General features: G+C 34.6%; 3 protein-coding genes across 5 annotated transcripts; 1 reads left to right on the top strand and 2 right to left on the bottom strand.

Annotated features, from left to right (window-relative positions):
- Nucleotides 1–43898: 43898 nt before the first annotated feature.
- LOC143575085 (NAC domain-containing protein 92-like) lies at nt 43899–46711 on the bottom strand. The gene is made up of 4 exons (XM_077059540.1): nt 46663–46711; nt 46158–46382; nt 45122–45399; nt 43899–44330 (listed from the first exon to the last, which is right to left on the bottom strand). Exons 1-4 carry the CDS (start codon nt 46709–46711, stop codon nt 43911–43913), a joined length of 972 nt encoding a protein of 323 aa, XP_076915655.1. The 3' UTR covers nt 43899–43910.
- A 15214-nt stretch (nt 46712–61925) lies between these two features.
- Nucleotides 61926–62530, top strand: LOC143575089 (uncharacterized). The gene has a single exon (XM_077059544.1). It carries the CDS (start codon nt 62150–62152, stop codon nt 62312–62314), a length of 165 nt encoding a protein of 54 aa, XP_076915659.1. The 5' UTR covers nt 61926–62149; the 3' UTR covers nt 62315–62530.
- A 7107-nt stretch (nt 62531–69637) lies between these two features.
- Nucleotides 69638–71502, bottom strand: LOC143575088 (chalcone isomerase-like protein 2). 3 transcript variants are annotated; one of them, XM_077059541.1, is made up of 6 exons: nt 71437–71479; nt 71169–71246; nt 71026–71091; nt 70620–70960; nt 70377–70532; nt 69638–69775 (listed from the first exon to the last, which is right to left on the bottom strand). In XM_077059541.1, exons 4-6 carry the CDS (start codon nt 70693–70695, stop codon nt 69657–69659), a joined length of 351 nt encoding a protein of 116 aa, XP_076915656.1. In that variant the 5' UTR covers nt 70696–70960; nt 71026–71091; nt 71169–71246; nt 71437–71479; the 3' UTR covers nt 69638–69656. The 3 variants fall into 3 exon arrangements, with proteins under 3 accessions (XP_076915656.1, XP_076915657.1, XP_076915658.1); XM_077059542.1 differs by having other exon boundaries at nt 71169–71502; XM_077059543.1 differs by lacking the exons at nt 71169–71246; nt 71437–71479 and having other exon boundaries at nt 70620–71153.
- Nucleotides 71503–72089: the final 587 nt, after the last annotated feature.

Here is a 72089-nt window from a genome sequence, read left to right as displayed (position 1 = left end):
TGAAAAGGTGGCGGAATTTCAACAAAACCAATACCTTTCTTTGAATCTTTTTGTTTTCCAGACACTTCAATAATTTCATTCAACAAAAAAGAAGAATTTCTAAATTTACCCAATTTGTTCTTCAACTCAAGAACCTCATTCTCAGGCTCGGTTATCTTTGATCTATGTTTCAAAATTTCTTGAAACTTTTGGTCAATAATTGTCATTTTCACAGATAACTCAGCCTTAAGATCGTGGTTACTTGTCGACAATGTTTCAATCTTTTCTGTAGATCGCATTTGAGGTTCAAGAGATTGTCGATAAGTATCCTTCAGAGAAGCAATTTCTCGTACTAGATTATCATTATGAGTTTTCAAAGCTTCTAACTTAGGTTTGTTAGATTCATAGTCAACACATCATACTTTAAAAGATGAAGTAACAGAGATAGAATGAATAACCTCATTGATCTTTGCCATGCAAGCAAACACCGTTGGAGGCTTGTCACAAGAGTCGTCAGAATCAGATCCTGAATCGTTGTCAGAAGACATCTCACTTCCACTTTCATCTTGAAAATCTTTTGTTAGCCCAAACATAGCCAAATTAGCTTGATTTTCATTACACAACAGTCGTTGTGACCAATCATTTCCATCAGCAAACATTTCCTGTGACCGAGAAGTAGATGGTTTCTTTTCAGCATCACTACCTCGTGGTTTAGAAGAATTTTGATGTTGACCACGAGGACCAGTATACTCTTTCTTCGGTTTGCCACACTCCTTTGCAAAATGCCCAAACTCTTGACAATTATAGCATTTCACTTTCAACTTGTCAAATCCCAATTTCTTGTTTAAGGTCGGAAGATCTTTCCCAATTCTCTGCATGAATATTTTAACTTTACGGATAATCATAGCCATGTTACACTTTAAATCCATGATTTCCAAGTCATCTGGATCAATTTGATCATAATCCTCATCAGTTAGATCACTTGTGGCAATCTTACTACTTACCAAGTTTTCATATGAAGACATGAAGGCTGTTAGAAAAGAAAAATTCTGTTCAGCTTCCTTCATGTTGACACTAGGTGATGAAGCAAATGGATTAGTAGTAGTTGAACTTCCAGAACCACCAGATGATCCAGAATTACCAGCAATGTAAAAACATGCTCTTGGATCATTAAAGATAGATGATTCATTTTCACTAGCAGCTTGGGTAAGGAAAGCAGTTATCGGAGAGATAGTTGAACTTAGAGGCATACTACCGACATAGAAAGCAGGATCTTGGCTATCCTTAGAAGATTTCTGACACTTTAGATCATATTCTCTTGCTTCAATCTTTTGCAAGAATTTAATGGCAGTCAAATCTTCATTTAAGAAATAATTATTTTCTTTTAGAACCATTAAAAATGTGGAGTAAGAACTTGGTAGTACACTCTTAATAGTGTCAATCTTATCCATCTCAGAAACTTCCAATTTCATCTTGTCCATTTCAGCAATTAAGGGATTAAACCGTGTAATCATCTCTTCAATTGTTTCACCCTTCAATAGATAAAAGTTTCGAAACTGAAACTTGAGCATTACTTTCTTACTCTCAGCTGTGTTCCCCATACTTCTCTTACGAAGATGTTGGAATAAAGAAGCACATCTCTTTATGCTACCACTTGATGAAAGATATTTTCGGGTAACGCCATAGTAAGAGTAGAATAAGCTTTTATCTCAATCTCTAATGCTTTCTTCTCTTCTTGTGAGTATTGAGAAATAGCTTTGGGAGAAAAACCAATAGTGTCATCACCAATCATTGGTGCAATATATTCCTCATCTAGGCAATAAGAGCAATCAGGGTGAACAGAACCCAAATAAGCACGAAAATGAGGTTCCCATTTAGCAAAACTGTGACATTTGTCAAATTTTTATTCGTATTTGTATTCATTAAACCGACCCGTTGTGTCGTTTCGATGTGTTATTATTTGTCGTTTATCATTTAATATTACTTACGACAATTTATAATTATTATTCGTTCATTTTTTATATTCATTCGGTTCATATAGCGAAACTTCGGGATTTGAAATAAATTAATCACCAAACTATGCGGGTATAATATACAAATAATCCAAAAATTATATATAACATTTGAAAGTCCAAGGTTCATTGTGTAAATAAAGTTTTTAATTAATCTTTATATATTTATAAAGTCAAGGGGCCTTTGTGTAAATATAATATAATAATAATAAAAATAACCCAGCCCCCCACCCCTGACCCGCGATTTTCCGGCGAACGGAGTCCGGCAGTCGGAAATCGGTTCCGGCGAACCCCAATCACCCCATTAAACTCATCTTTTGACCCGTGTAAATCGTGTAGCATCATCAAAACATATCGACAACTGATTATTATCAATTAAAAACAAATAACAACAACTTATAACGGCCGATCAATCCGGATAACCACCAGAAAAATAGTAAAACCCAATTAACACTCTTAAACACCTTGACGCTCCAATTGACACTATAAATACGATCCTAACTAACATCTAAACTGGCACCAACATCCAATCTCCTCTCTAACACTCCCAAAAATCCCACTTGTTCATTAAAGTTTGTTTTTTTCGGCCAAGTTCCGTTCGCCGTCATACCGGCATCTCCTAAGCTCGCGAGATTCGATGGTTTGATTTCATTTAACGCACTTACGGTTTTTTTCATTTCAAAGTTATCTCCAATCACAAAGGTGAGTTTCTTACACCCCCTTTTTTTACCATTTTTACTATTTTGGGGGTAGCATATATATATCCTACCAAAATTCTATTGCCTCGTATTGACGATCTTTTTGATCAACTCCAAGGAGCTTCATGCTTCTCAAAGATTGACATTCGTTCGGGTTATCATCAACTACGCGTGCATGAAGATGACATACCCAAGACCGCTTTTCGGACTCGTTATGGGCATTGCGAATTTATGGTTATGCCTTTTGGGCTAACCAATGCACCCGCGGTGTTTATGGATCTCATGAACCGCGTATGCAAACCTTACTCAGATAAATTCGTAATTGTTTTTATTGACGACATTCTTATTTATTCCAAGTCTAAAGCCGAGCACGAGAAACATCTTCATTCCGTCCTTGATCTCTTAAGGAAGGAACAACTTTATGCTAAGTTTTCAAAGTGCGAATTCTGGTTGAAGGAAATTCCGTTTTTAAGGCATATAGTAAACGGAAAGGGTATCCACGTTGACCCAGCCAAAATCGAAGTAGTTAAGAATTGGAAAACTCCAACCACCCCTACCGAAGTTCATTCGTTTCTTGACCTTGTGGGTTATTATCGTCGCTTCATTCTTAATTTTTCCAAGATCGTTTTGCCCCTAACCTCTCTAACTCATAGGGATAAACCTTATGTATGGGGGCCAAAGCAAGATGAAGCCTTTCATACTCTTATGCGCATGCTTTGCGATGCACCGATCCTTGCACTCCCCGAGGGCAATGAGGATTTTGTTGTCTATTGCGATGCTTCCAATCAAGGCCTCGGTTGTGTCCTTATGCAACGAGGTAAAGTTATCGCTTATGCTTCTCGACAACTTAAGGTTAATGAAAAGAATTATACAACGCACGATCTCGAACTCGGTGCTGTTGTATTCGCGTTAAAATTTGGAGACATTATCTCTATGGCACTAAGTGCGTGGTATTCACCGACCATAAGAGTCTTCAACATATTTCGACCAAAAAGATCTAAACATGCGGCAACGAAGATGGGCCGAACTACTTAGCGACTACGACTGCGAAATTCGTTACCATCCTGGTAAAGAGAATGTTGTAGCCGATGCCCTTAGTCGAAAAACCTATGTGAAATCAATTCTGCTTCATTGTGTGACCATTCAAAACGATCTACAACTTTGTATCCTTGAAGCCCAACATATCTCTGTCACCGAGAGTAATATGTACGAAGAAATGTCATGTGGTGCCGAGAATCAACTTGAAACTAAGCGCGATGGTTTGTTGTATTACCTTGACCGTTTGTGGATTCCTAATCGTGACGATCTTCGCACATTCATCATGGACGAAGCTCATATTTGGTTCATCCCGGTGCGGATAAGATGTATTTTGACCTACGGACCACATTTTGGTGGCCCGTTATGAAGAAAGACATCGCATTATATATGGGAAAATGCCTTACTTGCGCTAAAGTTAAGGCCGAGCACCCATGACCATTTGGTTTGCTCGTTCAACCCCACATCCCTGTTTGGAAATGAGAGGATATCTCTATGGATTTTGTGTTCAAGCTTCCGACTACTCGAAACCGTCGTGATGGTATATGGGTTTTTGTTGACCGTTTGACAAAATTTGCTCATTTCATCCCGATCAATGAAAAGTTTTCGGTTGATTAACTCACTCATATCTATGTTCAGCCTATCGTTTGTCGTCATGGTATACCTTTGCGTATCATTCCCGATCGTGATAGTCGTTTTACTTCTCACTTCTAGTCATCGCTTCAAAAAGCATTGGGAACTCGATTGGATCTTAGCACCACCTATCATCAACAAGCCGATGGACAAACTGAGCGCACGATTCAAACGCTCAAAGACATGCTTAGGTCTTGTGTTATGGATTTCGGTGGAAACTGGGATTCTCATCTTCACTTGATCGAGTTCTCGTACAATAATAGTTATCATTCGTGAATCAATATGGCTCCGTTCCAAGAACTCTATGGTCGTAAATGTCGATCACCTATTTGTTAGAGTGAAATTGGTGAAACTCAAATCACCGGCCCGGAACTTGTTCAAGAGACTACTGATCGAATCGCTCAAATTCGACAAAACCTCTTAACCGCTTGTAGTCGTCAAAAGAGTTACGCCGATAACCGACGATGCCCTCTTGAGTTTAATGTCGGTGACCGTTTCCTTCTCAAGGTATCTCCTTGGAAATGTGTTGTTCGTTTTGGCAAGAAAGGCAAACTATCCCCTCGCTTCGTTGGACCTTTCAAGATTCTTGCTCGTGTTGGTAGTGTTGCTTACACTCTCGAACTTCCTCAAGAACTTTCTAATTTTCATCCAACGTTTCATGTTTCGAATCTGAAGAAATGTCTTGCTGATGGAAATCTCCACATACCACTCGATGAAGTGCAAGTTGATGAAACAATGCGCTTTGTTGTGAAACCGGTGGAAATCATGGATCGCAAAGACAAGGAAACCAAACGTAGCCGTATACCTTTGGTAAAGGTTAGTTGGGAATCCAAACGTGGTGCTGAATTCACTTGGGAGCGGGAAGACCAGATGCCAACTAAGTATCCTCGTCTTTTTTATACGGATTCTTCTACTTAATTTCGGGACGAAATTCTCAAAAGTAGGGAATGCTGTGACATTTGTCAAATTTTTATTCGTATTCGTATTCGTGTTTGTATTCATTAAACCGACTCGTTGTGTCGTTTCGATGTGTTATTATTTGTCGTTTATCATTTAATATTGATAACGACAATTTATAATTATTATTCGTTCATTTTTTATATTCGTTCGGTTCATATAGCGAAACTTCGGGATTTGAAATAAATTAATCACCAAACTATGCGGGTATAATATACAAATAATCCAAAAATTATATATAACATTTGATAGTCCAAGGTTCATTGTGTAAATAAGTTTAATTTAATCTTTATATATTTATAAAGTCAAGGGGCCTTTGTGTAAATATAATATAATAATAATAATAAAAATAACCCAGCCCCCCACCCCTGACCCGCGATTTTTCGGCGACCGGCGTCTGGCAGTCAGAAACCGGTTCCGGCGAACCCCAATCACCCCATTATTCTCGTCTTTTGACCCATGTAAATCGTGTAGCATCATCAAAACATATCGACAACTGATTATTATCAACTAAAAACAAATAACAACAACTTATAACAGCCGATCAATCCGGGTAACCTCCGGAAAAATAGTAAAACCCAATTAACACTCTTAAACACCTAGACGCTCCAATTGACACTATAAATACGACCCAAACTAACATCTAAACTGGCACCAACATCCAATCTCCTCTCTAACACTCCCAAAAATCCCACTTGTTCTTTAAAGTTTGTTTTTTTCGGCCAAGTTCCGTTCGCCGTCATACCGGCATCTCCTAAGCTCGCGAGATTCGATCGTTTGATTTCATTTAACGCACTTACGGTTTTTTTCTTTTCAAAGTTATCTCCAATCACAAAGGTGAGTTTCTCACACCCCCTTTTTTTACCCTTTTTACTATTTTGGGGATAGCATATATATATCCTACCAAAATTCTATTTCGTTTATCTATTATTTACAAACTACAATTTGCATCATGGACTTGTGTGTTTACTTGTTACTTGCTACAATATTACGTGCATGGATTTCGTCGATAAGTATGATCATACGCCCCCCTTTGCACCCATGGACCATTTTTTTCTGGTGGAAAAGGGACACCGATCTGAGTACGTTGGTGCACAATCCCAACTGAAAAAGACCTTCATTTATTCTTTACACTCATGGACCATTGTTTCTATTGTAAAGAACCCTTATGTGTTTTTCACAAGTTTTCATGGAATTGTATGGTTTTTATGTAGAATTTAAACTTGTGTGAACTCACCAACTATTCAATTAGTTGACTTTATTTTATATATATGCTACATGTACTTACATTAGAGGATGAAATGGCGAAAGACACTAGAAGTTAGGTTATTTAAAGAATAAACAAGAAGATGTGTTTTATTATTTTTCCTTCATATTTGTCTTATTTTACAACTTGTGTACTTGGGATTTGAATGAATTAATGATATTATTGTCACTTAATAGTGTCACATGTGTTTTGGGCAATCTGTACGTCACACCCGGGCGTATTCCGCTAAAGCCGGGGTGTTACAAAAATCGCTAAATTTCATCAACCTGGACATTTCGAATGTGAACCTATCTCGGTATCAAGTTGCAACATGTGTTGCATCAACATGTTTTGAGAAGCTAGTGCATACATACCAGCCATTTTTGTAAAATTTGGAAACTTTAAGGATTAAAATTAGTTAACGAAGCTGTAAACAGTGTAACGAACTGTGAACAGTTATAGCGAACTGTGAACAGTAATCAACGAATCAAACCTTAACGAAGTTGAGGTTTATCAAGTAACGAATCATATTTGAATTATGTAACGAATCTGATGATTAACGAATTAGAAGGTTAACGAATTAGTCAACGAATCAGTCAACGAATCAGTCAAACTAACGAATTGACTAATAAAATCATGAAGTGCAATCTTAACGAACTAGAGGTTTTCCTGTAACGAATCACGAAGAAATCCTTAGCGAATTAGATAACGAACAAGCTACATTTGATAGCGAATCTACCTATAGCGAATCAGGTTGTTACAACCGTTTGTAACAAACTTTGACACCTAATGCCACGTGGCAAAGGTTGTTATAACACAGTTTCCAAGGTGACCACGTGTCACACGAATTTGTGAACACGAATCAGATAGACTAGCGAAATGATTAAACGAATCAACTATAACTCATAGCGAATTGACGAAATTTGTTAACGAATTAGGTTGAATGGATTAAAGAATCAAGCTCAGATTAACGAATCAAACTTGAATATTCATATATTCAAATCTTCAAGGAAGATTTCTAGAAATCTGGAAATGAAGAATACGAACCCAGAAACCCAGATTTGTAATACACAACGAATTCACAACCAAATCACACAAATCAACTATCAAAATACTCACAAATTAATCGCGAAACTACTCGTATCAACCCCGTAACCCAATTCATCAATATCCTTAACCAAACTAACCACAAACCGATCCCCTATTCTCGGTCAATTCCTGATCCACACAAACACAATCCAACCACAATCAAAACTCAATTCCAATCAACCACAGTTCACAATTACCTTACCACAACCAAAACTAATCCAATCCTTCCATAATCAAATCAGATCAATCCTTTATTCAATTCAAACTCAAACCAAACATAAAATTAACAATTAAAACTCTATAATAATGAGTTAACTATCAAATTCAAGAGAAAAAGAGCACCGAAAGCTCTAATACCACTTGTTTGATCTCAGGTTTACCCTTACTAACACAGATCTAAGATCTGAGTTGTTTCTCGATTAACCTAAATATGGATCATGCTCATCATTGCCATTGATCTATAGTTAATATGTTATATATATATATATATATATATTGTATGTGTATGTTAATAATATTAATATGAAGATTGAGAGAGAGATCGGACAGGGGTTTGTTAATTGAATCTCAAACTTAAATAAAATGTGAACAGAGTTCACTATAAATAGAAGATAGGTCTAGTTCGCTAACATTCCCTAGCGAACTAGACACTACTTCGTTACATACATAAATAGATAAATAACATAACGAATCATCTCCTGATTCGTTAAACATCCTTAACGAATCATGAGGAAGCTAACTTAATTCTAGTTCGCTAAACATCCTTAGCGAACTAGTCTAATACTTTAACGAACTAACTTAAAACAATAATATTTAATACATTAATCAAAATGACAAATACGTTAAAGATAAATACAAAGACTCGAGATGCAAAACCGTGCACTAACAATTCTTCAGAGAAGACGAAGGGTGCGTCTTTCTCCAGAAGTTTGGTCATAGGTCTAGCAATTTTGGAAAAGTCTTTTATGAAGCGGAGGTAGAATCCTGCGTGACCTAGAAAACTTCTAATGGCCCTGACTAAAGTTGGTGGTGTAAGCTTGGATATGGTTTCTATTTTTGCCCTATCAACTTCTAGTCCTGCTCGGGATATATTATGACCGAGAACGATGCCTTCTTTAACCATAAAGTTGCATTTTTCCAAGTTGAGTACTAAATTCACTTCTTTACACCTAGTCAACATTTTGTCTAGGTTTTTCAAACAATGATCGAAGGAGTCTCGAAAGACTGAGAAGTCGTCCATGAAAACTTCCAAAGAGTGTTCGATCATTTCATGAAAGATGGCCACCATGCAACGTAGGAAGGTGGCCGGAGCATTACATAATCCAAATGGCATTCTTCGGTAGGCGAAGGTTCCATACTGACATGCAAAGGTGGTTTTCTCCTGATTTTCAGGAGCAATGGGAATCTGAAAGTATCCGGAGAATCCATCAAGAAAACAGTAGAACGTTTTTCCAGATAAACGTTCAAGCATTTTATCGATAAAAGGAAGTGGAAAATGATCTTTTCTTGTGGCGTCATTAAGCTTCCAGTAGTCAATGCAAACTCGCCAGCCTGTGATAGTCCTCATTGGTATTAGCTCGTCCTTCTCGTTCATTACTAATGTTATTCCTCACTTCTTGGGTACTACTTGAACAGGACTAACCCAAGGTGAATCTGAGATTGGGTAGATTAATCCGGCATCAAGGAGTTTGATTACTTCCTTCTTCACCACATCTTGCATGTTGGGATTGAGACGTCTTTGATGTTGGACCATGGGATTTTATTCTTCCTCCATGAGGATTTTGTGAGTACAAAAGGAAGGACTAATGCCCTCGATATCCATGATCTTCCATGCGATGGTCTTCTTATGGTTTTTAAGAACCTTAAGAAGCTCGTATTTCTCTTCTTTAGAAAGGTGAGATGAAATAGTTACTGGGAGTTGAGAGTGTTTTTCTAGAAAGGCGTATTCGATATGGTTCGGAAGTTATTTTAACTCCAAGGCTGGTGGTTCTTCGATCGATGGTTTTGATTTTTCATTACATTCGGTGATCTCACATACTATTTCTGATGTTTCTTGATTTTTGTTGAAAGCATTGAGATTTTTGTTTTCTAAAATAGGTTTGGTGATGGTTTTGGTTAAGATTAGTGTTTCCAGCCTGCTAGTGATGAAGGAATCTTGCACATAACAACTCACGATAGAATCGATGATGTCGACACAATATAATGCGTCATCGTGATGTTGCGGATATTGAGTAGATTTTCCTATGTCAAAAGTGATTGCCTCATCATTAACCCTGAGAGTGAGTTTGCCGGTGCAACACATCAATAATAGCCTTTGCGGTGGCTAAAAAGAGTCTTCCTAAAATAAGAGGTACACCTTTGTCTTCCTCCATGTCTAGAATCACAAAATCTTCTGGGAAAACAAATTTGTCAATTTTTACAAGCATGTTTCAACAATGCCCCGAGGATATTTAATAGATCGGTCAGCTAATTGATGCTCATGTGGGTGGGCTTTGGTTCTCCTATCCCTAGTTTTGCAAAAACCGCATAAGGCATTAAATTAATACTAGCTCCTAAGTCAGCAAGGGCATTGCTAACAAACAAATTTCCTATGAGACAAGGATAGTAAAGCTCCCTGGATCGGTCATTTTCGGTGGCAGCTTGCTTTGGAGGACAGCTGAACATTCTTCACTCAAGGTGACATGTGAGAGCTCCTTCAGCTTCCTTTTGTTGGTCAGCACTTCTATGAGAAACTTTGCATATGTCGGCATTTGAGCAATGGATTCGATGAAAGGGATGTTGATGTGGAGTTGTTTGAAGAGTTCTAAAAAATTTCCGTACTGAGCTTCCAATCTCTCCTGCTTCAGCCGTCCAGGGTATGGAATGGGTGGAACATAAGTACGGACTGGTTCCTTAGGTTGTACGGTGCCTGTTGGGATCAATCTTTCTTTCATTTTATCAGGGGATTCCTTTTTCATAACTGGTTCTGAAGTTGGTGAGACAACAGTGGTTGTGCCACTTTTAATGTAACAGCGTTGGCTGCTGCGTTTGGGTTTGTTATAGTGTAGCTTGGAAGAGCGTTTGGTGGTCTCTCTGACAATTATCGGGCAATCCGTCCGATCTGAGTTTCTAAATACTACAATGATGCTTGTTGACTTTGTAGGTCAGCTTCATGTTTTAACAATACTCCGCTAATATCAACAGCTCTTGAGTCGGCCTTCTTTTCTGCTTCATTTGTCTTGGTCATGATTTGGATCAACATTTCTTTGATTTTTGAGTAGCTTGGATTTTGATGGCTACTAGAACTTTGATCTTGAAAATGGGGTTTTGGTTGGAAGGGTTGATTCATCAGTCATTTTTTAGAATCCGTGTAGGGGTTGAGTGTTACCTCCGTCTTTCCAACTGAAATTCGGGTGGTTTCTCCATCCTGGATTGTAGTTATTGCTGAAAGCGTTGTTTTTTCGAGCGATGAAATCGACTTCTTCCATGGCCATGATGACTTGTTTACAGTCACTCGTCTTATGACTTCCTCCACAAGTGTCACGGGTGAGTTTAGCTTTTGATAGCTCGGCTTGAAGTTGTTCGAATTTTTTTAGAAAGGGCTTCAAGCTGTGATGTGACAAGAGTGTTGGAATCGACGTGGTGTATTCCTTTATGGGTTGATGTAGATCTTGGTGGGTTGTAAGAGAAAATCTTCTTTGCTGCCTTCTCTAGGACTTCAAAAGCTTCGTTAGGTGATTTGGATCCCAGATCTCCACCGGCGATTTGGTCGATGGCCTGTTTGTTTTGACTGGATTGTGCGTCAAAGAAACTTTGTACTTGTAACCATACACTCAGTCCATGATGTGGGCATCTTCTCAAAAGACTTTTGTATATTTCTCATGCCGCGTGTAACGATTTATCATCATCGGTCCGGAATCCGGTAATGCTGGCTCGGTATTTGGCAGTTTTATTAGGCGGAAAGTATTTGAGGAGAAACCGTTCAAACATCTGCTCCCAGGCAGTGATGGAGCCAGAGGTAAGAGATTCTATCCATTCTAAGGCTTGACCCCTTAGAGAGAAAGGAAAGTGTTTGAGTTTGATTTGATCGTCTGAACAATTTTGAATTTTAAAGGTTCCGCATATTCGTAAGAATTGTGATATGTGAAAAAGAGGGTCTTCGTCAAGGAGACTATGAAATTGAACTGAATTTTCCACCATATGAATGGTGCTTGATTTTATTTCGAAATTTTCGGTGATTTCGGGTGGATCCACTCCATTGTCGTAGTTCGAAAGTTGGCTTGGCATATTGGCTCATGTTCGGCTCATTGTTTTGGGCCGCCATCATTTCTTCGGCTTGATTTTCTCCTAATATGGTGGCGTCTACTGACTCGTCTTTGATTGTTTTGGCGGTTTTTGTAGTCCTTTTACGTGCTCGTCGACGAAAGAGTCGTTCCGGTTCAGAAATTGAATAAACAAGCTCAGGCTCAAAAGTAGAGGACATACATGGGACTAAATCAAAGTTAAAACTAAAGTAAAAGTTAGTTAATGTTAAACTACAGGTTAGTTGAAGTTAAACTACAAGTTAGACTAAGCTATTTTAAACTAACCTAAGGTCTAAATTAATTAAGCTAAAGTAAAGTTTAGGTAAATAAAGGTTAAAATTAGGCTAGCCGTAAAATAATATAGTTTAATAGTAAAAAAATAAAATGAAAGTTAAAAATTTGTACAATTATAGACAATAATTAAATTAAAACTTGAATCGTTCTTAGAAACGGAGCGTGTCACCGACAACGGCGCCAAAAACTTAATGTGTGCTGTAAGTGTGGTTAAAATATGATGGATTGGATATTTAGCTTTTGCACAAGATCGTGGTTTAAATTTATAAAATTGATATCTACAAAGACTAAACACACACAAAATAGGCAAGTGTACCTATCGTATATGTAGAATAGTATTGGTAAGAACCAAGTATCGATCCGTGGACACAAATGTTTCTAATAATGAATAGTTGTTTTACTTTAATCAGAGGTTTTAATCATTTTGGGTTTAAATTTTTGAAGTTTTTATAAAATATAAATATTTATATATAATATATAGGTGACCAAGACGAGAGATTCTAAACAAGTAGTTCAATTATATGAGGTTACCATCTAAGATCAAGAATCCACTCCATTTTATCATTGATAATTAATATGTAAACATGTGGTAAACTTTCTGTAATAATATATGATAGATAGCTCCTCATTTCTAAGCGAACATCTATGACAAAAAAAGGAGTAGCATACGCATTTTAAAGTCGACCCTTTCCTAATGTCATGCTACCTCGAGAATGTCAATTTAAGTTGTCAAGTAGTTTAGTAAAGTAGAAAGATTAGGATTGACTTCGATTTCTCAAATACCAATTCTAACAACTTCGGGTGGTTATAGTTTAGTCATACAACCTCCCCTTGGTTGATTTAAGTAGGTCATAATTACACATTCCGTTAACATATGATTTCTTTAACTAGCATGACAACCTAAGCAATCGTGTTAACAATGTTATTTCAGAATTACCAAAACTAGAGAAATAGATCATAACTTATATCTCATCATTTCTAAGTACAATATAAGGATCCATGTTTCGATAAATTATCAAAGTATTATATCTTTCAAGAACATTAATGGATCATGAGTGATTGTCAATATCATTGCCAATCACCAACTTTGAATTGTTGAATTAAGATGGTGAAACATTTCTCATCAAAAGATAATTGCAAAATAACCAAGTACTTTACTAAACTAAACCACATGTTTTATATAATCATCAAGTAAACAAAGCTTCTTCATAGATTTTAGATGGTAAATGGAGTTTAGCTCATAATGAGAATGGTTATGAACATTAGAATGGATGATGATAACAAACACATGATTAAACTAGAAAAATCTAACCTAATGTGGATGAATCTTCCATATTAATGATGATGGTTGATGATGATGACTTCCAAGCCTTCAAACTCTTCACTAGATCTTCAATATGAGTGTTAGTGGGTGTTTTTATAAGTAAAAACCGTATAGAACTCTCTTCAAGGCACACTTCTCAAATGACACAAGAGCCTCTATTTATAGGCTGTCTGGAGATAGAAGCACGGCCCCGTATCTACGTGTCCCAGTTGCATGTTGTCAGATCGTACATGATGACTCACCACGGCCTCGTGCTTCCTGAGGCACGGCCCCGTGCTTTTTAGTGACATATGCTAATTCTTTTTGTCGTTTCTGAAAGGTGACCACGGCCCCGTGTCCATTGAAGCACGACCCCGTGTCTAGTTGTCCACTATTTTGTCTTTTCTTGTAGATTTTTGTCTTTTCTGATAGGTGAGCACGGCCTCGTGTTTCCAGAAGCATGGCCCCGTGTTTCCAGAAGCACAACCCCGTGTTTTGCTGTTTTCTTGGGTTTTCTTTTGTTTTTCTTTGGTTTTTCATTCGTTTCTTCGTTTGAGGCTAGGATTCACCTGAAAATACATTTTAACATGATAAGTAGTTATTTTAACTATATTATATGATAAAAGTTGCAGTTTTTAGAGATTATTTGATGCTCAAAATATGTATATTTTTATATACATCTGGTATCATTACCTTACCTTACTTTCGTTTAATTTTATATATACACATACACACATTCTCATAATAATCTAAGGTATCCTTACCTTACTGCAAAACATTAGTTTTTATTATGTTTTATGGATCACGAGCTTAACTTGGATTCCATTATTTCAAATCTCCTTAAAGATTGTCTCATATGAGACGACCACTTTAAGTTGTCGAATGCGAGCATTCCGGTCGCCATCCAAGTTTTGGTGTTGAATCATAAAACTCTCGGTGGTACGTGGACTAGTGTTTTGGCATCTCGTTGTATCTCGATTTATTAATTTTTCATTATCGTTATTTGAGTCGAAAACATGAAAAAGACGCGGTGTTACGTGCACATGTTTAGACTCTAACATGGTATTTTTGTAAAAAGGTTTTTAGTGTCAGAATATCAAGTCATGGTGGTTCATGCACGATTTTTCCGCCTTTAAATCTTACAACATTAATTGCAAATTTCAAAGATTTAAACATTTTTTCCTTTTTACTTCGTCATATAAATTCTCATCACAAAATCCTCATTTATACAATTCTATTTGACCGTTATGATTCCTTCTAATATGCTTTGATTTCACATGGTAAAGTTTTATACAAATTTTCTCATTTTAATTTCACACCGCGATTTTGTTATAAAAATTCATTTATTATGATCTTTTCAATGTAAGTTAAAAAATAATAATAATGATAATATATATATTTGAACTATTTATAATGATTCTTAATATGCCATCCTTGTTCATTAAGACTTCTATAAACAAAATTCTTATCACATAAATTTCATCATATTAACATGGTTTTATGATAAATTTTACCTTGATTTTTAAAGTAAACTCCCATTATAAAAAATTTTTAATTTATCTTTAAAGATTCTCATACAATATTTCATAAAAGTTTTAGTTTTATAACCACCCCGTTTATTTTGAACTATCATTTCACAATATTGATGATTTAAATTTCCCACGATGTTTTAATTACACCATATTATATAATACACATGGTTAAATTTTCATTACCCAGATTTATTTCCATAACAACTTTCATTATGAAATTTTAATTCATTATAACTTTTCACTAATAAAATTTTCTATTATACAACTCAACTTGTTTTAAATTTAGTAAGATAATTTTGCCTTGATTTTTCAAGAAATTCACGAACTTATAGCTTGTAATTGTCTTGAAAAAAAAATTCTCATGCAAAACTTTATAGAAATTCTAATTGTAAAGAAGATGTCGTTTATTTCGATTTCTCGATTTACAATGTCGGTCATTTTAACTTACAATGATATTTTAGTTACACGATATTAAATAGCAAACTTGGTGAAAAACTTTTCATTACGCAAATTTGTAATCCCAAAACGACATTCATAATTCATTTGATACCTCATAACAGATTTCGACATTCAAATTACTTATTTTAAATTTCCTCATAAGCAAGAAATTTCATTTTGACCCTTATAAAATTTTGCTTCCTCATGACAATCGATTTATATTTTTACAATAAATTTCAAAATTCAAACTTTACTACCTTAGTTTTTCCGTGATATTCCCCACTACTTAATTTTAAGCATTTCAAGAACGATTTATGTTACGCGGGTTGGTTCATTTCAAATTTTCTCATAAATTATCTTACAACTTAAGCCGACCCGACGTATCGCGAAAACTCCCATTTTAGTGAAAAAAAACTTTTAGCAAAAAAAATTCTTGCGATTCACAAGCTTGAATCTCAATATTTTATTTTATACACATTAACGTGTAATTTTAATTATCAAAAATTTCATGAATGTTTTAATCATTATTTATAAATTATGATATTTCCAATTTAATACTTATTATTAGTCAAAATTTCCCGAAACGCAACCCCAAACTTCTAAATACTCGTATTCCATCTCGAGCTACCACCTTAAATCAAATCATCTTTCCACTTCAAAAGTTTTCCCACGTACTCAATCTTTCCTCAATATGAACGAAGCCTATACATTCAAAAGTATACCCTCACCAACTCAAATGCAAATCCAAGATGTACAACATCAACCCAACAAACATCAACCCAACAAAAAGCCCTAAATACCGACACTTTTACGCCATGAAAACCTACCCAACTTACTATCCTGATACTTCAAAGACATCGACAAACACACCCACAAATCCATTGAACATATACAAATCGAAGTTTACCCAACTATGACTTATCCTTCTATCTATGCTATGTCAAATCACAAACCATATCGCCACACCGTTTTCATCCAACCATAGAGTTGATATCAAAATAGTAAACCTAACACTCCTTGCAAAACACATGTATAGACCAAATTCAATCCAAACTAGTCAAGGTCGACTTATTCAACCCATCAACTTAACCCAAACTCAAATAAGCAAACCTCATACAAAGAGCCCAACCACTACTCCCATAAGTCATCTAAGTTTAACCCACTCAAACGACCTAAACTCAACAAACCCCGTCAACCCAACTCAAAAAAACCCACCCCGTCACTCTTCACCAAATTTCCAAAGCATTCACCATTCGAAGCCTAAAACCTCTATACACACACGCAAGCTTCATTTTTCCCTTAAATGTTTTTATATATATACAACTAGTGTAATTATAACGACCTTATGTACCCAAATATTCAATTTTTTTAGATTCTTAAACTCTTTCAAGATTAACGATTTACATATTATGCTCATATTTTATAAATCATTTTTGGAAAAATATAATATTGTCATGACAACAAAATTCTATTATGAGGATTCGCTTTCAAGGGTTATTAAACGATTATATGGGTGATTTCGAGTTTTTAAATATTACCACCTAAGGTGATAAATCTCATAATAACTTTATAAATACAAGTTTTCATTTTGAATGTTGAATTCGAGACTTATTCAATAACAAATGTCAATTTTCATCATTTTTCATAAACTCAATGATCATGGCGTTACAAATCATTTTTTGGGACACACTCGTAAATGCTTCATACATTAAATATTGTAACATAATTTATGTTCGATAACGGTTAATGTGAATTTTTTACTCCTTATTATCACAAGCATCGTTTCTTTCATGATTTGTTATCATCGCGACAGCTTTACTTATGCTAAATTCCTTTAACAATTTAATCTACAACATTCTCGTTTGATAGCAATTTAGATCTTTCTCTAACTACGCGTTACCGCGATGCTTTGTTACTATATACAATTTCTTGGAAAAGATAGAATGGTTTTTACTTGAGATTTCATTATCTTATCGATTTTATTTTTATATTTTCAAAAGAGTATATGATACGCGATTTACATATTTCGTCATTACTTTGAGTCTCACTGTCATTACTATTTTCATTTCTATTGATGAGATGTTTCGATGGAAATTTTATGCACATGCGATTTCATTTTATGTTTTGATTATTCATGACCGAATTCAAGTTATTCAATAAAAATTGGTGTACTACTTTCAAAGCCTCATTTTCACTTAAAATTTTGTTTACATTTAAACGTTACTTTCATGACTATGTTGTTCATGTTTGAATATTATGCCTTTCAAACAAGACACGATTCTATGCATTTTTCCACATCATTTCATTTACTCAATCAACGGCCTATGTGTGGCTGTCCGCAAGTTTGGCGCTATTGGAAACCGTTACTATAACCATGATTATGTAAATGGTTTCACAATAGAATCCGTATTCACATTTTATCGAATTTCATCGATTGGTTTTTTAATCATATATCTATTTATTTGTAGTTTGATACATGTATACATCACCCCATAGAACTCACCAAATTCTCATGTTATCACATTTCACGCAATCATATCCTCAAATACTTATAACCTCAAGTTTGTTCACGTGTGAAACTCATCGTACGATGTTATTGTTAATTGTATAGTTATCCCAACCTTATGTGTTCATTTATTGGACTTCTCATTTTTCACTTGTCGGATTCTCGTTTTCATTTATTGGACTTTTCATTTCCATCTATCGGAGCCCTCATCATCGGATTTCATTTATCGATTTTATTTAGTTCCTCGATTTTTAGTCTTTGGCAATTATCTTGATAACTTTTGACTTCAAATCTCATTTCATATTGTTTACCCTAAAATTTATTTGATCATCGTTACTAATTTAAACTGAATTGTTATATCCACCTTGATTTACATCTTAGGATTTTTGTTGTTTCAATTATTTATCCCATTTTTCTTTCTTATTTAAAAATCAATCCCAAAATTTTTCAACCGCGGGTATTGGTTTGTGAATATTGGTAAAATTCAACAGATTTTAGTTACGTATCTATTTTATAAAGATTTGAAAATAATTATGTCTCTTAAACCACACAATGGAACAAACCATGTGGACCATACGACGATCTAAATAATTATGGGTGCACACTTAATTATCGAAATCCCCGTATGGAAGCCATAGTAAGTGCGGTTGTGTGCGATAATTCAGACCCGATGATGATATCGAAAAATGGTAGAAATGAGAGTTATGATAAGGGCATGGTGGATACGCTGCCGGTACATCCTGTATATAAGTGCCTTTACTATGTTTCTCATTTGTGGCGTTTTTCGAGTCATTCAAGGATTTGATGTTAATCTTTTGCTTAAAATTGTCCACACAATTTCTTTACTAAAAACGACATTCGATAGTAATTACCTCTGTTCCTTATGTTTATTTTAATTTCGGGACGAAATTTCCAAAAGTTGGGGATATTGTGACTGATGCAGTTTCGGAAGCGATCAATTGCTCGAGAAACTCATGATTAATCAAAAGATGATTATTGAACCAAAGGTTCCAAGAACAATGTTCTTATAATCAAACTTAATTAAAAACTAATAATCTAAACAACCTTGGATCCCTATTTATACTAAACATGGAAAAAAGATAAACTAGGAAACGAGATAACATAAAAATGATAAAAGATATTAAAAATCAGAATTTAAATTAGAAGATGCTTCTGCATCATACTCCCCATCTTCGAAAAACTCGTCCTCGAGTTTTGCCTTCGGACCATACCCCCTGGATCAAAAGGAACATCAACCCGACTCATAGCTATTATTATCAAGACCCACCCAAATAGTTCAGCTTAACTAACGATTTCATATAAAATCCGAGTCTATTTGGTATAATCTTATAGACGGTGTCGTTAATGTATTCTTATTAACGATTTCATTATCTTAATTGTTGCTATAATTTATTATTTCGTATACAAGTTGTGGAATTCCCTATTATATACATATTTTTCAAAACTATGAAATTGCTCACCAACCTTTGTGTTGACAAATTCTATTTTATGCAACGTTACATGTTAGACTTTGGTTGGCTCGGGGACTTGACGAAAAACGTTATCAAGACTATTAGGATGTTAGCAAAACGAACAATATATTATTTTTAATGGTTGAATTCAATTATTATATGAACAAGTTATGTGATTCTTTATGATTTTATGAAATTAAATGAGTTGATTAAATATTGTCACTTTGATAGTGTCTTGTGTTTTGGGCAATCCGTTGCAACCCGGCATGTTCCGCCGCCTTTGGTCGGGGTGTGACATGTCAATTTCAAATAAATCCCTTAATATATATTTATTCCTAAATGAGAATAATAAAAATTATATATTTAAACCATTTTGAAATTCTAATTTTTTACCACTTATTTTCGAAAACCGAATTTTAATAGGTTAACAATTTGAATATTTTTATAACAAAAATTTTTTACCACTTATTTTTGTTATTATAATTTTAATAGTAACAATTAATGATAATAATTTAATTTCAAATGATGCACTTACCGTTTAATTAATATTCATGATGTAATACCTTATAATTCATCTAAAATAATCCGTTCTTATAAATTATAACATTTACAATTCATTTAATTTCAAAACATATATGTATATTTTATGTATTCTATAATTCCCGCTCATGTATTACACGGGTCACTCACTAGGTTATTTAATTCAAAAGTGGATTTTTTTAAGATGGAAATTTACTAACTATATATTTTTTCTTCCAGTCTGATATTTGTTAGAAATAATTCGAATTTGCAGCAACCAAGCAAGTCCAAGAGACTTACAATACACAGTTGATCATTCATTTCAAATTTCATAGATAGTCATCAACCATATTCAAATACATTATGTAAGGCCCTGATTCCGGTGGCCTATATTGGACGTTGGATTTACTCATAAACACAATTTTAAATATCAGAGTTAATTAAAACATTTGCGGAATATTAAAACTTTCATAAAACATTACACTTTAAATTTATAACTTATCTTAAACAAACATCTTGTCTTTAAAAATCAAAAACATTAATTAATCAACGTCTTGAGTCTTCAGATGCCAGACTCTTATTCTCCTGCCATGTGTCCCCCGCTCAAGCCAGCTGTCTCATCCTACTCACCTGCGTGCATACTAAAAGTCAGCTACGCTGAGTGAGTTCTAGTTAATAATAAAACATATCACACATTCATAATTACATACTTTCGTACACACTTTTTACTTTCATACTTTCGTTTATAATACTTACTTACATGCATACTTTCTTTCTTTCATAATCATACATTACGTTGTAAAGAGCATTGCGCCCTATAACCTTCACAAATATTATTAAGGTATGCAATCCTTTAACCTTCGCATATATTATTAGGGTATGCAATCCTTTAACATTCGCCTATATTATTAGGGTAAGCAACCCTTTAACCTTCGCAGAGTTTAGAAGAGTCTGCAGCCCTTTAACCTTCACATATATTATTAGAGTGTGCAACCCTTCATCCTTTGCAAATATTGTTAGGGTCTGCAACCCTTTAACCATACATTACCTTTCATTATCATTATCACATTCATACATACCTTTCATAATATCATATGTGCGATATTCATACATACTTTATTTCACTTACTCATATCATACTTACTACACTATACCTTCCTTAACCATCGTGCAATATCCGAAGATCGTTCACGTACTGTCAAGCATTCATCCATAATATAAACATAACTATCACAGTCATCATTAAGACATACACTTACCATTTAAGTTAAGTGTATTAACATTCAGATTGAGTATGCACACAGTTGCGAAAACATAACAAGGAAATGGGGCTAGACACTCACCTGAACTCGGTTACGTTCACCGTTAATGGTTATTCATTTCCTTAGCTGTGCGCGACTAACTGTATAACAATTACATGTATCAATTAACTATCACTACTCATATCGCGTTTTAGTCTAATTATAACCCTCAACGAACGAGGGTCCAGGGGCAGCGCCCCTGGCAGCGGGGTTCTAGGGGCGGCAGCCCCTAGCGGGGTCCAACTGTCTTAACAAATTCATTAGGATTTTAAATTATTATCTAATTCGCTAACTCATTCGCTATAATGAATTAAGCCTGATTCGTAATCTGATTCGCTATCTTATCATGCCTTGTCCGTTATCTAGTTCGTTACCTTGTTATAACGAATTGGTGAGTAACGAATGACCTAGTTCGTTATCGTGATCATAATGAATTGGCATATAACGAATTACCTGATTCGATTATCTTAATTTAATGAATGGGCATATAACGAATTATCTGATTCGTTATCTCAATCTAACGAATGGGCGTATAAAGAATTACCTGATTTATTATCTTAATCTGATGAATGGATAGGTAATGAATTATGTGTTCATTCGTTATCAAGTCACACGAATGAGTCCCATTCGTTATGACCACGTAAAGAATTACCGGTGATTCGTTTATGTTGGGCCATAATTTGGTTAGACTGACGCATATCAAAAGGTCATAACATGATCAAGACTAAAGTGACATAAACGAAGATGAATTGAAGAATTGCATTATGGTTATGTTGATGTAGTACCAAAATCCCTATGGATTTCAATTGGGCTTGGGCTATGTATGTAAACCGAGATCCAATATGGATCTCAGTGGGCTTTGGGCTATAGTTGGGCTAGTGTGTTGGATACCTTATATATAGAACATGTTGTATAGGGTTTTGGGGGCTAGTTCAGTGGTTGTTGAGCAGAACCAGTATTAAATCAATAGTAGCCACCATCCATAGAGAAAACTCATGTACCAGACGATTTGTTAATATAATCGTGCGCATTTGGAGTATTATTGTTTTCATATATTCATATTGCTCGTATTATTGTTCATGAATCATCACGGTGTTTGGATTCCGCACTAACATCGTGTTCGGGTTATCATATTGTAGTGATCCAGATTCAGGTGTTATAATTGGTATCAGAGCCTTTTGAACCTTTCAAGGCTCAGTTTGATATCAACAGATTCAAGATCTTGATTTGTGAGGAGGAGTAAGCGTTTTTCCGACGAACTGTTGATTGGAGAAGAGAAAGAACTATTTTTGGTGAAAGATTGACTTTGTTTTGGAAACAAATCAAATTCCACTAAATTCGGGAGTTTGTTACTGTCAAAGTCAAACTGAATCTCTAGTTTTCATCCAAGTAAATTAGTTCTCGGGTGGTTTTGTGGGTTTTCGGTCAAATCTTTCAAGTCTTTTGTGAAGTTTGATAGTTTTCGGCCAGATTTGAGGGTTCTCGGCCAGATTTAAAGGTTTTCAGTCAACACTTTTTGGTTCTCGGTCAACATCTTTAGTTCTCGGTCAACCTTGTTCTCGGTCAAATCAGTCTGTTGACTTAATCTGTTCTCGGTCAGAGTTCTCAGCCAAGTATTTTAGCGGGAAAAACTTTTTTGAACGAAAATTTTCCTGAATACTCCATATAAGTGAGACTTCATTCTTGAAAAATTTGGCGAAAACATTTTTTTTCAGGTGAATATCAGTGAAATTTTTGGCGGGAAAATTGAAAATTTTGTCTTGAACGAAATTTTTCCTAGACGTTTCTTTTGAGTGGGACATCTTTCTTTAGAATTTTGGCGATCATATTTTTTCGAAAAATTTTGGCGGGAAAAATATATTAATTTCTTTAATTAATCAATGGATTATCCACAACCCATCTCAATGTTTAGAAGTACTTTTAATCAGTCTGCTTCCTCACAAGTAGTATTTCAGAGTTCACCCGAGGTAAGTTTTCAACCATGTTCTCAGGATTGTATTGACAAGATAGAATTATATAAGCTCCACAATGATAACTTAATTAGAGACATGGAAAGAGTAAAATCTGAAAATTTTAAACTTGAGAAAAATAAAAAAAATTTCCTAGATAAAATAGAAGCACAGAAAAGGACATCTCTAAGCTTAAATCTGATTTCAGTATAAAATGTTGTCACCACCTAGATGCCAAATAGGAAATCGCTGAATTAACGGCTAAACTGGAAGCCTCCAAGTTAGAAATTTTGAATCTAACTAATAAATTTGAAAGGGCTGAACTAGACTTCAAAAAATTTGATGGTTCCAGTAAAGTAGTCAATTCAATGATTGAAAATCAATTATGGTGGAAAGAAAACGAATGTGAGGGTATAGGATATAGTCATACCCCCACCATACAATGACAACTATACTAGTCTTCCTCTTACCAAAGAGCAGGAAGAAAAGGTAAAAGACATGAAGTATGGTAAACAGGTTCAATCTGAAACTGTTGGATCAGGATACCTAGGGGAAATTGACCCTGTTTTTAAATGTGTGAACAATTTTGATGCTTATACCTCATGTGCAGATATAGTAAATGATGTTGCTTCTGATAGTAAATGGGTTCAGGCTAGTGAAAATGAATCTTATTCTAACGTGTCATCAAACTCAGATGACACCACAACACAAAATTGTACTAATAATAATACACATAGGGTTGCGGCAACAAAGGGAAGGCACATAAGAAATCAACACAACAAGGACAGTCTCGTCCTCATAGGTCCTCTGGATCTCCAAGAGTTGATAAATCAGTGATTGCTATTTATATTAAGAGGCAAACATGTTACCACTGTGGCACGCAAGGACATATAGCCAGAAATTGTGTTCATCGTCTATATGTTCCCTATTACAAGCAAAATCAGAAGGTTGCACCAAGGGGCAAGAAGAATGGAAAAACCTTTCCCAAGAAGGAATTCCAACATGAGGCAAGTACTTCCGTTGACATTAGAAGAAGGATGGAGGCGTGTTTCGTCTGCGGGAACGGCGGGCATTTGGCAAAGAAGTGTCACTACCGTGCTATTAATAGACAAGCTTCTCAAGTGAAAGGTAACAAGTTTCAACCGAATCCTGTGGTTAAACAAAATTCTTACTTTACAAAACCACGAGTATCTGTACAACGTATCACAGATACTCAAGGATTCAAAGTTAATATGACAGGTTTGCACTCAAATGATTTAGAAATTGTTAAAAGAAAAATAAATTTTCAGAAGTCAAAGAGTGTTGAGAGTTCTAAGAATTCAAATTCGAATTGCTCCACTCCAAAGTCTGTTCTTTCAAATTTCACTAAACCAAGACAGACTTGGAAACTTAAAACTCAGCAAACAGAATCTGTGTTAACAAATGATTTTGTTAAAGGTGGGAAAGATATGAGTTGGCAAGAGGTCACATATGTTGATGCTCAAGGGAACCCCCAAGACATTTATGACTTGGGTTCTGATGTCTAACTGATCCCTATGAGTGTAGGAACAACCACAAATTCATTGTTTATTAAATGGGTTGTTCCAGGCACATCCATTGTTTTTAAATCTTTAAACCATAAAATGGATTATTTGTTGCCTGGACGGGATTTTAGGATGATAGAACGTTTTTAATCTGCTCTCTAAGTGTGTAGGAACAAATCAAGGAATACATTGCATATTAAAATATTTGTTCCAGACATTTAACTCGTAAGGATGCGGAATCTCAAAACAAGCTTATTCCAAGGGGAGATTCTCACAAATTGGAAAATGATGTCTTGAAGATTAAAGGTAACCGTATCACTTCTGTATGAAAGATTGATCAATCAAAAAGATTTTAAAATTATAAATTTTTAAAAAATACAAAACTATTTTCACGTATAGTTTTTCAAGTATAGTGTATTTTGTTTCTCAAAATTAGAAAATGACTTGAACGTATATGAGAAATGATAGTACATCAGTTAGCTAACTATCACACTTCTTCATATATTATTTTTAAATGCTATGTTTCGATGATCGATTCTTTTTTAGGTTAAATTTGTACATAAATTTTTTCCATTCGGTCAAAATTTTTGCACAAATTTAGGGGGAGAAAATAAAAAAAAATAAAAAAGAGTGTGTGTGTGTTTATTGACAATATTAAAAAAATTCAAAAAGAGTTTTTGTGTCTTTTATTAAAAAAAATCACTTTCACATAAAATCATGTCGGCTGCTGAAGTTTGAAGGATATATACTTGTATATGTTTGGTCCGGTCATCTACTTGTAGATTCACAGGATAGCCATTCACCTAAAGACTTAAAGCATCTGGAGCGATTGTGATGTGTTTTGTTTTTGTGTTTTGAATTATTTCACTTAAAATTATGTCGGTTACTCTAAGTTGGAAGGACATGTATTTTCATATATGTTTGGTCCTGTTAACCACTTGTGGACATACAGGATAGCCATTTACCTGAAACCTAAGAGTGACCGGGGTGCCTGAATTTTAAACTGTCTTCTGTAATTTTATAGGAAGAGATATGATTATTCAGTTAACAGCTTTTTAGAAGCTTCAAAACATTTTCAAATGAAAATTGATCCAATCTTTGGAAATTGATAGATAAATTGTTTCTGTGTGCCTAACGGGTGAAGTTATTAAGCTTAAAAGGCTCTAGAACAGTCATTGATGTGTATGGTAACTTTCCATGATGCGTAAAAGTTGAAGTGATATAAACTAAATATGCTAAACTTACTGTGGAGAGTCATTTTGAAGAAATGTGCATGTCTCCATATACATCTCTCTTAATGATAGGAAGAAAATCAATTACCCAGTCATACACAACCCTGTTAGTGTCTTGATCACCAAAAATATTATGTTTCTAAGTTATTGCTTAAGCTATAAAAATGTATATATAATAAAAAAAATAAAAAAATCAAAAAAAGGGAATATTGTGTTATTAAAAAAATGTATTTCAAAAGCTTAAAAGGTTAAACTAGAACTACAGAGATGGGGGCATAAAAGTAAGTCTTGTCATGTCTTGAATGAAAGGCCTGTAAGTCTGGAAGGCTTGTAAGTCCAACATTCAACCTTAAAGCTTAAAATGTTGTTTGAATATCTACAAAAATACAAAAATCTTTTGATCAAGCACTAGGGGGTTGGAGTCAAATTTGGGTGATCTGGGGAAAGTCAAATACGCTTTGAGAAGAGATAGGAGGCATAACAGGTCCATGAGTGATGTCCATCTAAGCTTTATGCTGAACTGAACCTAATTCATATCACTGATACAATGAAAATCATTCTAAGTTCGTTATACCTGCTATCAACTTGTTTCTTTATGTCATAATAACGTTGAACATGAATCTTTGTGAAAGCACCTTAAACAATATGATTCCATGTTCGGATCTTTCCATAAAGGAGGCAGTTTTATCAAAAACTGAAATTTGATCCCAAATTTTTGCTAAATTACAAGAAGAACGGGTGATTAAATTTGTTTTATTGGTTGTTTTTGGTCTTATTTTATTTCATTTATTTTATTTTTACTTCTTGGTTACTCTTGTCGAAACAAATGTGTTAAGAAATCATTTTAAAATTTGTCTTCAGCTAATGAAATATGATATCGTTTATTGTGTTATAGTTGGTTTAGCTGGTATGATCTCATTTCAAGTCTTTTCAAGAAAATAAAAAAACAGAAAAATAAAAATTACAAAAATATGTATGTCTTATTTTGTTTTATTTAATTGTTTTCAAAATATTGTGGTTGATCTTTCTATCAAAGTTGATTGTTCTTTCAAGACGGATTTCTTGCAACGGAAGCATATGAAGTATCAGAGATTCAAATTGGATGATGTTGTCAACAAGGGGGAGATGGTAGAGTATTGGATGCAGATGCTGAAGTTGCTGATCATGTTCAAGTAAGATTCTGAAGTTTTTGAAAGCATCAGTCTAGGGGGAGATTGTTGGGCCGTAATTTGGTTAAACTGACGCATATCACAAGGCCATGAAATGATCAAGACTAAAGTGACATAAACGAAGACGAGTTGAAGAATTGCATTATGGTTATGGTGATGTAGTACCGAAATCCCTATGGATTTCGGTTGGGCTTGGGCTATGTATGTAAACAAAGATCCAATATGGTTCTCGGGGGGCTTTGGGCTATAGTTGGGCTAGTGTGTTGGATACCCTATATATAGAACATGTTGTATAGGGTTTTGGGGGCTAGTTCAGTGGTTGTTGAGTAGAACCAGTATTAAATCAGTAGTAGCCACCATCCATAGAGAAAACTCATGTACCAGACAATTTGTTAATATAATCGTGTGCATTTGGAGTATTATTGTTTTCATATATTCATATTGTTCGTATTATTGTTCTTGAATCACCACGGTGTTTGGATTCCGCACTAACATCGTGTTCGGGTTGATATCATATTGTAGTGATCCAGATTCGGGACTTACAGTTTATCATAACGAATGTGCATATGTTCTTATCCAAACTTTGACTAAAGGGGCCAAAGTCAAAATTGATAAGAACATACGCAGTTAACCTTCATCATCTGCAATAAACCTTCGATTCTCAATGAAACAACACAAATTTGGTACCATTGAACTCGCAATCCTAGCGCCTACAAACCCCAAACCGTCAATCATCCAAATATTAGGTTTTACATGGTGCGGCTTACACATATATACATACGGCTCTTTAAACAATCAATTAACCCATCAAATATTAACGAATTTCAGTGAGGTTTGTTGCGTTGGATTCGTTTTTACCATCTAAACATAGATCTAAGATTTCTAAACGTAATATGAACCTAAACTAACAAGTTCTCGATATAAATGTACCTTAAACGAGTCGGTTTACTAACACGGTCTAGTCTTGATGTTGTTTTGGTTCGTCACGACGTTCTAGCACCAACGGGTTCGGGTTTCCACCATCGGATCTTGGCTCGGGTTATAGGAAGTGTTTGTGTGTGTTTTTGATGGTGTAGGCTATGGTGTAGAGATGGATAAAATGGAAAGGTTTAGGGTTTAAGGGGTATTTATACTCCATTAAACCCATGGACCTAAGACCCATTCCATCTTTTATTTTTGTTATTCTCATAAGGAAAAACAAGTTTATTAATTATTTATAATTTTAAAGTTTAAACAAAATTAAATTTCTATTTTCGTTACTGCTAAATTAGCATGTACGAAATAAGAAGAAAAAATTAATCTCCTGAGTGGATGCAATTTTTAAATGGGTAAAAAAAATATAGCTACAAAGGAAACGGGTTAGATTGGTACATATTAAAAGAAACATAAAAGCTAAAGAGGACAATCTATTAAAACAATATTAGATTATTATTATTAATATTAATATTAATATTAATATTATTATTATTCAATGATTATTTAACACAATTTATCTACAAAAGAGTTATAAAAAATTGAATGAGAAAGGTTTTTCATATTTCCTGAATGATATATATTATGAATCAACTATATGTCTACTAAACTTGAATAAAATTAATATGTTATTGAATATTGAGTAAGACTTTATTTTAACGATCAATTAATTATTGTATTATAAAAAACTAAATTTAGGTTTTTATTGTCATAACAATTTGTTTTGTAACATAATTTTATAATATACTTATAAAAAGAAATGTCTTAAATATTGTTCATCTTCTAACACATTTTAACATTAATGTGCAATAAATGTTTTAAATTGATGTGTAAATAAACACGGGTACTATTTTAGAGTAATAAACATTACGATCATTAATGTGTAATACATGTCTTACAGAGAGTTCATCTTTTGAATCAATATTGAGATAGTAGTTTTGTTGAATCGACATTGTAAAATTGCTTTATTGATTTTAAGACCAATTTCATTTGTTTGCTTATTATTGTACTAATGGTATAAGTTATAAAATAATTTAACTTTTCATTTATCTTTGTTATTCTTTGTACGTTTTTATATATGATTCAAAAAAGTTATAATATCTTATAATTCATGTAATATTATCATTTGTTTATAAGTACAACATTTGCATTTCATTAAATTTATATGATGTTACATATATATTATGATTTTAAATATGTTTCACCGTGTATAACACGGGTACTATTCTAGTTTTATATAATAAGTCAATCCTTAGCATATTTTATGACAGGAAGGTAACACTTTTTAAAAAACGAAAAACTAACTTTTAACTCTAAATTATAATCGTATGACTAAATTTGAGACTTTTTGATTCATTTTAGGTTTTTAACGAACCATTCGAGATTTCGAGTTACAATATTTTCTTTTTATAAAATAAAGAATAGTTTGAAATTTAACTAAATTTATCAAAAAAAATCTTTTAGATTGTTCTTACCATAAAATGTTATTAATGACAAAGTGTTATAATTAATCACAGCAAAATGAAAGATGAAAATAATATATATAAATATACATGAGGCTGAGAGGATCTATCAATATATCAACTTTTTAAGTAGATTGAAAGAACCGTATAAGCATACATGTACTATATTCTTTAAACGTGATATTTTGGGTATGTTTTGGATTAAGTTTAAAAAATGCTTATTGTTTTATTGGTGTTTTTAAAAAATCAAAATGTTGTTTGACAATCATAAAAACCTTTTTATGTTAGCCTTTTAAGAGGTATAGTTTTCCAAAATTCCTTAATCCTAACCTTTTTAAAATGACTTTTTAAAAAAACAAATAAGACAATAAATATTTTTCAAATTAAATCCTAAACATACCCTTAGAATAGTCACTTGACCACATTTTAGTTTCTCTTGTTTAAGACAAGACATGAAGACAACAGAAGTGCATATCGCGTTTATCCTTTTCTTATTTTTCTTTTTCAAATAATTGGTTTTCGTCTTTTATATATAAATATTTCCTAATGATTGGTGGATGGTGTTTATTTTTTATTTTTTATTTTTTGAGTTAAGTGTCATTTTATTACATGTGTTTTATCAAATACGTAACTTTATTACCTTTTTTGAAATTTTTGCAACTGGCTATTCCATGTTTCAAAAACTGGTCATTTTAATACTTTTCCGTAACCTCGTTTAATTTATCCGTTAAGTCAAAGGTAAACTGGTAATTTCTTTTTTATTTATTTTCTTTTTTTTCTTTAATAACCTAACCCATATGCACCCTTCTTACCATAAATCTAAACATCACAATCACCCAAACCATAGATCTAAACATCCATCACCAAACAATAACATTCACCAAACCCCAATTCAATCCCACAGAATCATCACTTCGATTTCACCAATTTACCAATTAATAATAACCCAATCATTGATTGCTTATTCACAATCCATATTCTCTCGATTTCAATCACCAATTTCCGAATTTCACTCCTAATTTTGACTTTCACAACTTAGGGTTCTAACCCAATTGACCAACCAATCCACAATCCATGTTCAAGTTACTTTAATCCAAATGGGTATCCATTAGTTTTCAATTATTGTATCTAATTAACTAATTAGGGTTTATTGATATTCTATTCATATGCTTTGAATTAGTGATGATGAGCTACGATCTGCACTTACCAAGATGCATAATTACACACCAATAAATGGGTTTAAATATATAGCAGAAGAATTAGGTGACATGATGAAATCATTAGCTAACGAACCCTCCCTCAGTGGTGTGTGGTGGGTAGAGACAAAACAAAAATTCTGGTGGTGGTTTGAGATGATTATAGAAAGAGAGGAGAAAGATATATTGAGTAAAAGAAAATAAAAAAATAAGAAAAATAACGAAATTACCAGTTTACCATTGACTTAACGGACAAATTAAACGAGGTTACGGAAAAGTACTAAAATGACCAGTTTTTAAAATATGGAGTAGCCAGTTGAAAAAATTTAAAAAAAGTATTAAAGTTGCGTAGTTGATAAAACCACTGGTACTAAAATGACACTTAACTCCTTTTATATATATATATATATATATATATATATATATATATATATATATATATATATATATATATATATATATATATCATTTTACGAATAATTGATGGTCCTTTATGCATGTGTACCATTTTTGGTATATGCTTACCATATATCCTCAAATTCTTTGAAATTTATTTTCAAACAAAGAAATCACTACTTTCCATTCCATCATACTTTGAAATCAACGAATTTGTGAATCATATTATTTTCTGTTTACATCTAATACTTAATTTAAAAGAAATGATTGCCACTTGATAACATTCTTTATCAGATAATGATGGTTATGTGAAGCAAACTACCATATTCTATTATGTGTATTGGTATGCAACATACACATTTATGTTTTTAAATTGTAACGGGAGCAACTATAGAATACGTCTTACTAAAAGTTCACTAACTCCAGAATACGTCTTACCAACCAAGAAGTCGAGTCATAGACTGAAAACTGCCACATAGTCAAAGCAACGATTGCAGATGTGTATATATAGAGGTAGGGTACCAAAAAGACTTAAATACCCACGAGTGTCACCCGCGAGTAGGAATGGAACCCCTCATATGCCACCCGCGGAACATATGGATCATCCGCATAACATGATAGAGGAAGAACATTCTCATATCACACGCAGAAGCATCCGGGCACCCTCAGACGTATCCGCATGATAGCACATCTATCCGCTAAGTGAACTCCTTCCGCCAGCAACCATCTTTTGTCCGCCTTGGCCTGGACAAGTTCCATTTTGTGCCCAGCACACTCCAAAGCTTGCTCCCTGTTCTTGGCAGCAAGGACGGTAAGGCGTTCATCTTTGGCGGCCGACTCAGCCTTCAAAGATTTAATGAGCTCATCACGCTCATCCAGTTTTTGTTGGAGAGCAGTTTTAGCTTCCTCAGCAACAGACCGACGAGCTTCCTTCGCCTCTAATGCCGTCCTGACATCCGCCAAGTGGCGTTCGGCGGTATCAACACCCAGACGATTATATTTGGCTTCTTCCTCCGCCTGATTCGCCCTAACCTCTAGATCCTCCCACTCTTCATTCATGCCTAGCCAATCTCGACATAATTCTTGAGTAGTGTAAATAGTGTTGGCTAGGCTATAAGAGTAGGAGCTCAATAACTCCTGGCGCGGACGCTTGCGTTGTCGCTCCCTCTCTCCTAAGGGAAGACTCCCTTGCAGATAGTCTTTGCAAATGTCCACGTCGGAAAAGGTTGAGTCCTGGCGTAAGGAACAGCGCGAACGATGCATCATGGGATCTTCCTCAGGAAGTGGCGAGGTCGCTTGTGGGCCACGACCATACACACTAACCCCCCTTGATCCCTAAAACGATAGGAAAAAGGGAAGGGTGAAGTAACAATGGGGACTTTAGGGTTCCCATCCTTCTTACCTCCAGAAGAAGGGGTATCTTTGCTAACCACCGGTTCCTACACACCCGTTGGCGGAGATGTTGGTGGCGTGGCAGGCGGTGTCGACCCCCTTGGACCGGCAAAATCTTCAAAGGCTTTCTTCAAAAATTCTGCAAAGCAACGTGTCTATAGCAGCAACATGCTTTAAGAAAATAAAGAAGCAATTGTTAATGCTCTAATATTATGGAAGTTACCTGAAGTATCATCAGTAGACTCAAGTTGCTTAAGACGGCTGCCTAGCTTAGTCTTTTTCAGCTTTGGGGCAACAGCAGGTTTGGTGGACGGCATCTTCCGCTTGTCGGGTGCCTTAGAAACGCCCGCATCAACGACAGGATCATCACTGTCGTTGATAGCATCATATGTGGCTCGATGTTCATCCTCGGTAGTGACGTTAGCACCTTCGTTATCCACCACCTTAATGGTAATCGGAAATTGATTCCGCTTGCGGGTAAGACCTACAATCGAATGTAGGAAATTTAAAGTTTCAGCAGCTTCAACTGATACTGCTTCTTCATGGGATGAAGACTCCTCACTAGACGAGAGAAGCACTATCACCCCGCTAGAAGTAGCAGAAGTAAGGGGTCGGGGTTTCAGAATTCCCTCACATTTTTCGACAAGATCTTCATCTTTAGCATACATCGCCTCGGAAACTATGGGTTCCGGGCGGAGCTTAGCAGGAAACACAAAATTGGTGCGGGTCCTTTCAAGAACGGGCGCATCCTTTGGGTCAATAGGACGACGCACCATTAGACCTTCCTCATGGTCTAGCAGCGTGCTGAAGACAGAACCCTCACCTGCATAAACAAAAACAGCAGTTAGAATTGAGGGGGGACCATTACAAATAAAAAGTTAAACTTACTTTTGTCGGGTTTTTCATAATATGATTCCAGTCAGGAAATGGTCATAAACGACTCATATTTGCAGCCACTAACGCTCCCTCATGCATTGCACACATGGGGGTAGGCGTGTGAGTCAAAGTTTTGAACCATTGAAGGTTCACTTCTGAAGTAGCATGAACAGTAGGAAGCCCGTCTTCCGCCTTGCGATATGCCATGTCGAAGGGGATGACATCTTCCCGGACCCAAAAGAACTTAGGTTTCCATTCGTGGAATGGAGACTTCGGTAACACTCGGTACCAATGGGTCCCTTCCCGGTGGTAGACCAATTATACCACCCGCCTCGGTTAGCAATTTTGTAAAAAAACAGCGAACCGACTAACGGTAGGCTCAATTTCTCGAGCCCGACGGCATAATTCGAAATGACGAATCCTCAACATCCAAAGGGATGGACCTGCGACAAATGGATTCAATAAGACATCTAGACGGATTGGATAAACTTTGTCACGGGAAGTCGGAAGTTCCCGACAGTGAAATGGTCTGCGTATACAGCCATCTTTCCCACCGGAGGATCAGTGGCAACAGACCCGTCCGTTGGGTATTCGAGCTCCCATTCAGTCTCCAGACCATAAATGTTGACGATATCTTTGTAATCCCTTTTCTTCCTGTGGAGAACGACCTTCTCTATTGAAGCATCCTTCTTCTTATCCTTACCTATTTTAATCAAAAACATCGATTGGAAATCTCATATCTGGAGTTGAGAGGAAGTAAAAATATTAGAAGGAGATAAGAATGAATAAATGGTAGGATCTTGCCTATTTATACACATCGCAATTAATGCGATTGGTCAGACGCCAGTAGAGCGAGAAAAATATAGACCAACGAGAAGCGGACACGTTAGGCGGGAAAGTTGAAAGAGCAAAAGTAAACTGTCAACAGGCGTCATATGCGTCCCATCAGTTACGTTGCGACGTTTCTCTTTCCGCCACGTCACTACTCTCACCCCACTTGCAAAATATTTAAAATTGGAGAATTCAAAAAATATCTCATAAGATATTATCTTAATGCGAAGCAATAAATAATTCACAAGAAGACAAAAAGATTTCTTTGCATTAATGATAAAGATATTTACAAAGGACAAAAATAAAGATGAAATTACAAGTCTACAAATCTAATCTAAGGGTCTTGGGCAGGTGCATCTTTAGAGGACGATGGCGGGTCATCTTCAGTTCCTCCTCCCAGATATTCTTTCAATCGCTCCACGCCATCGTTAGCTGCTGCGAATTCCGGAAGCATGGCCTCTAAAGGAAATGACAAATTGTCATAATCATGAACGCGCACTTCATATTCTTGGGCAACATTACGCCCATGCAACAGATGCTCTTCGAAAGAACGATCAGCTTGGGCATAACCTGTTCCTTCGTTAAAGCCCAAGGCACGGCCAACATTCTTAGAAACAGCGAGCAAAAAAGCTAAGCTAGCCGTTAGCTCCGCGCCCTCCTTGATATGCCTAATGACCTGGGGAAATAACACAGATTTGTTAGCAACTAGTAAAACAGGAAAAATATGGGCAATAACAGAATAGTGGAGTAACGTACCGCGTTAAGACCTCGCTCAAGTAGCTATTGTCGGTCTTCCTCGGCCCGCTCCGCCCTTAACTGAAGCTCGTTATGCTCAGCGGATATTTTCTGTTTCTCAGCCAAGTGTTCTGCCGCACGAGCTTCCGCCTCATCACGAGCTTGCTGAAGCAAGTCGTAGGTGGCCTGCTTATCATCAGCTCTTTTCTTATTAAGAGCCGCCCGCTCCTTCTGCAACTTAGATTCAGCCTCAAGCTCTTGGATAAGGATGCCTTGGCGGGACACTTGTTCTTCTAATGCTGAGTTGGCATCAAGTGCCTTAGCCAATTCATCCTTCTTCTTTTGAGTGTCTGCTCGAACGGCTTGAAGAAGAGAGTTTTGCTTCTTGCAAGCTTCTTCCCATTGACGGGAAGCAGCCGTATGCCTATCTTTCTCATTTCTGAGAGCGATTTCAGCATCCGACTACTTCCACTTGGCAGTATTAGCAGCCTGGCGTTGCTCTTGAGCCTCCTTTTTCGCCTATTCAGAAGACCGAATCAGCTCACTTCAGCGCTCCCCCATTGATCGCAACTCCCGTAAAATTTCTAGCCCACAAGCCATAGTGTTGGCTAGGGACGGGGAATAGTCGTTATACAGATCCTGGCGAGGGCGACCACGCTGATAGATCCGCTCCGCTGTCGGGACACATTGGTTGGCAAACGTCACACAAGTGTACGGATCAGTAAGGCGGGACCCCTTCTTGATGTTCCAGTTCGAAACAAACCTCTCGTCGTCCTCCCCTGGGTTGGATTTCCCATAATAATCAAAATTCGTCGATTGGGGATGCTCCACATCTTCAACATTTGTTGGAGAATGGGAGGGAGTTGTCAAAAATCCGAACGTAGCAGGAGATGGCGATTCTTGCGTTTTTGAAGCCTCCCTACCCTCCACAGGATCTTTCCCCGCCGAGCTAGAAACATTCCCAGTCTTGAAAAAATATTCAAAAGAATCTTTTACCAGCAGTGGATGCGGGAGCTATTGATGCTTCTTAGAAGGAGGAGTTGGCGGTTTGTCTTCCTTCTCTGACGGAGGAAAGGGAAGTTTCTGGCATACGGGCGTCGGAGACGGTAGTTTACCTTCCCCTTCTAACGGAGTGACTGGTTTCTTAAGAATACCAGCATCAACATCCTCTAAATCTACAAAACACAAAGTTGGGTTTTAGAGTCAGAGAAAACTCGAAAAGGAAAGTGTAGCTGAAGCATTGACTTACCAGCCATCTCTTTCATGCGACCAGCAGGTTGGACCTCTTCCTCGGACGTTGCGTCCGCTGTTTCTTGGTAGCCGGAGCCTTCTCCGTATACGCACCAATATCGCTTGCTTGGGCGGCCTGGAGATTTCTCTTCCGCTCCAACTCTGCTAATAAACGCGAAACAGACGAAATTTCAGAGGCGTCATCAGAGTCTTCTTCTTCTTGAGACGACGACTCGTCACTTGAAGATAGAATGACGATCGTCCCATCGGAAGTAAGAACGTTGAGCGGATGAGGATTAAAAATATACGCACCTGTTTGGAAGATATCTGCCGAAAACACTGGTTCAGCACATATATTTGTTGGGAAGAGAAATCGGTCCCGTGTCTGATCCAAGACATGAATCTCTTTACAATCTCGAATACGTTTTCCAACGCAACCCCTACCCTCGTAAAGGGCGTTCAACATGGGCCCTTCACCTAAAAACACATAAAAAGTTAGCAACAAACGTTCCGCAAGAAACAAAAAAAAGAAGAAGAAGAACACGACTTACGTTCGTTCACATCCATAAAAACGGGCTCCAAATCTGGATACGGCCACAGGCGGCTCATTTCCGCCCATACTAGGGCCTCTTCAGGCAAGGACCGCATCAAAGACGGTTCCTAAACCAAGGTACGGAACCATGACTGAACTTGGTGGGGATCCGTAACAATGTCTGGCAAGGTTTCATTGGCGGGACGACGAACCAAAGCATTTGGAACGACGTCTTCTAAAATCCAAAAGAACTTGTTGCGCCAATTCTTTGAACCCCCATTTGGCATAATGCCGATAATTCTACCCTCTATAGGGTTGCATTTAAACCATCCGCCACGGTTAGTCATCCGATAAAACACCGGAAAACGACAACTCGGGGTAACATCCCCTTTTTCATGCAAATAAATTCAAAATGATGAATTTCCATAAGTGCAAGAGGATGTAACTGAGACAAGTGGACTCCATAGGCACTCAGCACCTTCATAAGGAATTTGGTTATTGGTAACCGAAAATTCCCATACTCAAATTAATCAGAGTATAACGCCATTTTGCCAATAGGAGGCAAGCTGGCCACAGATCCGGTAGCAGGGAACTCAGGCTCCCAATCCGGTGGAATACCGTAAATACGAAGTAACGTTTCGTCTTCGGCACAGCTCCAATCGATTTCCACAGAATCGATATCAGGTATCAAGGATTTCGTATCACTAGCCATGGATTCGATTGCAGACGAAAAAATATTGGTTAACCACAAAACTGTCAAAGGATCGGTCAATAGATTGAGAAAAGGCAAGATGAATCAAAGAGAATCAAAGACGATAAAACTTCACAATGAAGATAATCTCCACTATTTATACCCATCACAATTAATGCGATGGGATATGAACAGTGGAGAGAGAAACCAATACCCAATAAACAAACGCCACGTCACGTTTGGTAATAAGGTATGCTTACGGTTTGAGCTTGGTTGGCAAAAGCTAAATGTGGGCAATTGTGGCAGAAATGGTTGGGATCACCACAATTAAAGCAAGCTCGGGGTTGTTGGGGTTGGTTTGGTGGGTATGGTTCATAGCGGTTTTGGGCATTTTGGGGAAAGTTTGTCGGTTGGTTTCGTTGGTTAGGTTGGTTAAGTTGGTTGGATTGGGTTCATTGGGCGGATCGGCAAGTGGTGTTGAGATGGCCAAGTCGGTTACAAATGGTACATTGGCGACAAGGCGAGTTTGGTGGGTGGTGAAATTGGCAAGTGTTGCATAGTGGGAAAGGACCGGTATAGGGTCTTCGGTTTTGGGGAGCTTGGGTTGGTTGTTGCGGTTGGGTGACGGCAAAGTTTCGGTAATTAGTCTTGGGTTTCTTTTTGTTGTTGTTGTTGTGACGGGATGAGTTGGAGTAGTTAATAGCTTGTGGTGCGGGTTCAACCTTGGCTTGGGGAGCGGGCTCGGCTTTGGCTTTCTCACTTGGTTTCTTGATGGTTAGGGTACCCTCCTTCACATGATTTTCCGATAGCGCACCGGCAAATGTGATGGCTTCCTCAAGGTTCGTGGGTTTGCTACTCATGACTGAGTCCCGGATTTGCATTGTTAAACCCCCAATGTATTTGTCAATTTGACGTTCGGTTGGGGTAACCAAGTGAGGTACAAGGACGCTTAGCTCGTGGAAACGGAGCGAGTAAGTGGCGTTATCACCACCTTCTTGTTTTAGGTCCCAAAATTCCACCTCAAGCTTTTGGAGCTCGTGTTTAGGACAGAATTTCTTCATCATAAGTGCCTTGAGCTCGGCCCACGGAAGAGCCATAGCCACATCCGAACCTTGGAGGTGCATAATACTACCCCACCATGTTAGAGCGGTTTCTCTAAACATGCTTGACGCAAAATTCGTCTTTTTCGCGTTGGGGCATTCGCTATGTAAAAACACACTCTCGGTCGATTCGAACCATTGCAACAAGGTAGTCGCGCAATTGGTTCCAAGGAACTTGGACGGGTTGGCACTAGTAAATTGCTTAAGTAGGTAACATGCGGGTTTGGGTTCAACGGGTGCAACAACGGGTGCGGGTAATGTGGCTTGAATTTGGGTTATAAGTTCAGGAATCACAGCAGCCATTTGTTTGGCGACGATAGCGGCCATGCGTCGGGTGGAGTTCTTACGCGGTTGGCGTCTTAGCGGAGGCATGCTAAAAAGAATTATAAAGAAAATGGGATAAGTTTTGGGTAAAAGAAATGAATATGAAGGTGTAATAAAAATAAAATAGGATGAAGTTTGATTTATTGATTGTGAATCCTAGAGTTAGTAGGGAGAAGATGTTAGTGTTAGATAAAATATATAAAACTTTGTTTATAAATAACAAAACCGAAAACAAACGTAAAAGGTTTTGAGATGTTAAAGTTCGAAAATTTTGAGATTTTGAGATTTATAGAGTCGGAAAAATCGTGCATGATCCACCATGACTTGACATTCCAACACTAAAAAAAAGTTTGATAAAACAACATATTGGAGTCTAAACATGTGTACGTACCACCGAAACTTTTTCATGTTTTCGACCCAAATAACGATAATAACACAATAAATCGAGATACAACGTCATGTCAAAACACTAGTCCACAAAATCACCGTAGTTCTATTGTTTTAACACCGAAAATTAGGATGACGACCGGAACGCTCGCATTCGACTACTTAAAGAATTGACATATATAACATGATTTGTGGCCTAGAAAACGAGCACTATAACTCAACCATCCCAGGTAAATAAATCACCTTCGATTCTTGGAATCTTTTTGTCAAATGGTCGTTTTATAATGTCTCATTTCCTATGATGGCTGCAAACTCGAAATAAACGCAACCTTTAATGGATTTGAAACAACGGGATCCAAGTTAATCTTGTAATCCATAAAACACAATGAAAAACTACTTTTTGTGTTTTAATGTAAGGATACCTTGGAAATACTATGAATGTGTGTGTATGTGAAAATTTAGGATATTGATGAATTTTAAACAAGTTTATAAATAATATGCAATATGAACAATCAGTTATTAAGTAAACACGTATGAGCACACGTATAGGACCCTAAGCATGACAATTCTAGGTCGTTACGTCTAACCACATATCTTATTGTCATGGCTCTGATACCAATCTGTCACACCCCGACCAAAGGCGGCGGAACATGCCGAGGTGTAACGATTTCCCATAAGCACATGACACTATTAAAGCGAAAATATTTAATAAACTCATTTCATTTCACAACATCGAAAATGTCACATAACAAGTCATAACAAAATATAACAAAATGTACAAATCAAATATTGTTCATTTTTGCTAATATCCTAAAGGTATTTGTGACGTTTTCTTCAAGCATCCAAATCAACCAAGATGTAAACCTGTAACATTTCATAAAATAAAGTTTGTCAACACAAAGGTTGGTGAGAAATTCATAAGTTTGAACACGTAGCTATATAGTAAGAAAGATCCACAAAACTAATATACGAAACTATAAATAAAAGCCATAATTAGGATAAAATCGCTAATAGAATTATGTTCGCGACACCTGCCATAAGAGAATACCAGATGGTTCAGGATTTAATAGAATATCGTTAATTGCATTACGTTAACGACACCGTGCTATAAGAGAATACCAGATAGTTCACGAATTTATAGACTTCCACCATCCAAAAGCGATAAACACATAGGCATGTAAGCATAGAACACCAAATCGATCAATTATTCAAGTAAAATATACAACAACGTTTGTGGTTTAAGACCCAAGTATAAAACATTTATTTTAGATAAGATGAAATGCCACCCCCAAAATAAAAGATAGAAAATGGGGTATGAAAGTACTCACGTTCAAGTAATAAACTTGAAAGATTGATTATTTGGAGATTTGCCGGAACGACGAGTTTAACGTATGAAGCCTAAATAAAAGTAAGTCTTGGATTTAGAAAGTTTGTCTTGAAGATAAAATAATTGTTGCAAAAAGTAAACAATTAAAGTTCAAGGTTTAAAATGTAACTATTTAAGAATTTATAATAATAACCCTTTAAAAATGTAATTTTGCTCGAAACCGGGTTAAAGTATCTAACCTCAATATTTACTTAACCCAAGTTAAGTAATAAGGTGAGAAAAATGCTAAATGAAAGTTCCATTGGGACAAAGATGCTAAAACGGGTTTTTTTAACGAGTGTTCGGGTTGTCGGTTCGGGTCTTGACAAATGGTCAAACCCAAAGTCAACTTTCCAAAATATTAATTATTATGAGATAACTCATTAAAACATAATAACACTTAACCAAGTATGTAGATCTATTGTTTTAGAACTAACAACATACGTTAAGCGAGTGTTCGGTTTTATCGGTCCAACTATGTTATGAGACCAAGTTGGATCCAACATTTTCAAGTACTTAAGAAAATGATTAAAATCAGTTTGTAAGCTATTTTTAAAGAAATATACAATCTTGATAGCTAAAAACACACTTGTGTGTCTTAAGCGAGTAAAATCGGATCGGTTCGGTTTCCATCTCACAACAAGTTCATAGATGGATTCTACATACCCATATATCATAGATCTTGTATAAAATGTACAAATGAAAATATTTAAGTTCTACAACTTAAAAGGTCAACAACAAGTCTTTTTAACAAAAGTTCGGTTTGGTTCGGTTTCCATCTCACAATGAGTTCATAGATGGATTCCACATACCCAAGACTTGTAAATGTGACTAACAAACTAAAATGAGCAGAAGTTAGACATAAATGATATGTATAATAAGTTATGTGTGTGTATATATATATATCAAGAACACGAAGTCCTCCATAAAGCCTTGCCTTATGACATTCGATACTTAACTAACCGGAGTCGGTGAAGTAACAAATAAAGGAAACAAGAGGTGTGTATTATATATATGTTGTACCACCATATACAAGTATTAATAAGGTTACATGAGCTAATTAGAAAGAAAGAAATAACTCAGTTTGACTTTTAAAAGTCAAACTTTCAAGAACACAATGAAAATAACCTTAAGATCTTTCAATTTGAGAGAGAAATTTGGAGTTGTAGCAGAGATTAAAGGATGGAAAGGGTGGTGTATATATAGGGTAAGTTGAAATGGTCAAGCATAAAGGGTCTTGCATGAAAATGGGGTGTTTTGGTCACATGTTTACATAAAAATAAGCAAAAACGGGCTGATGTGCAGGTTTGCCTTCGCGCCCCGCGACCATATTGTAGTCCCCCGCCGCGCCCCGCGAAGGGGTTATTTCCTGATTTTTCAAAAATGACAGTTTTGATCCCCGTAGTTCGTTTTAAGTGATTTTTAAGCGTTTTAAAGACCAAATTGAATGTTTTCAAGACTCAACAAGTGTAAAACAATATCGTAACATAAATTCATCATTTTGATTATTTCTAAAGTGTCGGTTTACAAAACGGGTCGGTTTACATAATAAAAGTTTACAAAACGAATACTATTCGGACCCGAAATTGACGAATGTCACAAAATGGAACCCCTCATATGCCACCCGTGGAACATATGGATCATCCGCATAACATGATAGAGGAAGAGCATCCTCATATCACACGCGGAAGCATCCTCAAACGTCATCTGCATGATAGCAATCCGCCAAGATTGACCGGAAGCAATGCAAACAGGACAGCTGTAAATAACTAATTACATTCTAGAAGAATAACCACGATCGTTACTTGGAGAATACGTGACTCATTAACCAACGGATGGAGGACACCTGGCCAGGTTGTTATGACTGTGCACATGGCCAGGGATCAACTCGTCCTATCATAGAATGACGCGTGTCCAGGTTGTTATACCCATGCACATGGGACGTATAACTCAACCTATCACGTGGAGACACGCGTCCAGACGGTTACGAGAGATCTTCTAGAAAGGGACAGCTGGCCCAATCACAATTCTCATGTCATTCGGCTGTAAATACCCTCTTCATCTGCATGAGGTACACATTCACTCCCAAGTATTTACTCTCAATACTCTAGTACTTTCCTTACGTCAGAAAATTACTTATTCTCACGCCGGAGGGTGGTTACGGGAAGACCCCCCCCCCCTCTTGTCCTTCCCGTAACGAGCTCACGGTGTCTGTTTTGCAGGTTCCGGTCACTGGACTTTGGGAAGTTGTGCTCATATCGTGTTGGTTGTTATTGTATCCTATCATGTTGACTCATTAGATCCAGGACCCGATAAGAGGATCGGATCATTGTTTCTTCAGTATATATATAAATCAAAACAAGATTGAAGGGTATCACGAGACTAATAAAATCATTTTGGAATTAAATATAAACCCTTTTAAAACTTTTATATAAAAGTAATTAAAGTTATTTTTATAAAATAAATAGGTCAAAGAAAATCCTAATGAAATATCTTAAAAGGATAGGATTTTTATATACAAAACTACTCTTAGCGTAAAGAAGTTTTCCGTATGAACTGATTTTTGTATGGTAAGAAAACAACCTAAATAATCATATTATTCATCAGGCATCAGCTGTTTTTCACAAACATAAATTTGCATAACTCGGTAATAATATTAACTGTTTTTTTTTGGATAGCAGATAACAATTTTAGCTAAATTATATTAAATAAATGCATATAGAATAACATGCATGACACAGCATGAACATAGTATCGCTATTTTTTATTATTATCTAAAAGGAAGTGGTTACAACACAACTCTCAGCTTATGTCATCGGTTGTATGAGGCCATCCAGAGCTCATGGTCGTTGGCCTACCAATATAATATTTTATTACATTTGACATTTACATGATAGAATGACAAATTAAAGTCTTCAAATATTTATTTATTTACTTGTTTTTATTAATGATACAATACTTATATATAAATACACTTATTTTCTAGGTTAGAAGTTAGAACTAAAGTCTACTAATACTAATGAACCAATTTAGAATAACTTGCTAACATTTAAAAACAAAAATTTATAGGGAAAAAAATTAAAAACAAAACATATTATTATAATTCAATCAAAATCCATGAGACTCGCTTGTATAGTTGTATGTCATATAGGGCAATATATATTTACATGGCATAATCTTTTTGATTATATCAAATCTTTTCATCAATCTAAGATAAATCTAAAACCAATTAACATCTTTAGTTATTGCTTAACAATTCCAAAAGTAATCAGCACCAAATTCACCACTCAAATTCATACCATAATCTTGACCACCCACTATTTCAATTTTCAGATTTTGACTCATGTTGTTGCCATCCTGCAAGATCTTAACCATTGATGGCTCTTGCGTCCACGTCGAGTCCCGACCCTCACCCTTGATGTTTGCAACCGTCCCAGCCATACTCGAGCTCCAACAGCCCATCATTTCTTCATTAGAGTTCGGTTTCTGTTCTTCCATTGATCCTGAGAAGCAGGTCACGTTTGAATTCTCGGTTCTTGATCCTCCATCGAAACTTGAAACCTCCATTAATGGAGGCATAATTCCATTGTTATTCATTGACAGACCCGAAATCAGTATCTTCTTTCCACCACAACTCTTGTCAAAAACATTGCTAATCACCCATTCCCCCTACAAGCCACAGTTTAAAACATTACTTAAAATAGAGTCGATTTAAGAGGTGTAAATGTGTAATTGAGCCGAGTAGCTAGTATAGTACTAAGGTCTGGCTTGCTAAAAACTCAATTTGAGCATAGGTTAAACAAGCTTGAGCTTTTATCGAGGCTCATTTAACAAACGAGCTCAAACCCAAGCTTCACAAATCGAGTTCAAGCTAACACGTGAGAGCCAAATCGCATGTTATTTAAATAGATTCTTATTAATATAGTGTTTGTATATTTATATAATAATTGTTATGTATAAAATTATGATAAAGTAAATACAGTATATAAGAATATAGTAATATAAAATAAAAAAAAATTATAAAAATTTATATATTATGTTATATAACAATCAAAATTCTAAAAATATATGAAGTTAATTATAAAAATATATAAAATAATAATTAAATAATTAATAAATGATAAACAAATCAAAGCATGAACTTTAAAAATAGTGTTTTAAACAATAAAAAATACATAATAAAACAATTAAATAATTAATAAATGTCTTTCAAAAAAATTAATAGTAATTAACAAATAATAAACGAGCCTAGCTTAAATTTTAATAATAGTGTATTAAACAAGCCCATCCCAAGCTGGAACTCTCAAAAGAGCCTAGCTCGAACTTTAAAAATTGTGTTTAAAAGAGCCTAGCTGGAACTTTAAAAATTGTGTTTTACACCCTGGTCAAATCTTTAAAATAAACATTTGTTTTTCCGGAAAACAGAGGATGTAACATCTTGTTGTTGTTGTTGTTCATACCTTTGCCGATTTGGGTAAATTATTAGCAGAAAGCTTCCCATCCAATCGATACTCATGCATCACCCAATCCGTCTTTTCACCTTTAGGGGCTCTTCCTTTATAGAAAACCAGTGTCTTCTTCATCCCCACGACCAATTTCTCTTTCGAAATCTCTTTGTCTTTCCCTGTAGCTTTCCAATACCCTGCACGCGTAGCTCGGTTCGTTCTCGATCCCGTCGGATACTTGCGATCTCGAACCGAGAAGAAGAACCATTCTTTCTCACCCATTTTCGCCAACCCTGTAAATTCAAACAACAACACAAGATTGGATCCTGATAAGATAAGGGTGTAAATGAGCCGACGCCTTTTCCAGCTCTTTTCTTTAACTAGCTCCCGAGGCGGTTCGCTTCTTGCCTTCGACACATTTGGATCCCTAGCTCCCGAGGCGGTTCGCTTCTTGGAGCGAGTGCAGAAGGTGGTCCACAGTGACTCCCAGAGCCCGAGGAACCAAGGATTTATATTTAGTAGGATAGTCTTTGCGATTCAAAAGGGGATAGCGGCGCAGCTTGTTGCTCGCTTACCCATTATCCAGACGTAGCTTGCTTTGTGTTATATAAAATATTAAAATTTTATATTCAAAAAAAAAAGAAAAAAAAATGGTTTAACTAGCTGAGGCTCAGCTAGTTTATTATTTATCATAACTTATTTTTTACATGCATTTTATATAATTTTGACAAAAAATTAAACCATTTTTAAGTTTTCGCCATCCCAGTAAATCCGAACAACAAATCGGATCCAGATAAGCGTGTAAATAAGCCAACCCGATTCCGAGCTTGGCTCGTTTTGAGTTACTATATCTATTGAGCTTAAAATTTTTTATTAAGCTCGGCTTATTTATTATTTACTAAGTTATTTAATACATTTTTTTTATTACTTTCATATATTTTGATTAAACGATCTTCATATGCTCGGCTTATTTCGAGCTTTTACTAATCCGATCTAGAGTATTGCTCCCTTAGGTACAAATAAAAAACAGAGCAGTACATGAATTACTTACATGGAAGCTCCCATGGCTCAACTCTGTTCAAATCAACTTCACCGATGACTCTGGACACGAAATTTGGATCGGAAGCCTTGGGGTAAAGATAGTGAGAGATGAGTTCTTCGTCGGTTGGGTGAAATCGGAAGCCTGGTGGGAGGTTAAGCTGTTCCATTTGTGTGGGTTTTATTATGTGAAAGATTGAACAACAGAAGGGTTTTATTGATGTTGAGGAAACGTGTACTTTGAAATTTAGGATGGTCGATTTATTTATTGTTACTTTTTACCTTTTTTACTTGATTATAATATAATTATATGTTTGAAAGATACATTTTTAAAGGGACACAAAATATATTATATGCATAAACAATAAAATCAAAATCTTGTTTTTCTTTAACGGCGTTTGAAACTATCTTAATAGTCAATTTTGTTTTTACGAAACCAGACGTCGACTGTTCATACTAGTTTTTGACGTTTCAGATCTGATTTATTTAGAAACACTATATAAAAGAAAACTCAGTACTAAGTGAAAACCCTTTGTCAATAGCAATGGTCTCAACCATTAACCCCATGTCATTCGACCTATTAACCAATAATAATAATAATAATAATAATAATACTTATTTGACGCTCTAAGTCTGATTCACGCGGGAAGACAACAACACCATCAATGAACACACACATCATTGTAAGAAACTCATTTGAGTCAAGTTTTGAACTCAAGATCATAAAAATTTCAAGTCTCATTCATTACTATCATCTTACTGGACAAAAGACCAATTATATATAAAAAGAAGGAAAATAATAAGAAGAAGAAACTTTTTCTTAGTGACTGGTTAGAAATTTAATTTTGAATTAAAAATTAATTATACGGGTTTATTTAATTATAGCAACTTTTATGTTTACCATTTACTTGCTATCTTATAGAAAAATAAATCTGTCATTTTCATTTTCCGTATGTTTCTTATTTTATGAGATTCTTTTGTTCTGTTTACAAGTTCGTCTTTTTCCAATATCTTCATGGTTGTTTTATTTGTTTGGCAGTTTTAATTTTCTGTTCAATATGTATGGAACAAAAATGGATTTTTTATTTAATAAAAACACATATACAATTATTCCAAGCTATATTTTGTAATTATAATAATTAATATTTAAAATGTAAGTATTCCTAAGAATGTAGCCAAAAAAGTGTAATAACTATTTTACATTATACCCTTTTTTTACCTTTTCAATTTTTTCTTTTTACAGTTTTCTCAATTATCATATTCAAATTTCTATCTTTTAATATATATATATATATATATATATATATATATATATATATATATATATATATATATTAACTCAAATGAATGGTTCACAAAAGAAAGCCACTTTGTCAAAACAAAAATAAATTAGACCGAAGGTCCAAATAGACAATTACCAAATCAACCGTCTAGCCAACATATGCAATATTCACAATGCTATCCCCAACCTCCACCATTTCCAAACATGCCAAGCCAGTTGGCATCGGGTCAATTCTTTTTTGACCCATTCATGTGGACCCATACCCTCCATATGAAAACGACCATATATGCATCCAAGACGTGCCAATGTTGACTTGATTGACGAAAGCGAAGATCAAGCTGAACAACAACAAGAAAGTGTTCCTATAATTTTTTCTAACTCATGCTTGATAAATGATTAAGTGATTTTCCTTTTATTATGTAATTGTTTAAAGGGGTATGTCTATTTAAAGAGTGAGTAAAAGAAGTTTTAGACATCCATAATCTCTTTATATTTATATAACTATACATAGTTATATACCAGTTATTTAATAAATTTTAGTAATGATAAATATATTTTGAGTTAATTCAATCTAATACGCATAATAACTCCTTATAATGGTAAAATCATTGGGCGTAAAAGTCAAAAGTTTGATTTAAGTCTATCCTACCGGCAACAAATAATCATAGACGGAAATTGAACCAGACATAACCCTACATTAAAAATAGACCCTAGCTTCCCCAAAATAATTAGTTCGTAATTAATATAATTATTTATCAAGAATTTTAAATTTAACTTTGTTTAAGTTAGGGATATTGAATTTTAATAATTTTAATTTTGATCCATTTATCGGTGTTAAGCTCAACTTAAAAAATGTATCATAATGGTCCTAACCTGCAACCTATTATCTTCCATCGAACAAAGTCTAACCTCATTAGTTTTTTATTATGTAACTGGTTAAATGGATGATTATGTGGAAATAAAAATGTTTTTATTATTGAACAGTGGGGGCCTACCACCACCTTTAATGCAAGTCGGACACCACCACCTTAACTACCAGCCACCACCACCCAGCATCGCCGGCCAGCCTTGCTTTTTAACCCACCGCCGACAACAGCTTTTGCAGCCCACCACCACTATGTGACTTAAACCTACAACCATTTTAAGAAGAAACACATTTATTTACACCTTGATTCTTTTAAGCTATAAATATTTGACGTGACAATGTGATATTGTTGTTTTGGATAAATTCCTAAAATGTTATATTTTTAGAAAAAGATTCCAAATATGTTCCTTCAAATTTCAAAATTCTCTCTTTATCCCTTTACTAACTCGTCTTCGTCTCTACGTTAGAAAATCGAGACGACATGTTTCTTAACTTGTCGCTTCCCCTCCATATTAGCTCATAACTCGTCGCATCCCCGTCATGTTAGCTCGAAACCCAGTGTCTCCCCTCCATGTTAGCTCAAAACTCGTCGCCTCCCCGTTGTGTTAGATAAAAAATTAAATCAATTATTATTTAAAAAACTATATCAGAATAAGGTACATATAAAATGATTTGATGATATGTATGAGTTTTCTAAATTATATTATTATCCAAAATTCAATATACAATAACTTAAAAACCAATAAAAAATAAAATATTTAAAATATATAATTAAGTTTTGGATTCATGTTTTTAGTGAAGATAAGGTAGATTTTTTTTAGCTAACACAAAGGCGAGTCGTCGAGTTTTGAGCTAACATGGAGGGGACACAATGGGTTTTGAGCTAACATGTCGGGGAGGCGGCAGGTTATTAGCTAATATGGAAGGGGGGAGACGGGTTAAGAAACATGTCATCTGGATTCTCTAACGTAAAGGCGAAGTCGCAAAGACGAGTTAACAAAGGGACAAAATAGGTATTTGGATTTTGGAGAGAATCTCTCTAAAAATAGAACATTTTGAGAATTTTACTTTGTGTTTTTTACTAACCAAATTTTATACATTTGCCACATAAGTATAATATAATTACTTTTTATTCTTTCAAGATTTGTACATTTTCTTTTTCATTTTATACTCTTAGCTTTTTGGCCCCTTTAGTTTCTTATACTTTTTTAGACCCCTCAACTTTATATATCAAAACCCAACTTTTAAACTTTACTTTCTTAGAATTTTCTCACAATACCAGACTGGCACGTCAAATGTTTATAGCTTAAAAGTATCATGAGGTTAATAGATATGTTTATTTTTAAATGGTAGGAGATTTCAGACACGTAGTGGAGTAACTTAGTATTCTTTACTTGTACCGTCAACATTAAAGTTCTTTCTTTCTTTCATTCTTGATCGAGTTTCTTTTTTAGTTCTTCTTAAATGTGTTGCTATAATATCACTTATTGGAAATTAAGAGGCAATGGAACAATAATAGTAACAAGATAATTCTAATTTAAATTTTATTAAAAACAAGATAAAGAAAGCAATCTTGATTAATAAACTTGTTTTCAAATGTTTATACATAACCCTAATATAGATGTTGGAATAGTGCAATGTGAATTAAGGAATGGTTTCACAAAACAACCATGAGTTCGAGTCTCACAAATGGCACCAATGAATAAACATGAACCGATATGTGTTGGATTTGAGTAAATGTCCCACAATGATGAAGACACAACCACACCTCGTCTGCACTAGCTCAGCTCGAATATGCAAACATCAAGAGGCAGGGACAAAGTGTAATTTGATGGTTAGGTGGGAGAAACGCTTCTAGCTTAGAAAAAGTGTCATCATCGCAATCATGATCTCTCCGTGCATACAAATGTGTAATGTACAACAAGAGATAGTATCTGATTAGAGTGAGGAAGACAACCTGATAAGAGGGGGCATCTTCTTTTAGTTAATCAAACCCTTTAATACAAATATTTAAATGTACAATTAAAATTTATAAATCAAAATATAACAAAAAATTATGTGCTTGTAGACCTAGAATAAGTTGTATCAAACATACTTTTTCACATGCAAATAGGTAGATTAGTCATATTGTTATAATATAATATTATCACTTGCATTAAATTGAATTGTTTAGCAAATGTCATAAATGGTGGTTGAAACACTTTTAACACGCTAATTTTCAACCTGTTATTAAAATATATTAACGATTTGAAACTGTACCACCTAAACTCTAAATTATCAAATTAAATTTATAAACTAAATGATACTATTATAATATTCTTGGTATTGTATTATGAGCTCAGTACCATATAGCTAGCTACCGGTATTTATCCTGAATTTTCCAATATTTATTTTCTTAAAAACTTGATACACGTACCGTAAATTTTCGGTTGATAACAATATTGAATTTACATAGATATTATAACTTTCTTACAACTAGATTTAATGAACTCCATATCAATATATTGTATTGTAGTTTTTTTCTCTTTGATTTAAGGGATACTTTTTATAAATAGTTTATACTTTTATACAACTACAGGTCGTATTTAATTAAAGGTATGTAAAAGGAAAAAAAACAAATTATTAAACAACTAGGTTATGTACCCGTGTATAACACGGGTTTAACAAATTTAATTTTAAAAGTCAAACATTCAAAATATCAATACTAAAAAACCATGATAAATACATTTGGTTATCAAATATAAAAGGTAAGAACATACATTACATTTAAATTAAATATTTTTTTGGTACAAATACATTTATCATAAATCATCAGATATTATTTGAGAGATATCATATGTTGTATAATAGTAAGGTTTTGAAATAACTATAATTTAGAAAAAAAAAACTATGCTTAATAAAGCATATTTGTCTAAAAATAGAATTAATCATATCGGTAACGAAAAATCTTTTTATAATAATTTACTCATTTACCAGAGAACATAGTTGTATCATAAATTATCATTCTATAATCAAAAGAATAACTGATGTGTTTGTCATATAACAAAATTGTAAATGATACAAATTATTCATGTCATGAGTTAAAAAAGAATAAAAATGGCGAATTACGTTAAAAAGGACAATTAAGTTACACTCATATTTTACAAACTCATAAAGAAATCAAAAATCTCCAAATATTTCTTTATACACAACATTAGATGTTCTATTTGTAAGCTTACCATATGTATCTAATTTAAATATTTGTATTTTTACTCCATCTCTTCTCTTGACTATTGATAGTTAGTCACATACAACTTTCCATGGCTGAAAACCGGATGTTACAGAATGAATGTTGAGCATGCAATCTGAGTTGTTAGAATTGAAAACATTAATTAAAAAAACAAAGAAAATGTTTAATCCATCAGGATATATATAAATAATAAATTGAAAAACAAAAAAAAAATCATATTCAAATATAAATTTGTAACAACCTAGTTTATGAGGGAATGCTTCAGATGTGGGTTAAAAGATCAATCATGTATCACAATTTCTTCACTACAACAACAGACTCCAGAGTCCAGACTCAAACGAAAAACCTCAAGTCCTCAATTCTTAGAACATGAACACAACTCACTACTAGAACTAATTGATGATGTAGAAGCTAGTGAAGCGTATCAAATAAAGGGTCTAACTGACCCGTTTGCACTCCTTTTGTTCAAGTATATCAAATGGATTGGGTATTCGAGTCAAACTGGCCCATTTCCACTCCTTTTGTTAATTATTTAATTTCATTGATTCTCATGAGCAAGATTTTACAAAACATCAACAGTTTGTCAACAATTGTATTCCTATTTTAAGATGATTGAATTAGTTAGAAACCAACCGTTGTCTCACTTTCACATTCTGAGTGAATCTTGCAATATTTGTAAAAAAAAAAAAAGAACACGAGGTCAAAGTTTGGAAGTTATACAGGATTATCTATAGGATCCTCAATTCTAATCGCACTTTGATATTGCTCAAGGTTTCTAATAGGCTGTTACACATATAAGTTACACACAACAAATTAAAACTAATTGTATATGCCTTTATCAAATGATAGTTAAAACTCAACATTATATGCATAGCAAAGGTTTACCAAATTAGTATGTTACAATTGTGTAATGAAGATTGAAATATAAACAAATTACCTGGAAAAGTCCAAACTCTTGCTGGAGGATCTTGTAAGCTGAACATTATCTTGACTGGTCTTTAAGAAAAAAGGAAAAACATTTTAAGTTACCAAAGGCAGGTTAATTATAGTTTTCAACTATTGTAGAATTTAGTAAAGTAAAAGAAAAACAAAGGCAGGTTAATTGGTAGTCTATGATGCATCAGAAAGTTTTTGCAGATTATAATGTTTATGAGTGTATATGTCACACCCTGACCAAAGGCGAAACATGCCGGGGTGCAACCGATTGCCCAAAACACAAGATACTATTAAAGTGAAAATATTTAATCAACTCATTTATTTCACAAATCAATAAACAACACATCTTGGTCATACAAACAAATTGAACACAAGTAAATAAATATATTGTTCGTTTTACTAATATCCTAATAGTCTTGGTAACGTTTTCCATCAAGTCCTCAAGTCGATAAAAGTCAAACCTGTAACAATGCATAAAATAATATTTTGTCAACACGTATGTTGGTGAGCAATTTCATAGTTTGAATATATATAATATGAGCGAAATCCATAAACGTATATGAGATTATAAATAAAAGCATCAATCGTGGCATATAAAACATATGCAAATGAGGATCCTTTCTACTCGGTAACAACCGACATACTCGGATAATGAGGCCCTACTCTACTAGCACAAGACTAAGTAGTTAGGGGAGCGTATGATCATACTTAATGAGGCTCAACAACAACATAAAAATAAACACTCGCGCACGTAAAGCATATGAGGCATATAACACACAAAAGAGCAAGTATTCCAAGTATCATATACCCTAAAGTTTGTGGTTTGAGAAAAGTGTATAATAAATCATTCTTGTTTTGAATAAGTATGCATGTTACCCCCAAAAGATAAAAGTGAAAACGGGGGATGAAATGTACTCACCTCGATTGACGAATCGAGAAATAATAAATGACCGAACTATAGAAAGCTTGCGAACAAAACGAACGAATCCAACTTGAAAGCTAAATGAAAACGAATAAATAAAATATATTAATGAACTTGAAACCCTAATGAAACTATATTGGAAAACATTGAACGAGAAGGTTCGGTTGTTAATCGGGTTACCGGTTAGTTTGTTAATGATTAGGGACTCGTACTAAATTGATAATTTAAAAAAATAAAATAATATTATTTTATTGGGCTTTTAAATAACTAAACCAATATTAAATAGAAACAAGACGGGTTTAATTTAAGAGTTCGGTTTTATAAAAATAAATAGATAATAAAGTTTATAATAATATTATTAATATTAAAGATAGAAATAATAATAATGATTTTAAAGTAGGTTATATATATATATATATATAAGATAATGATGTTAATAATAATAATAACAATTATTATTATTAATAATACTAATATTAATAGTTATAGAATAGAAATCTTTGTATTATTTATAATGTTGTTGATAAAAATGATAATAAATAATATTGATAGTGAATAATAATACCACACTCGATGTTGGTTCGATTTCTAAACGAGTTCACAAAATAAATATAATGATATTATTGCTAATAATTAATGATAATAATATGATTTTAATAGATTATAATAATATGATCTTTAATAATATTAATAACAACTTTAATATTTATAATAATAGTGATAATAATAATAATAATAATAATAGTTTTGTTAAAAGATAATAATAATAATAATAATAATAATAATCACAATAATAATAATAATAATAACAATCTTGTTAATAATAATTATAATAATAATAATAATCTTGTTAATAATGATAATAATAATAATAATAATAATAATAATAATCTAGTTAATAATAATAATGATAATAATAATAATAATAATCTAGTTAATAATAATAATATAGATAATAAACATGGTTGCCGGAGTTGATTCCGGCAGCCGGAAAGGCGCCGGAAAACAAAAACAGAGAAAGAGACTTACCCTGGGAGAGAGAGAGTCCACGAGAGAGAGAGAGAGTTAGAGAGATGGAGAGAGAGTCCGCGAGAGAGAGAGAGAACGACGGTGAGGATAGAGAGAGAGAGAGAGAGAGAAAGTACGGCTGTGTACGGCGGCGGACGTCGGAGAGAAGCGGCAGCAACTTAGCTCGCCGGAATTGATGGTGGCCGAAGGGGGTTTTACCGGAGAACTGTGCTCGCCGGAAAAACGAAACCGAGAGGGAGGTAAGGGGGGTTTACCGGAGAACCGAGGCTGAGGGGGAAGAGGATGGCGTGCGGTGAGAGGTGGTGACCGGAGGTGGGAGAGGGTGTTCGCTGGAAAACTGCAAGGTGTGGGTGACGGCTGTGATAATAATATGGTTAGGGTTAGGGTTGTTAGTTTATATAGGTGGGTATAAAAGTTACATTTTTGGTCTCTTAAGTTTCAATAATGGTTTAATACGAGCTTAAAGGTTTGTACAACTCGTAACGACTTTACGAAAATCATTTTGAACTCCTTATATTTTTTTAACGACATTATAGTATGACAAACATCGATTTATTTATGATCGAGGTATATTATAATATTATATAATAATTAAATAAGGAAACAAAATGTTGAGTCGGGTTTGTATAATAAAAGTTTACAACATGGATACAAATCGAGATCCGAAAATTGACGAATGTCACAGTATCCCCAACTTTTTGAAAATTTCGTCCCGAAATTAAAATAAACTTAAAGAAAAGTAATTATTAACGAATGTTGTCATTGGTAAGATAATTGCATGAACAAATTTTAAACAAACGAATAACGTCAAATCCTAGAATGACTCGAAAAAACGCTACAAATGAGAAACATGATAAAGACACTTATATATAAGAAGTACCAGCGGCGTATCCACCATGCCCTTATCATAACTCGCATTTCTATCGTCTTTCCGCTATCATCCTCGGATCTGAGTTATCGCACACAACCGTACTTACCATGACTTCCATACGGGGATTTCGATAATTAAGTGTGCACACATAATTATTTCGATCGTCGTATGGTCCACATGGTTCGTTCCATTGCGTGGTTTAAGAGACATATTTATTTTGAAATCTTTAACTATTAAATGTGTAAATAAATTTGTTGAACTTTACCAATATTGGTAAAACAGAACTAACGGTTGAAAATTTCGAGATTGACTTTTTAATAAGTAGGAAAAATGGGGTACATAATTGAAGCAACAAAATCCGGCGGTATAAATCGAGGTGATAATTACAATTCGGTTGAAATAAGTAAAGCCGATCGATTAAATAACTAAAAAAAATTATTTTAAGGTAAACAATATGAAATAAGATTCGAAGTCAAAAGTCATCAAGATAGTTACCAAAGTCTATAATTCGTGGCACAAAATAACACCGATAGATGAAATCCGATAAGTGAAGAATGAGAAGTCCAATAAATGAACCCATAAAGTTGAGTTAAACAATGATATAATTAATAATAACGTCGTACGATGTGTTTCACACGTGAACAAACTTGAGGTTAAGGAAATTGGGAATTCGATTGCGTGAAATCACGAGAATGAGGTGAGTTTCTTTGGGGTGACGCATACATGTATCAATATAAATAAAATAGCATCTAGTTAACAACCAAAACCATCGATGAAATGTGATAAAATGTGAATACGGCCACTATTGTGAAACCACTTATATAATCGTCATCATAATAACAGTTTCCAATAGCGCCAAAACTTGCGGACAACCACACATAGGCCGCTTAATAGATTAGATGACATGATGTAGAATAATACATAGAATCGTGTTTACATAAACGCTCAAATTATAAATAACATGGTCATGAAAATATCGTTTAAAAGATAAACAAAATTTGTAACGAAATTGAGGCTTTGAAAGTATTACACAAATTGTTATTGAATAACTTGAATTCGGTCATTAATAATCGAAACACAAAATGAAATCTCGTGTGCATAATATTGTCATCGAAACATCTCATCAAATGAAAAGAAAAATCGCAATAATAGTGAGACTCGAATAAATGTTGAAATATGTAAATCGCGTAGCGTATAATAGAATAAAATTCGAAATGAGGTCTTAAGTAAGACCGTTTTATTGTTTCCAAGAAAATGTATATAATAACAAGGCATCGCGGTAACGGGTAGCTAGAGAAGCATTTTGATCATTATCAAATGTAAATCTTGTAAGCCAAATTGTTAAAGGAATTGTATACATAAAGCGGTTGTGATAAAAAAAATATTTATAAAATAATGATTGCGATAATAAGAAGTAATAGTTTGCGTAAATCATTATCGAACAAAAATTTGTGTAACAATATAAAATATTTATAAACGCGTCCCAAAAGATTTGTAGAGTCATGATCATTGAGTTTATGCAAGGTGATGAAAATTGAAATTTGTTACTAAATAAATCCCGCATTCAATATTCAAAACGAAGCCTCGTATTTATAAAGTTATTAAGAGATTTATCACCTTAGGTGATACTATTTAAAATCTTGAAATCATACATATAATCGTTTAATAATCTTTGAAAGCAAATCCTCATAATCACATTTTTGTTGTCATGACAATATTTATATTCTACAAAGATGATTTATAAAATATGAGCAAAATACGTAAATCGTTAACCGTGAAGGAGTTTATAATTTAAAAGTGATTATTTGAACATATGAGGTCGTTATAAATACACTAGTTGGATATATATAAAAAAATAGAGGAGAAATGAAGCTTGCGCGTGTATGGGGGTTTTAGGCTTCGAATAGTGAATGGTTTGAAAATTTGGTGAGGAGTGAGTGTGTTTCGGTCGGCTTGGATAGTTGAGTTTTCTTTGAGTTGAATCGACGAGGTTTGTTGAGTTTTGGTCATTTGAGTAGGTTAGGCTTAGCTGATTTGTGTGAGTAGTGGTTGGCCTATTATGTGAGGTTTGGCTTATTTGAGTTGGGTTAAGTTGGTGGGTTGAATAATTTTGATCTTGGCTAGTTTGGGTTGAATATTGGTTTATACATGTATTTTGCAAGGAGTGTTTGGGTTGCTATTTTGATATCAAACTCTATGGTTGGATGGGAAACGTTGTGGCAATATGGTTTGTGACTCGACGTGGCATGGGCCGAAGGGTTTTGAGTCATAGTTGGGTAAACTTTGGTTTGTACATGTTTCAAGCATTCGTGAGTGTGTTTGTCGGTGTTTTTATAGCATTAGGATGGTGAGTTTGATAGGTTTTGGTGGCGTAGAAGTGTCGGTAGTTAGGACCTTTTGTTGGGTTGATTTTTTTATATCTTGGGCTTGCATTGGGTTTGAGTAGGTGAGGGTATACTTTTGGATGTTTAGGTTTCGTTCATATTGAGGAGAAATTTGAGTGTGCGGGAAAACTTTTGAAGTGTAAGGATGATTTGATTTAAGGCGGTAGGTTGAGATGGGATACGGGAGTTTGGGAACTTGTGGTTGCGTTTATGGGGATCTTTGACTAATAATAAGTATTAAATTGAAAATATCATAATTTATAAATAATGTTTGAAACATCCATGAAAATTTGGATAATTAAAAAAATTACAAGTTAATATATATATATATATATATATATATATATGAATATGAATATGTATTATATAAATAGAATTCTTGAGATCCGAGCGTGTGAATCACACAAATGTTTTTTTTATAAAGATTAATAAAAAAATTATTTATTTATTTTTTTTGCTTTTGAGAATTTAAAATACATAAGTTGAATGTTAAAATTTGTTATGAGGTTTCAATATTAAATGATGAATGTCGTTTTTGGGAATACAAATTTGCGAAATGAAAAAAAAAATTCTACCAAGTTCGTTACTTAATATCGTGTAACAAAAATATTATGGTAAGTTAAATGACCGGCACTGTAAATCGAGAAATAACAAGTAAACGATTTTTGTCTTTTAAGTAAAATTTCTATGTAGTTTTGCGTGAGGATTTCAAGAAAGTTACAAACTATAAGTTTGCGAATTTTCTTGAAAAATCATTGAAAAACTATCATAAGAATTTTAAAAGGCGGAAAATCATATGATGCAAGTTTTTTTTTTGCGAAAATTTATAACGAACCAAAGATTGTATGATGAAAGTTGTTATGAAAATAAATTTGGTAGCGAAAATTAATTTTTTTTACCACGTGTATTATATATGTAGTATAATTAAGAAAAATGTCGTGAGAGGTTTAAATAATTAAAATTTTGAAGTGATCGTCCAAAATAAACGGAATGGTTATAAAATTAAATTTTATAAAATTTTTGTACAAGAACTCTAAAGACAATTTACAGTTTATACAATAGGAAATTTACTTAAAAATTGAGGTGAAATTTATCATAAAACCTTTTTAATATGATTATATATATATATATATATATTTAACTTATATCGAAGAGATCATAATGAACGAAATTTGTAATAAAAATCATCATGAAATCAAAATGAGAAAATTGGTGTAAACTTTATTATATAAAATCGAGATATAAAAGAATTATTAACAATATAAAAAAAATATAACATTTATAAATGAAGGCTTGTGATAAGAATTTATAACAAAATGAAGGGAAAATGGTTTAAATTCTTGAAATGTAATAATAATGTTTTAAGATTTAAAGGCGGAGAAATCGTGCATGAACCACCATGACTTGATATTCCGACACTAAAAACCTTTAATACCAAAAATACCATGTTGGAGTCTAAACATGTGCACGTACCACCGCGTCTTTTTCATGTCTTCGACTCAAATAACGATTGTAACAAAAACAATAAATCAGAATACAACGTCATGTCAAAACACTAGTTCACGAAATCACCGTAGTTCTATTGTTTTAACACCGAAAATTAGGATGGCGGGCGGAACGCTCGCATTCGAGAACTTAAAGTGGTCATCTCATATGAGATAATATTTAAGGAGATTTGAAACAACGGGATCCAAGTTAAGCTCGTGATCCATAAAACACAATAAAAATTAATGTTTTTGAGTTTTAGGGTAAGGATACCTTGGAGTATTATGAAAGTGTGTGTGTGTGTGTGTGTATAAAATTAAACAAAAGTAATGTAAGGATACCGTAGTATGTTTCGAGTATTTGTGTATATATGCGATTTGATGAAACAAATAAGTATATAAATAAACAAGTGTATTGAACAATCAAGTAGGGTAAACACGTATAGACAACACGTATAAGGACCCTAAGGTAAAAATGATAATAAATAATATTGATAGTGAATAATAATACCACACTCGATGTTGGTTCGATTTTTAAACGAGTTCAGAAAATAACTATAATGATATTATTGCTAATAATTAATGATAATAATATGATTTTAATAGATTATAATAATATGATCTTTAATAATATTAATAACAACTTTAATATTTATAATAATAATAATAATAATAGTTTTGTTAAAAGATAATAATAATAATAATAATAATAATAATAATAATCTTGTTAATAATAATAATAATAATTATAATAATAATAATAATAAAAATCTAGTTAATAATAATAATAATAATAATAATCTACTTAATAATAATAATGATAATAATAACAATAATCTAGTTAATAATAATAATAATAATATAGATAATAAACATGGTTGCCGGAGTTGATTCCGGCCGCCGGAAAGGCGCCGGAAAACAGAAACATAGAGAGAGAGACTTACCCTGGGAGAGAGAGAGAGAGAGAGAGATGGAGAGAGAGTCCGCGAGAGAGATAGGGAGAGAGAGAGACAGAGGGAGAGAGAGAAAGAAAGCACGGTTGTGTACGGCGCCGGACGTCGGAGAGAAGCGGCAGCAACTTAGCTCGCCGGAGGTTGCCGGAGGTCGCCGGGACCGAGGTCGCCGGAAAACGGCAAGGTGTGGGTGACGGCTGTGATAATAATATGGTTAGGGTTAGGGTTGTTAGTTTATATAGGTGGGTATAAAAGTTACATTTTTGGTCCCTCAAGTTTCAATAATGGTTTAATACGAGCTTAAAGGTTTGTACAACTCGTAACGACTTTACAAAAATCATTTTGAACTCCTTATGTTTTTTTTAACGACATAGTATATGACAAACATCGATTTATTTACGGTCGAGGTATATTATAATATTATATAATAATTAAATAAGGAAACAACATGTTGAGTCGGGTTTGTATAATAAAAGTTTACAACATGGATACAAATCGAGATCCGAAAATTGACGAATGTCACAGTATAACTTGTAGATTTGTGATTATGTGGATTAGCTAAAGGATTTAGTAGATACAATTATACAGGTTTAAATTAAAATTGAATATAGAAAACGATTTTATCAACGATAACAGTTAAGGTAAAAATAAACATAAAAGCAAAAGGAATCATATATGTAAACACAAACAATTAAGAAGGAATTATACACCTAAGTGGCTGGAGCAGGATAGTGTTCGGAACGTCGAGATGTGGATGATGACACGTGGTGATAAGGATCGCCGTTTGCTGTTCAGAATGGAAGATTTGGGTAGATTTTTCGAATGACGAGATGTGGATGATGATAAACTGCGGTGAAAGCGGATCAACGATGAAGGATGATGAGATGGTTGAGGGATCTGAAACATTAGGAAAGGGGCCATAATGGTTTAGGGTTTCTGAAACTGAAACTGAAACATGTTGAGAATGGATGATGAGATGGGTCGGGCTATAGGATCCCAATTCTTGGGTGAAAAAGGAGACGGGTGGGAGGCGGGATTTGAGAGTAAGGATGGGGTAAGAAAAAAACACGTGGTAGAGGAAAACACTTATTTATTAAATAGTATAGATCAATTAAAAAAAAACATTTTAAATAACACAATGCACTTATGCACATGCTAGTTTCAATATTGGGCTTAAATGGGCAGGGCCTATTATTGGTAAACAAAGCATAGCCTAATAACATTAACACCATCTTCAATTTCACTCAACGTTTACTATGTTAGGTTGCCCGGTTTATTTGTTGGTGTCAAAACTCAATAGAGGATACGAGTGCAGGGCGGATGATCCTAAGCCCAACTCGACTTAGATTTCTTGTTTAATAAGTAACAAACACTTGTTTTGACTATATATATTCCACGTTATGTACTTTTAATCGACGCCACTCAAATAAAGATTACTTAATTGCCACCGTGGATGTAGGTTAGATCGAATCGTGTTCTCGTTTATTGCTTGCGTGTATGTGCGTTAATCCTAACATACCATTTTTCAAAAAACAAAATCAGATAAATTCATGCTTTTGTGATCATTAATGGACTCATTCGCAGTGGATATAATTGATGTATGTGAACTTCTTACCTCTCAGCTTTCGTTAACTCCTCGGGAATCAGTTATACATTCCAAGTGTTTGACATATTACCCAACCAGACCTCTTCATGTGAAAAACCATACATGTTTTCATTCTTGTAACTTGTAAACTATTGTGTATTAGCAATTCTAAATTTCTAATAACATTAGTAACAAATAAATTCAAAAACCAGTTGGAACTAGTCACATATATATATTTTATGTCACTTTTTGACCATTGGAAAAGTTGGAGGGGCACACCACAACCTTCAATAATAAATTAATGAATCTTCTTCTAAGCTTCCAAGAGTTGACTTTATTTCTAGATTTAAATGTCGTAACACCTCTCCAATTTTGACTCGATCATCATCTTCCTTAACTCTCTAGCAAAAAACCTAGAGTTGACTTTCTCTCTTGTCATTCATTTTCAAGAACAACAAGAAGAAGATGATGAATGAAAAGACGAAGGCTTTGATGATTGGAGTTGTGGGTGCAGGAATCACACTTTCTGCATATTCACAGGATTACATGAGCCCGACTAAGTGTATTGGCACCGGCTTTTTTGTTCTAGTCATTGGACTTCTTGTTGGTGAGGGTTTCATTCCTCTTTAAGTTTACGGGTTTTGTTGTTAACAAAGAATATGGATTCTCTTTGATATATTGGATCCATTTTAGTTATGTTTTATGTGTTTCTTAAAGTTGTAACGGATGGTGCCACCAAGAACCCTAAAAATATTTGATCGAATCATGATATTACTTTTTTTTTTATGTCTATGATATAAATGATGATAATATATGTGTTTGATATAATGAGTGGATTGGTATCTTGGTTGCAGGATTTGGTGTTATGTATGTTTAGTTTTAGAATTCAAAACCTTCACTTATTATCGATAGTTTGTTTAATATGGTAAGTGTGATCAGAATCAATATAAGAGAGATTTTCAAGATTCATAACTCTAAAATCTCAGTTGAAAATTATGTCCAGGAACTAGAACGAGAAATATTTTTATGTATGATTTTATGAATATATTAATACTTTATTTTTGAATGACGGGAAAAACCCTCACCTAAGGCCATCACCCATGAACACTTGCCCTAAGGCACAACAATGCGATGAGATAAAACCCGTTTGGTTCAAGAATCCAACTAGTCACCGCCACCTACTCGCCTAGTCTCCCATCATCAATGTGTTCATAAGCGGATCGGACAGCGAACCGGTCCGACCGGCCAAATGAATTTCTTCTAAAAGATGACCGTTAGGGCTAAAAATATTTTTTTCTAAAAAAATATTTTTTAATAGTCAAACCTATTCGACTGGTCTGGTTTTCCGGTCGAACCGGTTCGACTGGCTGGTCCGATCCAGTCTCAACAACATTGTCTATCATCACTTGGTGTCGTCAAAACTAAATGATAAGGGCATGAATCGAACTTGTGTCACATGAAACGCCAAGTCTTAATAAAATAGAAAATACATTAGTTATTTATATGTTATATTCTTAGTAAAATATAGTTATTTATATGATATATTCTTAGTAAAATAGATAAAAGGTGGTTACAAGTTAACATTAACTGACGTTTTTTTTAATGAAAGTTAATGTTAACCCATGTCTATCCCGTATAAAAACTACTTTTTAAAATTATTAGGTACCTAACATGTGTAACAGTTTTATGGATGGAAAAATGATCAGGAATCAAGATGTCCGTTTAGCTAGTTAAAATCATCATTTTGTCCATCAGAATAAGCTCTCCTTAAAATTGTTCACCTATACCCATCGGCCCGTCAGGTTAATAATCATTATTCGACTAGATATTCAACTAATCAGGTCACGTCATCAATCAAAAATTTAATTCGAGACGCTCAGATATTTTTAGGCGCCGTCATCGTTTTATAGGCCTCCACCTAGATTTTAAAATCTATATGTTCTAGGCATCCCGGCTGAATTTTAAAATTGGATAATGATTATTAAGTTGGCGGAAGATGGAATTTAAAGTAAACACTTTTGAAAAGAGTTAGTTTTGTTGTATAAAATGGTGACTTTGACAAGTTAAATGTATAGTTCCCTTTATTGAAAACCTATAATTGTTTGAACTTTTTTACAAATAGTTTGAACTTTCAATGATTACAACAATTCATTTAGTTAAATTATAAAACATGACAACGATACATGATCCTCATCCTATGAATATAAATAGTGTTTTGTCGGATGTTCAACCCCTACCTTCCCTAGTGGTGCGTCTACCTTGTGTCTTTTCTAATATACGATAAGATTCCCATAAAAAGGAAAAAGAGTTATGATAAGGTTAAGATAACTTATCCAAACTAACTCTAAAATGGTAATAGTTATCGAATGATCCGTAAGAGCAATGAGTAACTTGTTACAAGACATTTTCAAGCACATAAACAAACTTCTATCTCACATACATGATGCACAATTTATTTGTTTATTTTTATAGTTGTTAAAATTGAAAAAACGAATGTTAAATTTATTCCATGTTTTCGCAGTATATAGTGATATGTGTAGATCACTCGTTCACACACATGTGAGTGTGTGCATTGAATATTTTATTGTGTATAAATGAAAGTTTGAAAGGTATATTATTGCAACAAGACATTCTCACCCTAAACTAGATATCATGTGAAAAACGTATGCTTGTTTTACTATCATCAGAAACCTAGCATGAGAAAACAAGGTATTGGTTTAGCCGAAGATGGCTTGCTGGTCAACCTATCAACACATGGAGTTATAGGTCTCCTCCGGCAAGTCATCCTTGGCTATATCACATAAACCTTATTCCCACATGCAAGATTTTAGATGAAAAACGATATCATTGATCACTCTCTCCCCTCTTCCATGCACCTCACAAAAGAAAAGGCATGAACCTAAGCAAATGCGACCTCAAAAATCTTAGGAAATAGACAATTGATTTTGTAAATCAGATGAAATAACAATGTTTTGTTTATAAAAATATATTTTAATCATTTGTTTAAAGATTGAATGATTTGAAGAAAGATGGGAGTTGCCAAAAGGAGAAAGAAACCAAGATTCTATGAAGAAAACAAGTGGTTTCCATTCTCATGAAAACTAGAAGAAAGACAAGTAAGTGATTGGACCAATGGAGTTGTTTGTGATTGTTGAAGGCCTCCTTTATAAAGGGAAATGTTGATTTGTAGGAAAGTCTTAGATTTGTGTAAAATCCGTAGGGTACTTACAAACTCTCTTGTGCAATACCCACTTGTACAATTGTGGATGGTCTGCATTAATATTCAAGATTACATGAATAGGATGTGACCCAACAAGACCATTCAACTAGGACCTATCCCTCCATTGTTAGACTTTCGATTTATTTATGGCACTCTTTTAACATTATTAATATACATATGACAAGGGGCACATCTGCCATTTCCATTACTACTAGTGCAGTAGTTTTTTCCTTCTTTTAAACGAGCAATGAATAAAACCTGGTTATCCATAGTAACTTCATGGCAAAAGCCAACTCCATACATCTGTGATCACATATAATATTAGGCAGTCCAACACACAATCTCCTGTTTGTGAGAAAACCCGCTGCTTACTTAATTTGTTAAGAATATTAGATCATTTACTTCTACATTATATATATGTACATGTCTTATTGTTATGATTTTTTTTTAACTTATAAAGGTTACTGCTTTATGTCTAACTATGATTTTAGTTCTTATTATTAACGTTTGTTAAGAATAATTGTGATAAAATTTATTATTTTAATAAAAGCATAAACTGATATAAAAAATTCAACCATTTTCCCCCCTTTTTCTTTTCTTCTTTGTTACCCTCTCCCATCAACAAGAAGAGAAAAGGACCAAAAATGTTAATGTTTTGAACAGCAAATGTTAACTCTATCTATATGCATCCCTAACTTACACGAAATTTACACTTGGCCGAGATTGAACCCAAGAACTTTCATATAAGAGGTTTGCACCTCCGCCATGTGAAATGACACTGTAAATATTAAGTTCTATATTATGTCAAGGATCACTCCACGTCATATCACTAGATAAACTTTGGGCATGACCATATAATACTTTGAAAATAATCTTATTTCCAAAAACTGAATGATTTCTATCGGAAACGGTACCTTAGAGTTTGCAAAATCATACGAAACACAAAAGTCATCAAGACAAGGGTGTTTGTTACTCTAATGAACAAATATAGTAATTTAGCAATTATTTGCAACGTTTGTTAGTGATAAGGAGCAAAACCATCATAAGATATCAAAACATGAGTAAACCGTCATAAGGACCGGACCATTCATTAGTTAATTTAGTCTATTTAGAAATGACCATTTATTAGTAAGAACTTCATTTTATAAATTCAAATGGTTGATTATAATATCTTGTATGATTGTTAAAAACATTTAACATTATTATTATAATACTGCAGAAATCATTAAGTGGAGTCGTCTGTGTGAATGTTTGATTTGAGAGTTGTGGAGTTAGTTGGGTAAATTTACTTCATCTGTGAATAACTTCTACAGGCCTTTCATCCTGCTCAGGAAAGTGACCCATGACAACTAAACTTGTGTACTTTTTCTTTTTCTTTTTCTAATATAATATCTTATTTTTTCATTATCTATTTCAGTGTATTAATTTTAAAGTAACTGTACCTGATACCCCTACAGCATGTATGAAAAACATTATAAAACTATCTCCAATACTAAAACGGTTCTCTATGGTGGGGACATCGAAGCTCCTCTACAGTGCCGCGTCAGCGCCAAGTAAGCATCGGGGGTATCGAAGCCTCAACCTTTGGGCGCCCCTGTTACATACATACATATGTGTGAGTGTGTGTAAGAGAGAGAGATATGAAGAGAGAATGGCGCCATCGTTGTGAAGCCACCCCCTATCAGCGCCCCCGGTGGTGTGCCGCGCCCCAAGGCCGCCCATAGCTTGGAGTCTAAGGATGCTAGGCGTCCTTAACTGTCACGTCATCTGACATTCTAAGTTTACGTAACGCTTTTATAGTGGGATTTGAGGTCCCGGCCTTCAAAGTAGGAATTGAAAAAAAAGAAAAAGAAAAAGAAAAGCAAGTCCGACGGGTATACCCGAAGCACCGAGACAGGTATACCCGAAGCCGGTGGGTATTAAGCCGGGTATGAGATTAGTTTGAAAATTTTTCACGGGCATGGAATTAGGTGATACCAGGCCTAATTACCCGAAATACATACCTGTTTACCCGAACAATGTACGTGATGATTATTTATATAAATAAAAAATATACAATAATTCTAATGGTAAATCAATTGTACATGGAAATCTTAACGAGATTTTTTAACAACTAACGGCTATATTTGATACCCACATGTTTGCCCGACACCCAATGAGTATTTACTCGAATCCGACGGGTATGGACCATGTACGGGACACAAGTCAAACGCTTTCCCTTTATAACTTTAACATAAGAGAAAAGAAAAGAAAGGAAAAAAAAATTCTTTTATTTTCTTTCCCCCTTTTACCTTTCCTTTCTTTCTTTCCAAATTGAAAAGAAAACAAGATCTTCCCAACTTACTCTTTATTTCTTCTTATTTCCATCCATCTGTTTCTTTTCTTTCATTTAATGAAACTCATGAACACAATTCTTTCTCATCTCTTTTCTTTTCCTTCTTTTAAAAAAATCTCTGAAACACAATAATTTTTTTCTTTCCCCTAATTTCATTTCTTTTCCATTAATAAATTAACTCAGAAACACATTTGATATTGTTTTATAAAATTTTGAATATAGTGTCCAGTTCAAAATTTATTGGTTCGTATCTTATTAAAACGAATTGTTTAGCAGTCGACTCGGTCAAGGATCAACTTCAATTATATGAACAAGAACCCGTATATGTTTTAAAATTTTGCGTTGTTGACTTTCCGAGCTTGCGGTGCGCGCGTATAATGTATATATGTGTGAACCCTCAGGTGGACAAAAATGAAATTGCACTAGTTTTGACGTTATTTTACTAATCTCGTGAAAATAACGTTAAAAGTGGCGGAAGGTTAATCAGGTATCATGTAGTGGTGTTGATAGCCGAAAGACAAGGTTACATGCACCAATCGGCGATGTCCCGATGGTTGATGCAAAACTACTATTGAGCTGGGAGCAGAGGTGGATACTGAAAAATTTTGTACGGGGGAGGCACAATACTGATTGACAGAAAATAGGTTAAACAAAATAATTTGATGATAAAATAACATAAGTAATTCAATATTTAAATAAAATAAAAAAGGATACCCCGATTAACGTTGTTTTAGAGGATCTTATAAACAAATTATATTAGGTTTTTACACTAATTAAACACATTCTAATAAAAATAGCCGAACAACCCGCATGTCATTGCCCATCCTACCCATCCCGCCCCCAACCCAATCACCATCACCCTAAGGCTATGTGAAGTGGTGGGGCTACAAAATAGGTCATTTGTGTCATGTGACGCCCAGTCAGCAAAATGTGAGTTTTTGTTTTAGGGGTGTAGTGGTGTTGTAGCCCTTATATATGTATGTATTCCTATGTGAAACAAAAAATAAAAACGTTAAAAAAACATGTTAAAACCTTTAATTTAATAAAATATGAAAGTTGAATGATCTAATTGGAACACTTTTTAAAATTGAGTGACCTAATTTAAACACTTTTGAAACTTGGTTACTATTCTATGAAATTGCCCCTTAATAATAATAAAAGTAAGGAAGAGAGAGCGAGAACCCCCCCCCCCCCCTAAAATCGTCGGGGGGGGGGGGGGTGTTGTAGCCCCTTCTCACCGGAAGTCGCCCTTTTTCGCCGCCCACTATCATCATTGATATGGTTTGGATTACTAACAAATGTGTTTTAAGTTATTAATTTTGTGGAAATAACTCATATGATAGGACTCCATGACAGTAACCATGGGCGATTTTGTGGAAAGAACTTCTTTTTGCAATTGTTTGTGGAAATAACTAGTAATCCCATTTGTTAATGAAGTTTAAAAACCTTTAAGAGTTTAAAAACTTTTGAGTTCATGTCTCCTAGATAATAGAACTTACCCGTTAAAAAAAACTAGTATTCTCATTTACCCTTAAAAAAACAAAAATAAAGTAAAAGTAATATTTAATCAAAGAACAAAACAAAAAGGTCTAAAAACACATTTATGTATTCTAACAACTAGCTTAGCTGTACTCTAATATTTTATCTTTTGATTTATTTTAAATAAGTTTTATTGTCATCTTCCTCTTTCGGTGGCACAAGTCTTCACAAATAAACCAGTTCACCGGAAAACTTTCATTTTCTTTTTCTATGCTTCTGAGCCCAACATTTCTCAAAAATCTTATGGGCACCTGCCTTAAAGTAGGATTAGACGGTGGGCACTTGCCTTAAACTTAGGATTTTGGGCTATATAATACACTAGTATTTTCGATCGGACGGTGGGCACCGGCCCACCCTCCTTTAGCCCTGAATCCGCCCCTCACTACAAAAAAATTGACTTTATCGGCGACAAAAGTCGTCGCTAAAGACCCCTAAAATCGCCGCTAAAGTGCCGCCACTATACTGCGTCGCTAATGGTCCACCTGGGAGCATTAGCCGCGACTTTTGTCGCCGCTAAAGGTGTTGCCGGAATCCGACTTGCCAGTTCCGATGGGTAGCGACGACTTTGTCGCCGCTAAAGGTGTTGCGGAATCCGATTTGCCAGTTCCGATGGGATTTTAGCGACGACTTTGTCGCCGCTATTGCACCAAATGTCGTCGCTAATACTTACTTTCGCGCATTTTTTTTGTACTTTTGACAATTCCAGATTTTTGCAGCTACTACAAATATATACAAATTTTGTCCAGATCCAAACCGCAACCAATGGATATATATAAGACCATTTTTTTAATTCAAACATAGAAGAAATAATTAAAGCATACCACAAACACTTTGTTTCAAGTCAAATATTTAAAATATAAAAACTAACTAGTCCATATCTAGTCCTTCTCGTCCGTATCAACTTTGTTTCCTATATTTGATGCCTCTTTCGAATCCGTAAATTGTGAGATTTGTGGATGCGCGTATAAATCTCGGGTCTTGAAACATGAATTTGATCCTACAAAATAAGGTATACACTATAAGTTAAAACAAAACTACATATTATCAATACACTTAGCACAAATGTCAGCTTAGAAAAGTTTAGAACATGAGAGAGCGAGTTTGACATGAACAGAATCGTTAACACAAATGTCAGTTTATAAAACAATGAGCATACAAGTAAGAATGGTAGGGGTGTAAATGAGCCGACCCGAGCCCGAGCTCAACTAGGCTCAAGTTCGGCTCGTTTTGACTTTCGAGCTCGGTTCGTTTCGATCTCTTTTTCTAAAGCTGGAGCTTGGCTCGTGAGTCGTTTTTTCCAGCTCAGGCTCGGCTCATTTACTATTTATTAATCAATTTATATACGTTTTTAATTCCCTTTATATACTTGAAAAAAAAACCTTAAACGAGCCTAAACTCGGTTCGAGCTTGTGAACACCCCTAGCTTCAAGTACCTAATTATGGTTTAATGTAATCATTATTACCACCATAATTCGGTTCGACTCATGCTCGTTCCTGGTTAACTAGTCAAACATTTCTTCATTTTTATTCTTTAAACCATACATAATTATTAAAAGTGAAATATCAACTATATATTAGTTTTGAATTAAGTAATTCACCTGAAATAACAGAATCAAAGAAGTCATCATCTTCGGCCAACTTGGTTCCTGATTTACCCTTCCATTTTTGCAAGTGAGAGACGATTTGGGGATCGATATAGACACTGATGGCCGTGAGCTTAACTTGTAGAAAATGGATCACGATGTTGGTAATTCCTGTTTCAACCAACAAAATCAAAAAACCATCACAAATTATAATTCAAGATTTTCTTAATTTAGCTATAGTTGAAAATATATGTATACCATGTCCAAGCAAAGACAAAGGCTTGGTGGTTGTGATCTGTGGAGGAAAAGGGATGTTATCATCCACTATCATCATTTCTGATCCCACTGCAGTACTACAAACATGATCCAAATCAAATCATTAACTTTAACCTTATGAATATTTATGGTCAACAACCCAAAAGAAAGGTCAACATGGTTCATCAAAAGTGTTTACTAGTCCACAAAGGTAGATCAGTAGACAGTAATTAGTTTACCTTTGTCTCAACCATGGAATGTATGATAGATTGAGGTTGAATAACAATATCAATATTGTCGTAATCCGACCCGTAAAAATAATGGGCTCCAATAACTTCTAGGCCCTGCAAAACGAGCACGTTACATATTACTGTTGTATAATTATTTTAATAAAAAGAAGCGAGATTACCTTGTTGAAAAGTGTAGCTGAAACCATAGTGATCTTCTTTCCCTATAACATAAAAATCACCAATAACTAAATAAAACACTACAGATTATGTTAAAGCATCTTATCTACGTATTCCATTTTGATACAACAATTAGACCTGGTACACTTGTAGAGTTGATCTACAACACCTCCACAATCTTATTAGATTCGTTATGTTCAACCGGAACCTAAAGGGAATGCACCTGAAACTGAAACACAATCAAACATAGATACAACAGAAATCGGTTCAATACGAGCCCTAATATGCATAAACACACACAAGCATACACAAAAACCCTAGGCTACAAGTTATCCTAATTCCTAATCCCTAATTCAGAATATGATTAAAACCCTAGTATCAATAAATGAACATAATAGCACAAAATATATTACCAAATTCGTCAAATTGAACAAGATTAGGGGGTGATGGTGGTTCGTCGGTGTAAATATTCCGACGTGGTGTTGTGGTGCTCCAGTAGGTTGAAGAGAGCCCTTGCGTTGTGCTCATGTGGTTGTCTTCCGTCGTGCTCCGGCTGTGATTTCTGGTGTGTGAGAGAGAGAGAGAGAGAGAATAACCGGTGGAGGGAAATAGCCCGCCTTTCTTATTTAGTATGATAAAAGGAGAACCATTGGATCTTATCCTTATCAACGGTTCAGGTTAAAAGTACCCATGTGATCACAGATCTAAAGGGCATGTCGCCGCTAAAGCTCACTTTTCTTGTAGTGCCTAGGGGTCTCACCGGAAACAGCTTTACTAGTCCTAAAGGGTAGAGGTAAGGCTGTTTATATCTTACCCTCCTCAGACCATATCATAGCTTTGCTATTGGTGGGAACCGCTGAGTACGATGATGATAATGTTGTTAGACTTTCCGAGAACCGAGTTATAGTTTGTATCGATACCGAAATTCGATTATATGATTTTCGATAGATACAAATTGTTTTCCAAATTTTGGTTTCTATCAAGTGTTGATATTATAACGTATCAAACCGATACTGGCTCAATGCCCCCCACGCGTAGCACAGGCAAATCCCAGTTGTTCCAAGCA

The sequence above is a fragment of the Bidens hawaiensis genome, unplaced genomic scaffold, assembly GCF_021521415.1.
Source record: "Bidens hawaiensis isolate Kalapana, Puna unplaced genomic scaffold, B.hawaiensis_p1.1 tig00027296_1, whole genome shotgun sequence".
In the NCBI taxonomy this organism is placed as follows: Eukaryota; Viridiplantae; Streptophyta; class Magnoliopsida; order Asterales; family Asteraceae; genus Bidens; species Bidens hawaiensis.
This window is presented reverse-complemented; position numbering and strand designations above follow the sequence as displayed.

What these genes read in the sequence shown, in the direction of transcription:
- LOC143575085 (XM_077059540.1), bottom strand. Translation starts at nt 46,711, where the DNA reads ATGGGGTTAATGGTTGAGACCATTGCTATTGACAAAGGGTTTTCACTT. An exon ending in TGAGCCATGGGAGCTTCCAT is followed by an intron (nt 45,400 to 46,157) that starts GTAAGTAATTCA and finishes TTGAATTTACAG; the next exon opens with GGTTGGCGAAAATGGGTGAG. An exon ending in ATTTACCCAAATCGGCAAAG is followed by an intron (nt 44,331 to 45,121) that starts GTATGAACAACA and finishes TGTGGCTTGTAG; the next exon opens with GGGGAATGGGTGATTAGCAA.
- LOC143575089 (XM_077059544.1), top strand. Translation starts at nt 62,150, where the DNA reads ATGATGAATGAAAAGACGAAGGCTTTGATGATTGGAGTTGTGGGTGCA.
- LOC143575088 (XM_077059542.1), bottom strand. Translation starts at nt 70,695, where the DNA reads ATGATGATAGTGGATGATAACATCCCTTTTCCTCCACAGATCACAACC. An exon ending in TTTGTCTTTGCTTGGACATG is followed by an intron (nt 70,533 to 70,619) that starts GTATACATATAT and finishes TGGTTGAAACAG; the next exon opens with GAATTACCAACATCGTGATC. An exon ending in CTTTGATTCTGTTATTTCAG is followed by an intron (nt 69,776 to 70,376) that starts GTGAATTACTTA and finishes CTTATTTTGTAG; the next exon opens with GATCAAATTCATGTTTCAAG.